Below are 72089 nucleotides of genomic sequence, written 5' to 3'. Positions count from 1 at the left end.
TCTTTCAATAATAAATTGGATAAGATCGACGAGGTCTCAGTTTGAGAACAAGTCGTTCTAACAATCCAATACATTTTCAAACAAAAAATAAAAAGAGAGCTCGACCGTCTTCGCGACCGCCGAGGCCCGTTTGGGCCGGTGGCGACAGATGGCGACTCCACTGGGGAAGCCTCGAGAGTCAGTCCCATTTAGTGACAGATTATTTTTAACAAATAATAGTTAAAATTACTTCATTACCCCTCGCTTGTATTATAACATGCTTTATTACATGGCTTTAATAACTGTTGTTTGTTTAAATTCCGCAATTGTTTGAAATACAAACTGTACACAAACCTTTGCACACAACAGTTCCCTCTATACCCGGGGGCATGAGTGGTAATCCATAGGGAGTGGATGTTAGTACGGCCGGTTGATGGGTTTATAGGAGCCTATGAGACCGTTGTCGGAAAAACATCACTCAAGGTGATAACCATGAACTCGAGTCCGACAGTGCGTTGGAACTTTCCATCGACTTACGACGAGAGGAATTGGGTCCCTATAATGGGGGCACCTTGGGGGCCTCAGACCGGTGAGAACAGTTAGAACCACCTTGAATATGCACTTTTCTGCAGGATACCCCTACCTCGTGATTCGCTCGTGACTGTTCGTGGATGAGTGAATTGTTTGTGCATTGACTATGTGACATTGTATGAGCATACATTTGCACCTTTTAAACATACAACATTCTTTTTTAAATAAAAAGAATAAATAGAAATAAAGATCTTCTAGTACATGGTGTTAACATCTACCTTCATTGCATTCATATAGGTAGTTTCCCTTTTCACCCAAAAAATATAAAAAGATACAAAATATTCAAAAGAAAAATATGTATTTACCCAAACCAAGCAATATCATGCATCATCTTAGGAAAATCCTAAAAACATGATAATGCTTAGTTCAATAAACACAATGCATGCATATTCAACATCATCATCTCATGCATATAGATCATGGAGGGATCTAGGAGTTATTCATTTCATACATCTCTCCTAGTATTCCATTAATAAACATAAATAAAAAGAAAGGATTAAATCGATGCGTATGTTCAAAAATGGATCGCACGCCGTTCGTCATCAAGTGTAAGCCAACAACCGCGCCAAGCGAGCGCACATCAACTCCGTTGTTGGTAATCAAGACGAATAAAGGGGAAGGTCCGACACCATTAAGGATCACAGTTCCAAAGCCTTTCCCTTGCAAATCAAATAAGGCTGTGCCGTGGATATACGACATCCACTCTTCTGCCGACAGCGATACCTCCAACATCGCTGGACTTGGGGGCATGACTAGGAGTGGCAGGATCTACACTCCCGAAGATCTTCATGATAAAGCCCCCAAGAATAAAGAAAAAGAAGAAAAGAAAACCGAGGAAAAAGAATCCGAGGAGGAGACAGACGAGCTGTTAAAGTTTATCCGACAGAGCGAGTATTCCATCATGGATCAACTTCATAAGACGCCAGCAAAGATTACTCTGTTGTCGTTGATCCTATGCTCCGAACCGCATCGGCAAGCTCTGTTGAAAGTCTTGAACGAGGCATACGTGTCGCACACTATCTCCCAAGACAAGTTTGAGGGGATTGTTAGTCATGTCACGGCTAATGATCACCTCACCTTCATCGATGAAGAAATCCCCACCGAGGGATCAAACCACAACAAGCCCTTGCACATCTCTATAAAGTGCAAGGAGTATCACATCGCTAAAAGTCTTGGTAGATAATGGATCTTCCTTGAACGTGATGCCAAAAAGAACTCTCGAGCAAGTGGCAATCAAGGGAGTCCAAATGCGCCCGAGCAACATGATCGTTCGAGCTTTTGACGGATCTAAAAGAGAAGTAGTGGGAGAAATCAATCTTCCAATCCAAGTTGGACCCACTATCTTCAACGTCGAATTTCAAGTGATGGACATTACTCCAACATACAGCTGTCTCCTTGGCCGACCTTGGATTCATGATGCAAAAGCTATTCCTTCTACGCTCCACCAGAAAGTCAAGTTCATAGTGGGTGACAAACTGGTGACTGTACAAGCTGAAGATGACATACTCATCAGCAAGCCATCCAATATACCATATGTGGATGCAGCAGAGGAAGCTTTAGAAACCGCCTTCCAAGCCTTGGAAATTGCCAATGTTGAAACGTTTCCCCGAGAAATGAAGAAGGTAGCTCATATGCTCACAAAGAATGGATACTTGCCAGGACAAGGATTAGGCAAGGACTCCCAAGGAATCCCGGAGCTACCCATTATCAAGGATAATCCGGGGAAACAAGGGTTAGGATATGACCCTAGTAAAGATCAAAGAACGAAGAGAAACAAAGATCCATCTCGACGTTCTTTAAGCCAGATCTTTAGGAAGGCCGGTTCACAAGTATCAAGGCCGGTCGTCGTCATCAAGTGTTCTTCTCCTTCTGATAGGGATATGTAAACCTGATGACTATTAGAGATTACTCCTCGGGGACAGCCCGACCCCCGAGCCTCGATAGGGCACATGTTTCCACTGTGATTATAATAAAATCATTCATTATTATTTCTTATTGCTTCTCTTCTTGCTTGCAATAAAATTCTAAACCACGTTATTTAACCCTGTTTGAATAAACATGAATGAGGTTAAAATCATCTTAATAATCAATAAACCCGCATCATTTTTATGTGGAAGTGTGCACGACAACTTGGAGCACCTTTTCTTGGCCTCAATAAATGCCATCATGGATAAAAGAAATCCTAAAAAACAAGAGAGGCTCAGCAGGAAACCCAAAAAAGGGGGCTGCACAAAAATAAGAGCAAAAGACCCGCTAGGAATCCCACAAATGGGTTACCTAGGCAAAAATTAGGGTTACAAAATAATGAACAAAAACAAAAGCCCGCTAAGACATCACAAATGGGTGTTTTAGGCAAAAGTTAGGGCCGTCAAAAAAGAAAAAAACAAAATAAATCCATGATGGTACCATCAATTGAATTCAACAAGGGGCTCAAGAAAAGCTATCCAAGTTGTCAAAACACAATCATTAATAACAAAGATGTGCTTAAACTCATAAGTGTTTAATCGAACAAGCCTAAACACATAAGCCTACCATGGCCAGCCATTCTTACAAAAAACAATTTTTCAAAAATAAAATAATCCCCTCTAAAACACAAACCTTTGAAAATATATCCTTTCCTTCTTTTCTCTCTTGTCCCAACGATTTTTGAATAATCTAGTGGAAACATGGAGATATAGTGGTCAATAGGAGGGTTGACACATCTTCTAAAGAAAGGGAAGAATCATTTGGTTGATGACACCAAAATCAAATATGCATCATTCCTCGGTAACAGAAATCGGCAGAGCACAGTCCGTCTGGAGGAATGGCAAAATCCAAACACAAAAACGCATCGGTTAATTCTTTTGAAAAAAAAGAATCAAATAGAATTAGGTGCATCACACTGCATACATGCATACAGATGATAGGTGTACTGGAAGATCACTTATTCTCTGTTTATTGAAAAAACAAAAAATAATAAAAAATATAAATTTCAGAAAAAACAATGCGCCCGTACCATGTTCAGTACGCCCATGCTAAAATCAGGGTTATGAACAAAATTTCAACTCAACATGGGCGTACCGAAATGGATGCGGCCGTATTGGCCATAAAGAAATTTTCAAAGACCTCGTCATGAGGCAATTGCATAAAAATAGAAAAAAATAGAAAATTGCTTGTGTATGACAACAGTCAACAAAAGCCGAAAATGAAAAAAGGCAAGGATATAGAAAATCCAACAAACAAGATTGCACAGAATAACCGAGCCTGGAGAGGCTTGCCGAAAGAATACTCTCAGAATAACTGAGCCTGGAGAGGCTTGCCGAAAGAATACTCTCAGAATAACTGAGCCTGGAGAGGCTTGCCGAAAGAATACTCTCAGAATAATTGAGCCTGGAGAGGCTTGCCGAAAGAATACTCTCAGAATAACTGAGCCTGGAGAGGCTTGCCGAAACAATACTCCCACAGAATAACTGAGCCTGGAGAGGCTTGCCGAAATAATACTCTCTCAAAATAACTGAGACATTTCTGTACAGAAAAAGCCGAAAAACAACAGAAAAGGCAAAAATACAGAAAAAGCCAAAAAAATGACAAAAAAGGCAAACATACAGAAAAAGTCAAAAGTCGACAAAAAAGACAAAGATTTCACATCTTTCAGAATAACTGAGCCTGGAGAGGCTCGCCGAAATAATACTCTCAGAATAATTGAGCCTGGAGAGGCTTGCTGAAATAATACTTTTTCAGAATAACTAAAGCCTGGAGAGGCTTGCAGAAATAATACTCCCCCAACTGTACAGAATAATTGAGCCTGGAGAGGCTTGCTGAAATAATACTCTCATCAGAATAACTGAGCCTGGAGAGGCTTACTGAAATAATACTCTCTCAGAAATAACTGAGCCTGGAGAGGCTTGCCGAAACAATACTCATTCAGAATAATTGAGCCTGGAGAGGCTCGCCAAAATAATACTCCACATCAAAGAATAATCGAGCCTGGAGAGGCTCGCAGAAATAATACTCCCCAAAGGGAACCTCAGCTCATGAAGCCAATATCCAACAAGAGCTTTCAAAGCAAGATCGTCAAAATCTCCCAAAGGAAGTACGATCATCCAAGTAATATATCCAAGTCAAAGGACTTCGGACTTCCTCAGTGGAAAGTAGCTCTCCGACTCAGGCATTGAGTGAGGCTAAGCCTGTAGAGGCTTCCTAAATAATACTCTCCCGATCAGACAGAATAATTGAGCCTGGAGAGGCTCGCAGAAATAATACTCCTTCAGAATAATCGAGCCTGGAGAGGCTCGTAGAAAGAATACTCCCTTCAGAATAATTGAGCCTGGAGAGGCTCGCCAAAATAATACTCCACATCAAAGAATAATCGAGCCTGGAGAGGCTCGCAGAAATAATACTCCCCAAAGGGAACCTCAGCTCATGAAGCCAATATCCAACAAGAGCTTTCAAAGCAAGATCGTCAAAATCTCCCAAAGGAAGTACGATCATCCAAGTAATATATCCAAGTCAAAGGACTTCGGACTTCCTCAGTGGAAAGTAGCTCTCCGACTCAGGCATTGAGTGAGGCTAAGCCTGTAGAGGCTTCCTAAATAATACTCTCCCGATCAGACAGAATAATTGAGCCTGGAGAGGCTCGCAGAAATAATACTCCTTCAGAATAATCGAGCCTGGAGAGGCTCGTAGAAAGAATACTCCCTTCAGAATAATTGAGCCTGGAGAGGCTCGCAGAAATAATACTCCTTCAGAATAATTGAGCCTGGAGAGGCTCGCAGAAACAATACTCTTCCTTCAGAATAGTTGGGCCTAGAAAGGCTCGATTCCCCAGAGATATCTCAAGCTTACACTCACGGGCCAAATTCCCCAGTGAAAGCTATCAGAATGCGATCAGCGAAATCCCCAAAGGAGGCCTGATCATCCAAGAAAAATGTCTAAGGACTTTAAACTTCCCCAATGGAGGATAGTTTTCCAACTCAAAAGCGATGAGTGAAGCTAAGCCTGAAGAGGCTTTCTAAATAATACTCTGGGATGAATAAAAACTTCAAATCCCCAATCGCCTACTAAAGAGGCATCTCTTCAAAAGGAAGACCAATAAACTATTCCCCAAGTGGAATTTGGCCCTCAGCCTAACAAATGAACGTCAAGATGATCTGCCTAACAAAAGAGGCCAATCAACATCAATCCCCAGTGGATGATCGCCTATCCAAGAGGCATCCCCACAAAAGGGGAAGAAAATCAAAAAGATTAATAAAATTCCCCAAGCGGAATTTGGCATCCCGCCAAAACATCGAACATCAAGACTATCTGCCTAACAGAAGAGGCCAGTCAAAAAATCAACATGTCAACATCCCTAGCGGATAACAGCCTACACAGAGGCTACAAAACCAGAAAAGTCAAAAAGAGTCACCCGAATAAGGATAACCGGGATACTCCACCAACGTCGACAGGACGTCAGCCAAACATAAGGCATCGCTCATTTCAAAAAGAGCATCTTTGTGTCTACACCCCAAGGAAACAGAAATTCCTCAATGGGCACCAACCATACAATGCAAAGTTGGGACACAAGAACCTATGAGTAACTGCACATCCCCGAGACGGATCCCTGCGTTATCCAGCCCTCAGCGGCATCAAAATCAAAATCAAACCGTCGAAACAGCATCGTGGACTGTGGAGACAAATCAATCACAGATCCCTGGAGAGGGCAAACTCGCCATGCCGAAGTGAACAGAAACACGGAGGCAGACCCTGGAGAGGGCAAACTCACTTTGCCAAAGTGATCAGAAACACGGAGGCAGACCCTGGAGAGGGCAAACTCAGTACCGAAGTGTTCAGAAAGCACGGAGGTATGCAACTTTCGGCTCGGGCGGCGAGTAAAGTTGTATCTGGAGAGACAGTACTCACAGCTTCCGGCTAGGGCGTCTAGTGAAGCTACCCTGGAGAGGGCAAACTCAGTACCGAAGTGTTCAGAAAGCACGGAGGTATGCAACTTTCGGCTCGGGCGGCGAGTAAAGTTGTATCTGGAGAGACAGTACTCACAGCTTCCGGCTAGGGCGTCTAGTGAAGCTACCCTGGAGAGGGCAAACTCAGTACCGAAGTGTTCAGAAAGCACGGAGGTATGCAACTTTCGGCTCGGGCGGCGAGTAAAGTTGTATCTGGAGAGACGGTACTCACCCTGGAGAGGGCAAACTCAGTACCGAAGTGTTCAGAAAGCACGGAGGTATGCAACTTTCGGCTCGGGCGGCGAGTAAAGTTGTATCTGGAGAGACGGTACTCACCCTGGAGAGGGCAAACTCAGTACCAAAGTGTTCAGAAAGCACGGAGGTACGCAACTTCCGACTCGGGCGGCGAGTGAAGTTGTACTCACAGCTTCCAGCTAGGGCGTCTAGCGAGGCTAACCTGGAGAGGCTACTCAACCAATTTTCCACCGGAAGACGCTACAAGTCAGAAGGTTGGCACATCACCCGGACAATTGGGTCAACTCCTTTACTTGTCAACCGGTAAACTAAAAGGCCGTTTGACCAAGTAAAGGAGGGGGCAGCTGTAGACCCCTAAAATTGTCCGGGTCGGAAATAAAGCTTGAAGACTCTCGAAGACTGAAGAAGGATCAGCCAGAAGGACTTCCAGAAGGCCCAAGGAGGGTTCTCTATAGGTCTAAGAGGTCTTAGGATAGCTAAAAATAGAAAATAGGAGGAATTGGGACCAATACGGGCTGCTTGGGGACCAGTACGGCCTGTATTGAAGTTTTGAACTTCAATACGGCCGTACTGGACTCAATACGGCCGTATTGAAGATTTGTGAACTTCAATACGGCCGTATTGAGTTCAATACGGCCGTATTGAAGAACAAATTCTCAATACGGGCCGTATTGACCCCAGCGCCCGTATTGCTCCTATTTCCTATAAATATGGCGTCATTTGACGTCAATACACACTTTGGAACCATTTCTTGACTCTCTTATTGAGTGTTCTGGGGTTTTTGAGCAGTGCTCTGCCTTAGGAACCTCTCTGGGAGTCAGGACCGGTTAAATCCTCGAGTTCTGAGCGCTTTGCTTGAGTCTCGGATTTAACCGAAGGGGAAATCTTTTTGATTCCCTTAGTCAAAAATTTTCTTCGAGGAGAGTGTCGAGCGAGCTTGTAGAGGGAAGGAGCGCCGCAAAGCCTCCTAGCATTTATTGAGATTTATAAAAGCACGCTCCAAGAGGTTTTCTTTAATTCCCTCCTTTTACTGCTTTCTGTGTGTTTAATTTAAGCATCATGTAGATATTTAAGATAATAATCGTTCATAAATAAAAGGGGTAATTTAGTAATTTTGTGCTATTATTTGTAAAATAATCCGTCATAGGGAACCCGTTAGGGGCGCTGTGGGGTGCTAACACCTTCCTCACGCGTAACCGACTCCCTTACCCGACTCTGGTTATAATGGCCGAAGTCGATTTTTGAAATCGATTGCCTTAACTTCTTTTTCCAATGTTTTGAGTAAAACATTGGTGGCGACTCCACGAACCCTCCCTTTTTACAAAAACCACTAATCCATGGAGGGTCCCGCTTGGGATTAAATTGGATTGGTGAGACTCTTTCAATAATAAATTGGATAAGATCGACGAGGTCTCAGTTTGAGAACAAGTCGTTCTAACAATCCAATACATTTTCAAACAAAAAATAAAAAGAGAGCTCGACCGTCTTCGCGACCGCCGAGGCCCGTTTGGGCCGGTGGCGACAGTATATCATAGTTCATAAAACATCAAAAATAATTTTCATTAAAAAGAATTTGGTATAGATTAACTACAAAGGGGATTAGTAATTTTTACTTGAAGAGACTTGGTTTTTAAGTGGCTCCTAGTAGCTCACCTCCCTCCAAAGTTCAATTTGTATACATAATCCTCCAAGTACTTAGTCTTAACCTTGCATCAAAATTGATTTTCAAACTTCTTTCTTTAAAAAGAATCTTTCCCCTATAATGGAAGAATTTTCTACTCCTCATAGTGATACTAATTCAAGTGATAACAAAGATTTTGCTACATTATCACGTGAATTAAGATCACTAAAGTTATGGAAAGAGCAAGAATCACAACAAAGATTTGAAAGAGAAGCTCAAATTGCTCTAATGAAGGAGGAAATTCGTCTATTAAAGGAAAAAGACAAAAAGAAACATCATGGTCAACATAGTTCATACGTTCATAGTTCCACAATAGGAGAATCAATGCATGATAGCCTAGCTTTAGGAGATCATTATCAACCACCTCCTAGGAGAACCCATAGGACCTCCAAGACAAGGGAATCTAGGGTAGATCTCCCTTATTTTCATGGAAAAGATGATGTGGAGGGGTACCTAGACTGGGAAATGAAAGTGGAAAAAATCTTCACTTGCCACCAAGTGAGTGAAGAAAGAAAAGTTTCCCTAGCCACCTTAAGCTTTCAAGGTCATGCCATGTATTGGTGGACCTCACTTGTGAGAGATAGGCGTCTCCATAATGAACCTCCAATTCAATATTGGAATGAATTAAGGAGTGCCTTGAGGAGGAGGCATATACCCTCTTACTACACTAGGGAGCTTATCAACAAGCTCTAAAGACTCCATAAAAAAAATATGACTGTGGAAGAATATAGACAAACGATGGAGTTATACATAATGAGGGCTGGCATTAGGGAAGAAGAAAATATTACCATTGCTAGATTTTTGAGTGGTTTATCTTTTGAGATAAGAGATAAGGTTGAGCTTCTCCCTTATAGGGATTTAGATGATTTGGTTCAACTTTGTATTAAGGTTGAACAACAAAATTTGAGAAAAAGTTTTAAAACAAACTCATACTCATCTTCTTTCTCTAAAAATGACTACAAGAGGGAGGGCAAGAAAAATGATTTTGAAAAGAAAAATACTTTTCCTTCCAAAAATTTAGACAAAGGTAAAGAAAAAGATAAAAAAAACAAACACCTCACACACTAGCACCAAGTCTAGTGATATAAAATGCTTTAAGTGTCTTGGAAGAGGCCACATTGCTTCTCAATGCCCTAACAAGAAAGTGATGATTTTAAGGGGCTAAGACATTTATAGTAGCCAAGATGAAGCTACTACTTCTCCATCTTCAAGTGAGGATGAAGAAGAAGCAAGTGAGGGAGAGTCATGTGAGGTCACTTATCCTTATAATGGGGAGCTTCTTATGATGAGAAGGGTCCTTAATAACCAACCTAGTGATACACAATCCCAAAGAGAGAACATCTTTCATACAAGATGTAACATTTCCAACAAGGCTTGTTCTCTCATAGTGGATAGTGGATCTTGGTGCAATTGTTGTAGCACTAGGATGGTTGAGAAGTTGGGATTGACTACCACACCCCATCCAAAACCTTATCAACTTCATTGGCTTAATGATGATGGGGATATGGTGGTCAACCAACAAGTGGAAATAGATTTTTTTATTGGGAACTACCAAGACAAAGTTAAATGTGATGTAGTTCCCATGGAAGCTTGTCATCTTTTATTAGGGAGGCCATGGCAATTTGATAAACAAACTCATCATGATGGTCTCACTAATAAAATAACTTTCACACATAAGGGTAAAAAGTTTGTGCTTCATCCTTTATCACCTTCACAAGTGAAGGAGGATCAAGTACAAATGAAGGCCAAACGTGAGCAAGAGAAAGGCAAACAAAAAAAAGAAAAAAAAAACTCTAAAAATTGATGAAAAAGAGGATTCTAGAGAGACTAGTGTTCCCTCTCTAGAGATAGTTCAAGAAGAGAATTTTCAATCAAAACCTTTATACAAAACTTCTCTCTTCATTGAACCATCTTCTCATATCCTCGTGTGTAGAGGAACACTCACATGCACTGCCACACCTTCTTTGGAAACTTCTCTACCTCTTGAGGTTAAAAACCTTTTGAAAGAATTTGATGATATATTCCCTAGAGAAGGCCCCATTGGACTTCCACCTTTTAGGGGAATAGAGCATCAAATAGATCTTGTAGCTGGGGCTAGTCTTCCAAATAGGCCAGCCTATAGGACTAACCCACAAGAAACCAAAGAGATAGAGAAGCAAGTACAAGAGTTGTTGGAGAAGGGTTGGATTCAAAAAAGTCTAAGCCCTTGTGCTATACCAGTCATCTTGGTGCCAAAAAAAGATGGAAAATGGAGGATGTGTTGTGACTGTAGAGCCATCAACAACATCACCATAAAATATAGGCACCCAATCCCTAGGCTTGATGATATGCTTGATGAATTGCATGGGTCATCCATATTTTCCAAAATAGATCTTAAAAGTGGATATCACCAAATTAGAATCAAGGAAGGTGATGAGTGGAAAACTGCTTTTAAGACTAAATTTGGTCTATATGAATGGTTAGTAATGCCTTTTGGGCTTACTAATGCACCTAGTACATTCACGAGGCTAATGAATCATACCTTAAGGGATTGCATTGGTAGATTTGTAGTTGTTTATTTTGATGATATTTTAATATATAGCAAAAGTCTAAGTGATCATGTGGATCACCTAAGACAAGTCTTACTTGTTCTTAGAGACAATCACTTGTTTGCCAATGTAGACAAGTGCACTTTTTGTGTGGATAATGTTATTTTCTTAGGATTTGTGGTAAGCAAAAATGGGGTTCATGTGGACCCCGAGAAAATCAAAGCCATCCAAGAATGGCCTATTCCTACTAATGTTAGTGAAGTTAGGAGCTTCCATGGTTTGGCAAGCTTTTATAGAAGATTTGTTCCTAACTTCTCTACATTAGCTTCACCTCTCAATGAGTTGGTGAAGAAGGATGTGGCTTTTAAGTGGCAAGAAAAACATAACTTAGCTTTTCAAGAACTTAAGCATAAACTTACTCAAGCACCTGTTCTAGCTTTGCCTGATTTTTCTAAAACTTTTGAGCTAGAATGTGATGCTTCAGGGCTTGGCATAGGAGCTGTGTTGTTACAAGGTGGTCACCCCATTGCTTATTTCAGTGAAAAACTTCATGGGGCTGCCTTGAACTACCCTACCTATGACAAGGAGTTATATGCTTTAGTTCGTGCCCTTCAAACTTGGGAACATTACCTTGTGACCAAGGAATTTGTTATCCATAGTGATCATGAATCACTTAAATACTTGAAGGGTCAACATAAATTAAATAAAAGGCATGCAAAATGGGTTGAGTACCTTGAGCAATTTCCTTATGTCATCAAATATAAAAAGGGCTCTACAAATGTAGTAGCTGATGCTTTGTCATGAAGACATGTTTTATTGAACACCCTAGGTTCTCAAATACTAGGATTTGATGACATCAAGGAGTTGTATGAGAAAGACCTTGATTTTGCTAACTTTTATTCCGTATGTATTCAAAAGCCTTATCAAGGGTACTATATTTCTGAGGGGTTTCTTTTTAATAAAAACAAACTTTGCATACCCCAAGGATCTATTAGGAAACTCTTGGTCAAGGAGATCCATGAGGGTGGGCTCATTGGGCATTTTGGAATTGAGAAAACTCTTTCACTTTTGAGAGAGAAATTCTTTTGGCCCCATATGAAAAGAGATGTTCAAAGGTTTTGTAATAGTTGTATTGCTTGTTTACAAGCCAAGTCTACTACTAAACCTCATGGACTTTACACCCCCTTGCCCATATCCTCTTCTCCTTGGGTAGACATTTCCATGGATTTTATCCTTGGATTGCCTAGAACCCAAAGAGGAAAGGATTCCATCTTTGTGGTTGTGGACCGTTTTAGCAAAATGGCACACTTTATCCCATGCCACAAGGTGGATGATGCAAGTAACATTGCTAAGTTATTCTTTCAAGAAATTGTGAGACTACATGGGATACCCAAAACTATAGTCTCCGATAGAGATGTTAAGTTCCTTAGCCATTTTTGGAAAACTCTTTGGGAAAGGCTAGGAACTAAACTTCTATTTTCTACCACATGTCATCCCCAAACTGATGGGCAAACTGAGGTAGTGAATAGGTCTCTAGGGACTATGTTGGGGCAATCCTCAAAGGCAATAAAAAGTCATGGGATGACTATCTACCTCATGTGGAGTTTGCCTATAATAGGGTGGTTCACAAGACCACTAACATGTCTCCTTTTGAGATTGTTTATGGTTTCAACCCTCTTACTCCTTTGGATTTACTACCCTTACCCGATGTTGCATCCTTTATTCATAAAGAAGGCACTAGGGCTGAGTTTGTTAAGAAATTACATGAGAGGGTTAGAGAGCATATTCAATCCCAAACAGAAAAATACCAAAAATACAATAATAAGGGTAGAAAGGAAGTTGTCTTCAAGGAAGGTGACTGGGTGTGGCTTCACCTTAGGAAGGACAGGTTTCCTTCCAAAAGAGAGTCAAAGCTTAGTCCTCGAGGAGATGGACCCTTTCAAGTCCTTAAGAAAATCAATAATAATGCCTATGTTCTAGATCTCCCTTCTGAGTATGGTGTTAGTCCTAGCTTTAATGTTTCTAACTTATCTCTCTTTACAGGACTGGCTACCCAAGAGGAAGACTCCTTGGATTTGAGGACAAATCCTCTTCAAGAGGGAGGGGATGATGGAGGAGGCCCATGGGCTAAGGGCCCAACTACTAGGGCCATGGCAAGGAAGATTCATGAAGAATGGGCCCAAGCCCAAGGGAAGCCCATTACTTTGTTTTGTTGGGCTTTGACTCAAGCTCAAGTAGCTTAGGGTAGTATAGGATTTGAGCCTTAGTGCCTTGTATTTTCTTTTGGGCCTTGTATTTTCGGCCATATAGTGTAGGATATACATTTAGAGGTCATGTGAATTTAGGGTTATTTAGGTTACATGTGAAGTTACATTAGCATGTAATTAAAAGCACATTTGGTGTGCATTTCGGCCATGTGCAACACATGCACATGGTGTGATCCGAAATGTAACTCAAATGGCTTCTTAATTACATGCCAAATGAGCTAGCACATGGGTGATCCGGGTTTAGGCACCAAAATTTGAATTTTGAATTCAAATTTTGGGCGCCTAAGGTTAAGTGAACCTTACCTTGGTTCCACTTAACCTTAGGCTAACCCAAGGTCACCTTAACCTAATTTTCTCCTATAAATCACTATGGCCGAGACTTGTAAGCGACTTTTGGATTAATTGAATGAGTTTTCACTACTTGAAATCTCTCCGTCCGAAAGTCCCTTTGGTTGCCTTCTCTACCCTCCTTGAGTGCTTCTCTTTGTAGAGTTAGGTTACCTTTCTTCTTTGGAACTTAGCTTGAGCAAGCTACGGCCACCTTGAGTCTCCTTGGAGCTTCCTTCCTTGACGTTCCTCACAAGGAACCGTGGAGACTTGAAGCTTCTTCTATGTGCATCCAAGTGGAAGCACATCACCAAATAACCAAAATGCATGTAAACAATCTCCTTATCCTACCCCGTTGAAGTTATTTGATGAGATGCAAACACCAGGAACTGTGTATCCTGCATCAATAGAAGAGTTACGTAATGGTAAGGCTCAAGTTCGGTCCCAGTTTGTCTATCCAACTTGTAATCCAGGCGAGAATGTCTTCTGGTACAAAATACTTCAGGAGAAAGATTTTAACCCTGAAGAAAATTCAAGTGACCTGAGTGATTTGGCTGAGCATGCTCTAAATGGAACTCCTGCCCCAGAAAAAGGGTCAAAGAAAATTTCAAATGAAAATGAAGCTGTGGTGAAATCAAATTTGTGTCTAGATTAAGTCCTGAATCAGTCATTGCAGAACATTCCCTTATTTCTCTCAAGTGGTTGGGCGACAACGGCATCGCGACAACGGCATCCCAAATTCAACAAATAAGTACAAGGAGGACTAGAAATTATACTTTTTAAAAAAAATATTTAAATTATTAATGTTAATTTGACCAACCAGAAATTATTAATATATATATATATTAAATTAAAATTAAAAATAATAAATAAAATGTTTTTCTCAAATTTAATCCGTTTTTACTATGAAACCATGTTAATTTCTCAACTTATGCTGTTAATATCATAACAACCATTACTTATTTATTTGGTAGTTTTTAACTCATTTTCTTAATGTAAATGTATTAATTTATTACTTTTCAACTCTTTATAGTCATACTTTTATTTCAGTTTAATATATTTTATTTCTAACAATATATATATATATATATATATATATATATATATATATATATATGCAGTGCCTAAGCAATTCATGACCCTATATGAATTTTATCTTCAAATTCAAATTAATATTGTACTTATTTTGTACTATATAGAAACCAATAATTTGTCTCTTTAACAAAATAATAGTTTCACCATTTATTTAAAATTTAATAATAGTGATTATTACATTTATTTATATATTTCTTAATAACAATTCAATATATAATTGTCCACAAATGCTATTTGACAGATATCTATATAACAATATGCCAAATTCAAATGGTCAACAACAAGAACAACAACGAGAAAGATGGAGACAAAACTATAGAAATAGAAGAAATCGAATGAACATGGATCAAAGACAACAACAATTGTCTAGGCGACGTACAAATTACCAACAAAGGAGACAACAACAAAATGAAGTACACACATCATCTTCAACAACTCATCCAACTAATTCACATATGTGTACAACCACAAAGATGTTAAATAATTTGCCAAACATAACCTTTCAACATTCCACAAATGCAAATTCACACAGCAGAAGAAGACTGACATATGTACGACAATTAGCTCGGTCTACTATGATGGATTCCTCCTTCCATGAATGACGTAGGGATTGAAGGGAGAAAGCCTTGGCCCTTGATCTAGGTTCAACAAGGTAGACAAAAGGAAGGTGTATGGTGAAGAAAAGGAAGTTGGCATGAAAATGATGGTGTTTGGGCGGAAGCACTTAGGGTGGTGGTGTTTGGGTGCTCAAAGTTGGCTCACTCCAAGGTAGGTGGAGGCCACTCTAGGTTTCCTACTCTCCAAGGGTGGAGATAGGAGGGGGATAGCCGAAACTTACCCTAGGGACTAAGGATGAGACGTTGAGGCATAAGAATGCTCACTCAAAATCTATATAATCCAAAGTATTTACAAGTGGTGGGGTGTTGGGTATTTATAGGAGGGGAGGCATCTAGGGTTGCATTTAGAGTAGGCAAATGCATTCCAAATGAAATGCAAATGAACCCTAGATGCAACTTGGTGGCCAAGGATGGAATCTTTGGGTTTAGATTGGCTATATCTAGGTGCATGATAAGACCATGCAACCTTTGCCCTCCACTTGGGCCTAAGCCTTTCTAACACCAAAAATAGACCCAATAAGCACCAAAAATGTGTCACCCTCTAATTAACACCCTAGCCCAAAATTAAAAACCCTAATAATCTAGAGCACCCCATAATACAAGGGTAAAATGGGAAATACAAAAGAAAATAAATTCTAAGTTCTAAACACCCCAAAATACAAGGGTAAAATTGGAAATACAAGTAAAATAAATTGTATGACTAAAATACCCTAAAATACAAGGGTAAAATAGGAAATTAAAGACAAGGGCAAAATAGGAATAAAGAAATAAATGCTATAAAACCTAGGAGCTAAGGTCCAAAAATGGCCTTACTATCCCATTCCTCTTGCCTCCTTTAGTATATCACCTCTTGGTCTTCTCGACCTTAGTGTTATTCCATCATTCCCTCCCTCTTGAAAAGGATTTGACCTCAAATCAAGAGGTTCTTTATGGTGGACGTCATGACCAACAAAAACATAAAAGTAAGCATGAGAGGTAATAGTATATGATATAGATGGAAAGTGCATCCTAAGAGGAGTGCCACTAAAAATGCTAAAAAGATTTTCTAAACTAAAAAGACTAGACTCCCTAATGCTAAGGATAGGATCCTCCCCATGATGAAGTCTAGGTGTATAACTAAAACCTAAAAAGGTAAAAAGACTAAAACTATAGCACACTAATGCATTAGTCCTAAAAACTAGAACATCTTGCCTAAAGTACCGTATGTGGTAACCTAGGCATTTCCTAGAAAACAAAGGAAATACAACTAGAAAATTTCCTAAGCAATTTTGGATTATATTATTTGTTGGATAGTTATGAAAAGAATTTGTCACAAGGAACCTTGAAGGTTCATATGTTATATCCAACAAATAATATATTCCATAAATTGGGTGCATTATTGACACAACTAAGGTAGGAAAAGTCCTACACAAAGGAAGGCTATCTACCTTGGGCACCACCAAGGAAGTAGCACAAGAAGTGGAACTAAGTGAAGTCCATTTCTTCTTCACTAAATCTTGAAGTTGAGATTCTTTTTCTTTAAAAATGGTTTGTTTTTGAATCTCCACTTCATGACTAGTGGCAACATGGGAGAAAGAGTTGAGGTCTTGATGAATAAAGAGAGTTTCTTTTAAATCATTTTCAATGGGAAAGTGACTCTCTTCAAGCATAAGCCCTTTCGAGGAAACATTATCCTCCTTACTCTTCTCTAAGAGTGTTTGTTGTTTTTCATTTTCTAACCACTCTTGAACTTTTTCTATGCTTTTCTTCATTTTTTCTTTCTTTTCTATTTTCTTTTCTTTTTCTTTTCTTCTAAGTTCTTCCTCTCTTTTTGTATTTTCCTCCTCATGCATACTCCTAGGGACTCTAACTTCTTTTCCTATTTGAGATCTAGTTGGAACAATCCTAGGTTTGGATCCACTAGTTTCTACCAACTTTGCAAGTAAATTTCTTATTTCCTCATTATTCTTTTCAAACTCTTTTTCTTTTTGTCTTAATTCTTCCTCTCTTTTTATATTTTTTTTTAGGTACTCCTTGAGTTGCCTAAGTTCATCCCTAACACTATACCTAGTACTACAAGAATTATGACCATGTGCACTAAAATGATCACTCATCTTTGATCAAGAAAAATGTTTTCACAAATTGTTTTCAAAGGGGTTAGAAAAGTTTTCACAAAGAGTGAGTGATAAAAAATGGTTTTCACAAAAGGTTTTCAAAGTGCAAGATAGGTAGGAAAAGGCCTAAGTGTACAAAGTGAACTTTCAAGGGGAGGTGGACTACAAAGAATCACTTAATAACCAAGCCCTATCAAGTAAAAATCACTAAGCCTTTTCTACTTTTCTTACAAAACAATTTGGCACAACAATAAAGTGTGTGTGTGCACGTTACCCCTAGTAGGCAAATAGCAAGCCTTCTAAACGAATTTGAAGACAAAGATAAAAGCTTAAACAATTATACTACCAAAAGCTCTAAAACATGCAAAAGGAAAGCACTTAAAACATGTTCTAGTCGAGGTCCTAGGTGAAGGTTTTCAAATCACCTTCAACTACACGAACTAAAACCAAGTTGAAGAGGTTTAGAAATGGCCAAATTACAAACCAAAAGAATGAAACCAAGGCCAAAAACAAAGAGGCCGAAAATAGAAAATTTCAAGCAAAAATTATGCAAAACAAGAATTTAAGTCTTCAAACTCCTCCACTTGGGTTCCTTCACAATGAGCAAACTTGTTAGACCTCTCCAAGTGTTTGTTCACTCCTTTTGATGTGGTGTAAATCCCTCCAAAGGCTAGGCTTGGATTCGGTTCACCCCTCCACTCAAATCCACCAAAGGTGTGAAAATTGACTAGAGTGGTTTTTTTTTCACCTACAATCAAAATGAAACCAACCCAAAGCAAGAGTCCAAGAAATAAAACTGAAAAGCACAATTAGGAAAGGCTAAACTCAGAGAGAATTTATGGAGACAAAACAAAAGAGGCCAAGAAAGACAAGCAAAAAAAATTAAGACTCAATCAAAGAAAGGAAGCACACAAAGAGTAATCCTAGAAAGGCACTAGAATTAGGTTAGTGTTTAGTCCTCTTGATTAAGTCCTTTATATGTTTCGGTCCAGCCAAAGGTAAGGTCCCAAATTAAGGTCAAAATGTCATAAGTCCAACTCCCAAATGCATAGGTATTGGTCCAAGTCCACAAGTCTAGCAACAAGTCCTTTTTGGTCCAAGAATTTTTTTTTTGTTCTTTTCTTTTCTTTATAAGTCTTGGATCCGATTTTTTTTTTTTTTAAATTAAGCCCATATGTTGCTTAGGTTTTGCACTTGTGGTTGGTCAAAATTTAGGTTAAAATTTAGGAGAAGAAGTGATGACAAGTGGCGGTTTCTTAGAGGTACCTTAAGGAATCTTTTTAGTGGAAAAGGTTTTGTACTAGTTAGTACAAGTTGTTTGCACAATTTTTTTTTTTCAGCCACCTCTTAGATTCTTTTAGGGATCCTTTAAGCATACAAAATTAACCAAAACAAGTGGAATGCAAAGGAAAAGTGGGCAGCAAGTTATATGCATGTGCAAGGAAGCATTTCACACATGGAAACTCAAAATTACAAGGAACATGCTAGGACTATTTAGCATGCATGAATGACCTCTAAAAAGCTTCTAAATGTCATGCCCACTATTATGCAATATGGCATATATTTTGTTCATGTAGTCATGCAAAGTGTTTGGGCACATACATGGAATTTTTTTTTTGTTGACAAATTATAGGAAACATACAAAGACAAAACTTTTAGGTGGATTCAAAAATGAAAAGCATATTCATGGTATTTTCATGTGAGACTCAACCTAAAAATTAGAAAAACATGGCAACACCTAATAATGGAATCCTAAAATGTTAAAGGAAGGTTCACAAGGACAAGAACATGAACCAAAAGCTATTCGGCCACACAAAGAAGAACAAGAAGAAGGAATGACCGAAAGCAAAAAAAAGACTCAAGGAGACAAGAAAAGACTAGATGTTACCCTTGAAGAACCTTGGCTCTTGATACCACTTGATGGATTCCTCCTTCCATGAATGACGTAGGGATTGAAGGGAGAAAGCCTTGGCCCTTGATCTAGGTTCAACAAGGTAGACAAAAGGAAGGTGTATGGTGAAGAAAAGGAAGTTGGTGTGAAAATGATGGTGTTTGGGCGGAAGCACTTAGGGTGGTGGTGTTTGGGTGCTCAAAGTTGGCTCACTCCAAGGTAGGTGGAGGCCACTCTAGGTTTCCTACTCTCCAAGGGTGGAGATAGGAGGGGGATAGCCGAAACTTACCCTAGGGACTAAGGATGAGACGTTGAGGCATAAGAATGCTCACTCAAAATCTATATAATCCAAAGTATTTACAAGTGGTGGGGTGTTGGGTATTTATAGGAGGGGAGGCATCTAGGGTTGCATTTGGAGTAGGCAAATGCATGCCAAATGAAATGCAAATGAACCCTAGATGCAACTTGGTGGCCAAGGATGGAATCTTTGGGTTTAGATTGGCTATATCTAGGTGCATGATAAGACCATGCAACCTTTGCCCTCCACTTGGGCCTAAGCCTTTCTAACACCAAAAATAGACCCAATAAGCACCAAAAATGTGTCACCCTCTAATTAACACCCTAGCTCAAAATTAAAAACCTTAATAATCTAGAGCACCCCATAATACAAGGGTAAAATGAGAAATACAAAAGAAAATAAATTCTGAGTCCTAAACACCCCAAAATACAAGGGTAAAATTGGAAATACAAGTAAAATAAATTGTATGACTAAAATACCCCAAAATACAAGGGTAAAATAGGAAATTAAAGACAAGGGCAAAATAGGAATAAAGAAATAAATGCTATAAAACCTAGGAGCTAAGGTCCAAAAATGGCCTTACTATCCCATTCCTCTTGCCTCCTTTAGTATATCACCTCTTGGTCTTCTCGACCTTAGTGTTATTCCATCATTTACTACGTTTCAAACAATAGGTAACATTCAAAAAAATCCAAAATTTTCAAATATTGGTCACGTTGGTCATGGTTAGTTGTGTACAATTTTTTTTATATATTTTTTCTTTTTCGTGAAGTTATTATTATTTTTTACTAAACATTTACAATTTAAATTTTCTTCAACAGGGTTTCAAGGAACAAATGACAATGAAGCAGGACCAAGTATAAGAAATATTGATCACATAATTCATGGTTAGTCATCATGAATTTGAAATATATTCATAATTGTTTATTTCTTTTATTTGACAAAAAATTAGGTAAAATTATCTATTTAAATTTTATATTTATTTATTTATTTTAATAAATTCATTAAAATTTTTGTATGGACACATTTACTTTTTTTTTCCTATTTTATAATCATGCAGATCATCCAACAAGGTTTCAAGGAACAAATGACAATGAAGCAGGGCCGAGTAATATACATATTAATAACAATATTAATGGTTAGTGAAAATTAAATACAATTATGACAAACTATCATATATATTCAAACATTTTATTCACTTAACATATCATAAACATAAATTTACAATTTATGTGATGAGGACATGGGCAAGGATTTAGGAGCACTCAAAGGACTTGGAGGACCAATGACTAGGGCAAGGACTAAAAGGGCCAAGGATGCTTTGCAACAAGTTGCGGCCCTTATTCTTGAAGAAATGCCCAATGATGAAGACAAGGCCAAGATGGTGAATTGTATCAAGGATTATGAAGCCTAATTACGCCATTTTCGTAGTGGGTTTTTTTTTAGTACTTGTAATTAGTAAATAAAGGCCTAAAACTCTTGTTAAAGTGGCTGCCAACTCTTGTTTGGGCTGCACCACTTATTGGGCTAGTTATTAGGCAAGTTGTTTTTAATTAAATAAGGTCCAAAACCTTTGGGATGAATCAGCCATGAGGCATACCAAAGGGTGCACGAATTTAGCATGTGTTTGTTTTGCATTAGTGGTCATAATTGTTAGGCTTAGTGGAGTTCATTAATTGCCCACTAATGGAGTTTATTAATTGCCCACTAATGTAAGTGAAAGGTCTTGGTTGTAAGCTATATAAGCTGCCCATTGGGATGAATAAGCACAGATCAGAATTTGAGTTTTATTAACTGAGAGTGATTCTCCAATTGTTCTTGAGTGATTCAAGAATTTGGGCATATCAAAGGATCATCCACAATTCTTTGTGTGAAGCCTTCCTTGGAAGAGTGATTCTTCCTCCATTCCTTTACCGTTTCCTTCCCTCCATTTCTTGCATCTAATTTCCTTACCCACATTCCAGAAATTAAGTCCAAGATTTTAACCCAAAAGATCCTTCCCTACATTCCAGAAATTAAGTCTAAGATTTTGAACCCAAAAGATCCTTTTTCAACTCTGGTGCAATTAGGAATCATATCATTTGGTATCAGAGCTCCGGTTTTTTGGGTTCATCCACATCATTTGCTGGAATTTCTTTGGGTAACATCCTTCCTTGTTATTTCTCATTACCATTGATATTACCTTAGTGTTCTTTCTTTATTTGCTGAACCATTGCAAAAATTAGGCCTTAATAGTGTTAAAAAATATTAAATAAAATAAAATTCGTGCATAATAAAAATAAAAAAAAAGAAGAAGAAAGAGTTGTGGCTGAATGGTTCATGCGTTTAGAACACTTGAAACTCAATCTTTAAGGTAATATTTTGGTTTGGTTGAAGGTTGTTACTAACTTATCTAAATTCCAGTTTTTGATTCCTAAATTTCCTTGTTTTTTTTTTGAATTTTTGGTGGCTGTTTTGTATTCCTTTTTAAGCCTACCCTAAACCTTGCTTTTAACACAAAAAAATTGTGGTTTGTTCTTTGTGTTGTCTACTTTTTTTGAATTGCTTTAAAAAAAAAATAATAATAAACACTACAAGAAAAATCAGCATTATCTACGGAAAAAATCCGTAGATAATGATGAAAATCCGTAGATAACTGATAATTATCTACGGATTATCTACGGAAAAAAATCCGTAGATAATAAGGTCGTAGATAACATTATCTACGGAAATTTTTTCGTAGATAACGTTATCTACGAATTTTATCTACGGATACAGAATTTATCTACGGATGCGTTTATCTACGGAATATATCTACGGATGCAATTATCTACGGAAATTTCCGTAGATAAGTTACCTACGGAAATTTCCGTAGGTAACTTATCTACGGAAATTTCCGTAGGTAACTTATCTACGGAAATTTCCGTAGATAAGTTACCTACGGAAATTTCCGTAGGTAAACTTATCTACGGAAATTTTTGTAGATAAATTACCTACGGAAATTTCCGTAGATAAGTTACCTACGGAAATTTTCGTAGGTAAGTTACCTACGGAAATTTCCGTAGGTAACTTACCTACGGAAATTTCCGTAGGTAACTGATTTCAACATTGCATGAATTATTTTGTTTACCTTTCCACACCAATCTTTATAAATAGTTTTACCTGGTCAGAAATATTAATAAAATCACTTATCAGGTTTCTTTAAATATCTTATAACCACAATATGAAATCAAACATCTTTAAAATCTAAAATACCCATAGCAATTATGCATAATTAGTTTCCATGTCATAGTGTAAAATAAGACTATTTTTGCATAAAATTATACATAATAAAATATTTAAATAGTTGTGGATCCATAATCTAAAAAAAACATCTAACTAATAGTCATCTCCATAGTGTCCAGTAGGTGGTGGTTGTTGGTCATCATGGTTGTCATGAAATTGGTTATCCACTTGTTGTTGCAAAATATGCTGTGTATCAGAAGGTAGGAGAGGTAGAACAGCATTGAACAGTGATTGAAACTGGCGTTGCAAGCGTTCATTTTGTTCCCTAGATTGACGAGCCTCCTCCCTAGATTAACGAGCCTCCTCCCTAGACTTACGGACTTGCTCTTCCAATTGAATAATTTTGTCTGAATCTTCAGTAGCACGAGCAGAAGATATATTTGTGAAGGTATCCACCAATGTCAATGGAGAAACGACTTTTCCAACCCCATAAAGTCTGCTTTTGTCTGTAACCCCACCAGCAGCAGCAATCCAACTCTTATTGTGGAGTCTTTCTTCCTGAACTGGGTCCATAGAAGACGTTTCAGAACCTCCCGTACAAGATGCAGCCTCAGACCTAGCTTGATTAAATATAGTCTCAAATTGATCCTATTTCACAAATAAAGATGTTTAGAAGTGACATTTATGAAAGATGATTAAAATTGAAAAGAATAAAGCAATAATACGAAAAAAATAACTCACATATGTTCGCTTAGATCTTTGGTCAACAAAATCACCCGTAAGCTTCCGTACATGAGTTTGGTGGAACAACTCATCAACATGTGGAAGGCGACCCAACTCTTGTGACTATAATTGTATAAATAGTTAATCATCATATTTCTAAAATTATATTAAATAAAATATATTATTTTAATGTAATTACCATCCGCATAGCATGCTCGTGATGGGTGATGGAGCCACCTGTGTGCAGACTTCCACCTTTCTCAGATGCTCTATTTTTTTGAGCTTGGATACTCTTTGTTTTAAATTCAGGGGCCATCCACTGGGCAATCAAACTCTGCCAAACTGTATCAAACATCCAATCAGGCTTCTTGTTTATTTGACGAGCTTTCTTGAACATTTCAGAAAGCCTATGAGATGCTTTTGTGTGAAATATTTTTTTTATCTTCTCTTCATGTTCAGCTCTCCATGAAACTTTTTTCTGCATTAACAGAATAATGAAGCAATTAAATTATTCATGACTATAAACTTAGTGCATTTAACGTAATCCCTTTAGAATAGAATGATAATAAACAAATTATGTACCTTAAAACGCTGAAAGAAGATATCTTTTTGTTCTTCCGTCATTGCACCCCAAGTCATCCATGGCTCAACAAATTGTTGCTTAATAGTCAATGTGATTGCCTTAGATGCTACCCTGCTTGGATAAAACCTAATTATTGAGGAAAAAAAATTAAATCAGTTCAATGCTGGGAAAGAAAAAATAGGATTTAGAAAGCAAAAATTATAAATTTTACCCATCATTACAAGGCTCAATCATTGGAAGAACAGACCCAACTGGTGGATCTTCATTGTTGAATGGTGATGTATCATTGTTGGACAGTTGCTCTTCATCTCCAGTAGGAATTTCAAAAAGTCTGGAGGGTACTGACATTGGTGATGCATTGCTACTAGGTTCACAATGTGAAGCTCTAGAAGAAGGTAACTGATTTTGTTTTTGGGAGCATGTGGGTTCAACATTTTGGGTTTGGGGTAATGGGGGTGTAGCAATTTGGGTGTTAGGAGGTATGGTTCTAGCATTTTGGGTTTGGGGAGGTGTGCTCGTAGCAACTTCTGTTTGGTGAGGCATGGGTGCAGGGATTTCAGTTTGAGGAGTTATGGGCTCTAAACCTACAAGTGGCTGGGTTGTTTGTTTAGGTAGTCTAAGAACATACCTTGGTTTTTTCCCCTTTTTTCCTTTGTTGCCACCAAGTGAAGGACATTGGGGAAACTTATCAGCACCTCCTGATGCCATTATCTGCAAAAAAAATAATTTAACAAATTGTGGTCATTCAATATTTAAACATTTCACAACATAGAATTAAACATGATTATGTTACCTAATGGTTTTTAAAACATTATAATTAAATACTATGTAGCAATTAAAACAATGCAAATATCAAGTGATTACTACGAGAAACAATATATATTTGTTTTATATAAATATTAATTAAACATTGATGTTACAATTGAACATGATATTTGCCTACTCACAATTTCTATAATAGATATAATCCTAGTCAGACGAATCAGAATTCTCATTATCCATCTCCATTTCTTCATTGTCCTCTTCGGAATCATAGTCTTCAAATTCTCCTTCTTCATCATCATAATTTTGCTCCAAATCATTGTCTTCAAATTCCCCTTGTTGAATATGTTCTTCCAAATGAACAGGTTGTATCTCGGATGGTTCATCTTCTTCTTCAACAAGAATTTGTGAATCTTGGAAGCCTAAAATAGGTTCTACTTCTATGACTTCATTGACATGTGACACTTGGTCTACTTGGTACGGTACATCGTCCTCCACATGACATTCTATACGACCTCTAGGCTTTGTTTTAATTGGCACACACCAACCGCGTTTATCTATTCGTGATGTTGGATATGAGACATAATAAACTTGCCTTACATTATGAGCAATAATAAATGGATCATATGCCACATATCTTCTATCCATGCGAATATTGACAACATTATATTTGGGATCTACTCTTGTACCTCTTCGTGATGGATCATACCAGTCACAATAAAATAACATGACTTTCTTGGGAGAACTTGAACTATTGTACTCTAGTTCATATATGTGTTGGATGACCCCATAGAAGTCATCATCACCTCCTTCAGTAAGCCCTTTGACATAAACTCCACTATTTATTGTCTTTTTACCTTGACTCCATTCATGGTTATGAAATTTATAGCCATTCACATATAGAGTGTGCCATTCTTTAACCTCAATGAACGGACCAAGTGATAATTCTCTCAAGTGTTGGTTTCTGACGCTTATAGGTTCATTGTAAACCTACAATATTCAACAAAGTATTTGTTATGTTTTAAATAAGTAATGTTAAAGTAAAATAAATTTTGTGCTACGTACATGATCCTTAAACCACTTGGGGAAATCATCATGTATGCGAGAAGGAGCTGTTGATTCACTTATTTGTTCTAATTGTAGGAATGAACTATCAAAAAATATGAATGAGGTGGTCAGTTCAAAAAGAAAGTTTGATTTACTATATTACAAAATCAATTGTTGGAAAATACTGACTCAAGATATGGCTTAACTTCTGTACAATTGATCAAAACATGAACATGGGCTGACTTCCATTGTTGCTGGCTTAACCAATGAGATTTTTGCTTCCCAGAATGACGAGCTGGTTGATTAAATATGGACAACGATGATGGACACCTATCACTTTCAGTTTCCAATTCATTTCTACAACTTTGCGATGACAACGTGGAGTTGTGGAAATAATGAGAACAAAAATGAGTTGTTTCGCGGTGTATGTAAGATGCACATATCGATCCTTCAACCCTCGCCTTATTTTTCACTGATCGTTTAGAATCTCCCATAAATCTATAAAATTATATGAATAGGTTAGGGTTCATAAACATTGAACAATACTAGTTATACACAATAGTATGATAATTGTAGTACCTTTCAAATGGATACATCCACCTATATTGAACTGGACCACCAAGTCGTGCTTCATATGCAAGGTGAATAGGTAGATGTTCCATTGAATCAAAGAATGCAGGGGGGAATACTCTTTCCAATTTGCAAAGAATAATTGGAATGTTTAGTTCCATCCTATCCAAATCCTCAACCTTCAATGTGGTAGAGCACAAGTCTTTGAAGAAATGACTTATTTCAGTTAGTGGATTTAAAGCATGCACTGGCAATGAACTGAATGCAATAGGAAGTAAACACTCCATGAAAACATGGCAGTCATGGCTTTTCATGCCATGCATCCTTCCCTTTTCGACATCAGCACATCTTGCCAAGTTGGATGAATAACCATCTGGAACACGGAGTTCTTTTATCCAGCGACAAAGTATCTTTGATTCCTCCATAGGTAAAGTGTAATTTGCTTTTGGCTTTAACATTTTCCCATTCAGTTGCAATTTCATTTCCAAGTCAGGTCGACTACAATACAAAGCTAGGTCCATCCGTGCCTTCTCATTGTCTTTCGTTTTACCACTGACATTCATAACAGTGTTCAATATGTTATCAAAGAAATTCTTCTCAATGTGCATCACATCAAGATTGTGTCTCAAAATATTATCTTTCCAATAAGGAAGATCCCAAAATATACTTCTTTTCCTCCAATTATGTGACTCCCCGTATCCTTGTAACCTAGGCAAGCTAGGATTTTCTGTTACTAAAGGTAAATCCCTAACTCTTTGCCAAACTTGATTGGGTGTCAATGTAGGTGGTGGTGCATCAGTTTCAACCTTGCCTTTTATAAACGCTTTTCTGTTCTTCCTGAATGCATGATTGGTGGGTAAAAACCTTCGGTGTGAGTCAAACCAACAATTTTTACCGCCATTCTCTAATGTAAAGGCTTTAGAATGCTCCATGCAATGTGGACATGCCAATTTACCTTGAGTTCCCCAACCAGACAACATGCCATATGCAGGGAAGTCATTAATAGTCCACATTAATGTTGCCTTCATCATAAAATTTTGCTTCTTTGAAATGTCATAGGTTTGGACACCAATCCACAACTTTTTAAGATCGTCAATCAATGGTTCTAGATACACATCAATAGCTGCCTTTGGATTTCGTGGACCTGGTATAAGACAAGTTAAAAACATAAATGGTTTTGTCATGCACATTTCAGGTGGAAGATTGTATGGGGTTACAATTACCGGCCAACAAGAATAAGGTGGAGTTGTTGATTGAATGTATGGATTAAACCCATCTGAGCATAAACCAAGTCGTACATTGCGAGGATCGGCTGCAAAATCTGGATACACTCGATCAAAGTGCTTCCAGGCTTCACCATCTGAGGGATGACGTAAAACACCAGAGGTACTTCTATTTTGATAATGCCAACACATATGCCCAGCTGTTTGCATTGATGCAAACAGACGTTGTAACCTTGGAATTATTGGCAAATAAAACATCGTCTTCACTGGAACTAGTTTTTTTGTGCTTGATCCAGTGTTGCGATCACGATATCTTGGCATATGACAAAACTTGCACTGCAATAATGCACCATCATTTTTCCCATAATCATTGTCATAAAACAACATGCAGCCTTGTACGCAACAATCTATCCTTCTAGCACTCAGTCCCAATTTTGACACTAATCTTTTAGCGTCATAGTAATTTTTGGGCAAACATCTATTCACAGGAGTCACATCCAACAACATTTTTGTTATAAAATCGACGCATTCATCGGGAACATTCCAATTAGACTTGCATGCTAAAAGTCTTACACACATTGATAACTTAGACTCTGATGATCCCTCATACAATGGACAATTTGCCTCAGATAAAAGATTGTAAAATCTTTGTGCTTCTTCATTCGGAGGCTCTTCCACGTTATTATTTTCTAGTATGTCAAATGCCCCATGTTGCCTAAGAGCATCACACATCATATGATGCATTGAGTTAGAGGTTTCAGTTTCGGTCGCATTTATACCAATACTGGAAGCACCTATGAGATTATTGTCAACATTTTCCATCTCTTCACCATGATCAGTCCAAATGTAGTAGTTTGGCATGAACCCATACTTGAAAAGGTGAACCTTCACTGTATGAACACCATCAATCTTTGTGGACTGACATTTAGCACATGGACATCTAAGTTTCCCTTCATTAATATAGCTTTGTTGTTGACAAGCTATTCTTATAAACTCTTCAACCCCGTGTACAAAAGATTCCTTTAAACCTCTTCTCCCCATATACATTCTATCATACATCCATTGACGACTTGCTGGGATAGAATTCATGTTCTGTATATTTATAACATAAATATATTAGAATATGGAAAGACAAAGGTGTTGGAATGGAATTCATCTTCTATATATTAATAACATTTAAATATATTGTCATATGCCCTTTGCATACCAACGCTATATTCAAATCTGTTGGGGTAAACTGGTTTTTAACCAGTTTAAAGTCATTTAGAACCATGTGCCAAGGACTAAAAGGGCCAAGGATGCTTTGCAACAAGTTGCGGCCCTTATTCTTGAAGAAATGCCCAATGATGAAGACAAGGCCAAGATGGTGAATTGTATCAAGGATTATGAAGCCTAATTACGCCATTTTCGTAGTGGGTTTTTTTTTTAGTACTTGTAATTAGTAAATAAAGGCCTAAAACTCTTGTTAAAGTGGCTGCCAACTCTTGTTTGGGCTGCACCACTTATTGGGCTAGTTATTAGGCAAGTTGTTTTTAATTAAATAAGGTCCAAAACCTTTGGGATGAATCAGCCATGAGGCATACCAAAGGGTGCACGAATTTAGCATGTGTTTGTTTTGCATTAGTGGTCATAATTGTTAGGCTTAGTGGAGTTCATTAATTGCCCACTAATGGAGTTTATTAATTGCCCACTAATGTAAGTGAAAGGTCTTGGTTGTAAGCTATATAAGCTGCCCATTGGGATGAATAAGCACAGATCAGAATTTGAGTTTTATTAACTGAGAGTGATTCTCCAATTGTTCTTGAGTGATTCAAGAATTTGGGCATATCAAAGGATCATCCACAATTCTTTGTGTGAAGCCTTCCTTGGAAGAGTGATTCTTCCTCCATTCCTTTACCGTTTCCTTCCCTCCATTTCTTGCATCTAATTTCCTTACCCACATTCCAGAAATTAAGTCCAAGATTTTAACCCAAAAGATCCTTCCCTACATTCCAGAAATTAAGTCTAAGATTTTGAACCCAAAAGATCCTTTTTCAACTCTGGTGCAATTAGGAATCATATCATTATGAATGATATTTTTTTGGTTTACAATAATACAGATTTCATGGAAGTGGAAACTCAAAATGGGAATAATATAGAACCAACTATTCAAGGTACACACAATTTCTTTATGACCCATATTGTTTTTTTATTGTTTTTATTTATTAATTACCATATATTATACACACACGTATATATATTTTTCCTTTTATTAAAATTCATTTTCACTTTCTTAAATGACGCAGAATTGCCATCTCAATTCTCACGAGCACATAATAGTGCTCAAAATTTCCAAAATACCATGAGAATGACTAATTCTCAATTACCAACTCCAAGTACATGTAGACGATGTCAAGCACAACTATTTTATCATGAATCAAAAGATATGTGCTGCTCTGGTGGAAAAGTTAATTTTACACTAATTAATGCTCCTAAAGAGTTGCTTGATATTTTTCTGGACTTTACATCTGAAGGGAAACATTTTAGAAAACATATTAGAAGTTACAACCATGTACTTTCATTCACTTCACTTGGTGTTCATCTTGATAAAAATGTTGGACCCAATGGATGTGGTATATATAGTTTTCGTGCTCAAGGTTTAATATATCACAACATTGGAGGATTCTATCCAAATGAGGGTTGTAGACCACGATTCTTGCAATTGTACATCTATGACACAGATTATGAATTACAAAATAGGATGCTTGAAAACACTCAACTACATCAATCCATAGTTTCTAAGTTGCAACAAATACTACATCAGTGCAATCCTTTTGTGCATGTATTTAAACAACTTGCACTATGATCAAATGTTCAAGAATGTAGTCTACTTATTAAAGAACGTCCTGATAATCAACCACAATAGCATCTTCCAACCGCTTCACAAGTTGCCGCAATTATTGTTGGTGGAGATACAGAATCAATGTCACGTGGACGAGATATCAAATTGCTCAGTCATGATGATAATTTGGTGAACATTCAACAAACAGTAGGCTATTATGATCCACTGCAATATCCTTTACTGTTACCTTTTGGGACATATGGTTGGGATTTCAACACCAAAAATGATAATGGACAAAATATTTCATGTCGAGAATATTATAGTTACATCCTTCAGGTATTTTTCCTATATACTATAAAAATATATGTAAAAATTAAATTATGAAGTGTTAACTAATACCGGTGTTGTAGATTCGTCCAGATGATCAATCTACATTGTTAAAGTCTGGTAGACTTTTACAACAATATGTTGTAGACAACTATGTGAAAATTGAATCAGGGAGGTTAAGGTGGATTAGAAACAATCAAAATAATATTCGTGCTGAAGTATACCAAGGTTTGCAAGATGCTTTACATCAAGGAGAAACTATTGGAGGTAATCAACACAATATTTATGAATGTCATATTTATTTCAATAATTTTCATTCTGATTTACCAACAATAATAAATTAAAATTATTATTGTAGAAAATATCGATCAAAGAACAATATTACCATCATCATTTATTGGTAGTCGTCGTGACTTGACACAACGTTATGAAGATGGAATGGCTATTGTGCTTAATGATGGTAAACCAGACATTTTCCTCACAATGACATGTAATCCTTCTTGGAGCGAAATATCATCTCAACTAGGCCCTCATCAAACACCACAAGATCGTCCAGACTTGCTGACAAGAATATTTCGATCAAAATTTGAGCAATTGAAGGAAGATGTGATTAATAAAGGGGTCCTTGGAAAGGTAAAAAGTTACATGTATGTGACAGAATTTCAAAAGCGTGGACTGCCACATGTACATATGTTGTTGATCTTAGAAAGTAATGACAAATTACGTGACCCTGAAGATTATGATAGCGTTGTGAGGGCAGAAATACCTAAATTTGAAGATGAACCACAATTGCATGAGGTTGTACTAAAGCACATGATTCATGGGCCTTGTGGAACTTTGAATCCCAATTCTCCATGTATGAAGAATGGTCAGTGCAAAAAAATGTATCCAAAACAATTTTACCAAGAGACACGCCAAGGTCATGATTCATACCCACAATATAGAAGACGATTTAACCACCCAGTATCTGTTAATAAAAATGTCACTATTGATAATAGATGGGTGGTTCCTTATAACCCTTGGTTACTCTTAAAGTACAACTGTCATATAAATGTGGAAGTATGCAGTAGCATCAAAAGTATTAAGTATTTATATAAATATGTGTACAAAGGTCCAGATCGAATATCAATGGAGGTTTGTAGAGGTTCAAATTTAGATGAGGTTCAACAATATATTGATGCAAGATGGATTTGTGCTCCAGAAGCTTTGTGGAAGATATTTAGATTTACTCTTTATCGAATATATCCATCTGTTGAAAGATTACAAATTCACTTACCAAATCGCCAGCAAGTGCGATTTTATAATCATCAAAGAATCACTGATGTTCTAAACAATGACCATAACTCCAAAACAATGTTGACACAGTTCTTTGCCCTAAATCGCAGAGATCCAAATTCAAGGGGTTATTTGTACAGAGAGATTCCAGAACATTATTGTTGGCATAGGGGGGATAAGGAATGGTATCGAAGAAGGTCACCAAAGAAAGTCGTTGGTAGGATTTATACAGTATCTCCTTCAGAAGGTGAAAAATTCTACCTACGCATTCTATTATCTCATTTAAAAGGTCCAATGAGTTGGGATGATATGCTTTCATCAAATGGAACATGTTTTACCACATTCAAGAAAGCGGCTGAGCATCGGGGCTTTTTAAAAAGTGATAATAGTATTCACGAATGCTTAGTTGAAGCATCAAGTCTACAAATGCCTTATGCTTTAAGGAGTTTGTTTGTAACTATATTAATCTTTTGTGAACCAACCAATGTTAGACAACTTTGGGATGATTTTTACACCTACATGATGGAAGACTATCCTTCAACAAGCGTTGCTGTGACAACAAATTTCATTAACATGTTATTAAAGGATTTGAATGACCTTTTGATTCAACATGGAAAACAAATCACAGATTATGATTTGCCAACAATAATAATGAAGAATACTCATAGTTCTTTGATGCCAATGCTTATACAAGAGGAGTTATCCATCCAGGTAGATAATGAAGATGTAGAATCTGTGATTAAATTAAATAATGATCAATTAATTGCATTCAATGCAATTATGGATGTTATCAATAATAAACAAAGTCAAGTTTTCTTTGTGGATGGACCAGGAGGAACAGGTAAAACATTCCTTTATCGCACTTTAATTGCAAATGTGAGAAGCAAGGGACAAATTGTTTTAGCAACTGCCTCTTCTGGTATAGCTGCCACAATATTACTTGGTGGTCAAACTGCACATTCTAGATTTAAGATACCAATCAATGTAGAGGCAAATTCATTTTGTTCTATAAGTAAACAGTCTGATCTTGCGAAACTAATTACATAAACCACAACAATCATTTGGGATGAAGCACCCATGACAAATAGATATGCTCTGGAAGCATTAGACAGATCATTAAAGGATATTCTAGATTGTAATGCTCCATTTGGTGGTAAAATCATGATATTGGGAGGGGATTTTCGTCAGGTGCTTCCTGTTGTTCCAAAGGGTACTAAGGCACAAATGATATATGCATGTATTGTTAAGTCTCATTTATGGCCTATCACAAAGGTTTTACATTTGAGACAAAACATGCGATCATTACAAGATCCTAATTTTGCAGAATATCTAATGCGCATTGGAGATGGTAATGAACCTACCAAATTGGAAGATATGGTCAAAGTTCCCCATCAAATTGAAATAACATGGGAAGGGGAAAATTCAATACAAAAACTTATTCGTGACACATTTCCACATTTAGAATCTCATACATGGGATGCTTTTTATATGGTACAAAGAGCCATACTAACACCAAAAAATGAGGATGTTCAAAAGCTTAATGACATTATCATCAACCAATTCCTAGGAGAAGAACAACATTTGTTATCATTTGATGAGGTTGAAGGGGACACACACAACTTATATCAACAAGAATACTTGCACTCTATTACTCCAGGAGGTTTTCCACCACATAATCTGAAGGTTAAAAAAGGTGCACCGTTGATGTTGTTACGAAACATAGATCCTAAAGCTGGCTTATGTAATGGAACAAGGTTATTATGCTGTGGATTCTTTATGAATATGTTGGATGTTGAAATCCTAACAGGTCATAATGCTGGAAAGAGATATTTTTTGCCCAGGATTAAACATAAGACAACAGAAAGTGCAGGACTTCCCTTTGTACTTATTAGGAAGCAATTTCCTGTGAAACTAAGTTTTGCAATTACCATAAATAAGTCACAGGGACAAACAATACCCAATGTTGGAATTTATCTTCCGCGACATGTTTTTGGTCATGGTCAATTATATGTTGCTTTGTCAAGAGGTGTTTCTTAAGCTTTAACGAAAATTCTTATTAAAGAAGGAAAACTTGAAGGGGAAGATGGAAACTTTACGAAAAATATTGTTTTTAGAGAAATTTTGTTATCTCAAAATCAGGTGTTGCCCCTTTTAATTTATAACTATGATGGATTTAGATTAATACTTGATACTGATATACAAAAACTAAAATTTGTTTCTTTTATTTTTTTATCTACAGTCAAATTAAGATTCAAGGAGATCCTCCAGTTATATGAAGTGATCAATAGAAAGAATTTGAATATGTATTTTGACAAACATGTAAGTGATAACATATTTATTCACTTTTTATTATGAAACTTTATTATCATCTATTTTTCATTATATTACTTATATTTACTAGGAGGATGACTTTGAAAAATTATGGAATATTTGGAAGGACAATGACAACAATTTCTCTCATTGACAACAAGGTTTAATTTAATTCATGGTTAGACTTCACATTTTGTTATTGCTTATCTATTTAAATTGTATTTTCTTTGTGACAAGTTCATCGTTTAAAAGTATATTCTATTGGGTGGAGTTCTACAGTAATAGTAGATAAAACCCAACTTTAGAAAATGGTGAAAAAAGAATTGTTGTCTAAAAAATTAGAAAGGTAATATAATAATATGCTTCTAAAAATAGTTTATATGTGATAATTTCATATATATAAAAATAGTATAGGAGAATGTCTTCCGATACAAAATACTTGAGGAGAAAGATTTTAACCCTGAAGAAAATTCAAGTGACCTGAGTGATTTGGCTGAGCATGCTCTAAATGGAACTTCTGCCCCAGAAAAAGGGTCAAAGAAAATTTCAAATGAAAATGAAGCTGTGGTGAAATCAAATTTGCGTCTAGATTAAGTCCTGAATCAGTCATTGCGAAGCATTCCCTTATTTCTCTCAAGTGGTTGGGCGACAACGGCATCCCAAATTCAACAAATAAGTACAAGGAGGACCAGAAATTATACTTTTTAAAAAAAATATTTAAATTATTAATGTTAATTTGACCAATAAATTTATTTTTCAAAAATAAAAAAAATTATTTTTAAAATATAGTTTACTTAATATTATTAAATTTTAAATTTTAAAAGAAATATAGGAGAAAAATATAATCATTTTTTTGTTACATACGTAATCATGTATGTTGATGTACATTTATGCACAGGTCATAAGTTTATAAATCTATAATAAAAAAAAATTGTATAATCTTTTTAATAATGTAATAATTTATTTTTGTTTTATAAATTTTATTAGTTTAATTATATTTTTAATGATATATATATATATATATTAATTTTTTTATTATATTATATAAATAAATAGACTAACCTATCAGACCTAACTAACTTTTCTATAAATTTAAATATGACCTTTTTTTATATAAATAAGTTTTTTTAAGAGTATAAATTTGACATTTCTATATAAATTTTTTTAAAATCTTAAACCTGACTTTTTTAATAAATAGGGTAGGCTATATCAGACTTTAAAGAGACTAGATCATAGACTTCTGATTAAGATTTTGTCTATTTTCATCCCTACTACTATCTAAACATATGCTTAATTAATTAAAATAGATATTCAATAATTTAATTTTGTGGACTATTGATATTTAAAATAACTAGGATTACATGTAATTGTGTCATAATTTTTTAAAATCATTTTTAAAGAATTTGAAATTTTAATACACTATCTTAAGGCTAAGAAGATGTAAATTACACTTTTTCTTCTTCTTTCTTTTTTATTTTTTTATTATTTATTTATTTATTTATTTTTTATCTATGAACATCATATATAAAGTATCTCAAAATTAACGATTAAAGATAAATTTGCATTTACTCGTGAAAGATGGTTTACATTCTTTGAGTATTTTAGTTATGGACCATTCCTATACTTTTCTAAGTGTTTTCTATACTAGAACAATATTATCAATAATTTATATTAATAATAAAGAGGATTATTCTATTTTATGTACACATTTTTATTTTTATTTAACAATTTTACTTCTATAACTATCACTCTAACGACTTTATCTCTTCATTGTTTTTTATTTATTTATTTTTATTTTTCAAAACTACTTAAAAATTTATATGCATAATTACAATTACCAAAAATTGCTCATTGCAATTTAGATTTTGTTATTATTACATCATTAATAATAATAATAATAATAATAATAATAATAATAATAACTTGCAATAAATTTAATTTTAAATTTTTTTTATGTTATACTTTTAAAATTTTGTTAGTTTTAGTAAAATTATTTAATTTTAAAGAATTCAGTAATCCTTAGAGTTTCAAAAATATTGTTGTTCTTACCGGAGATCGGTGGTAAGGACAATCTGCTGGGTAAGATCGGTGAGCCTCCTTCACTGGTACGCTTGATGCTCCGAGATGGGGTGGTACCTGCAAAAGAGACTCTGATGCCAAAGTTAGGGTTTGTGTGAGTATATGTCACGTATAAGTAGTGCACGTACCTTAGTGTGAATTAGGGTTCTTCTAGGCCTCAGGCCTGTGATTAGTTTATGACCTATCCGGATGCCGAGCTGACGTGGCTTAGTGCGCATCCGAAGTCACTTCGCAATGAGATACCGAGCTCGAGCTCGGCATGGCGGTACAGTTAGTACACTAGCCCCCCGAGCTCCAAAGACCGTGGGTCGAGGAGTTAAGACTGAGCTCCTCAAGGGGCAGTGACTCTTCGCATGTGCCCGTCTGTCAGGGTGTCATGTGTCGTAACTGTCATTTCATCTTTGAGAACGTGCGGGCGGCGCGTTAATGGGAGTGACGGTTATGCAATGATGGTTTGCATTTGTCATAATGGGCTTCAATTAATGTGTCGTCAGGTATGTTCCCTAATGACACGTGTCATGGCCGTTTTGAATTTTGGGAAACCCTTTTCTCTCTCTCGCGCCCTTTCCCCTTTCACTTTACCTTTTGCTTTGATAGACTATGGCCCAGGCCAAGGAATCCAAGAGGTGATACCTTAAAAGAACCAAGAGGAATAGGATGATCTTAAAGACCTTTTTCTTATGTTTGTACATATAGTAGTTCTTTTGTATAGGTTATTTTTGCCTTTGTATTTGTGAGGCACTTTACTTGCTTTTTCTAGTGTTTGTATATTGATTTCAAGGTAGGTTACTTGGAGAGTTTAACTCCATTTAACCTCCTTAGTTGATACATTCATTTTGTATTTTTTCAGTAGGGAAAAAGGGGTGGCATTTAGCAATGCTTGAGGGTGTGACTAGTAATTGGGCCAGAACTGGGCCTAGGCAAAATTTTGCATATTAGACTCATTTTGCTCCTAATTTTCATAGATTCGATTTAGCTAGGTCTCATCATCATATGATGAACCTAACTAAACTAAATCAAAGAATTTCAAAATAAATCAAGGAGCATTTTGGAGCCTTGGCCGCCTAGCCTTCTCCTTTAGTTTTGGCCGAAATTTACTTGTTCCTCCTTCTAGTTTTTGAAGCTTCTCCTCCAAGTTTCTAAACCTTGGTAGGTTAGGCTGACCTTACCATGGTTCTTAAGTGAACCATGGTCAAGGTTAGCTTCTCCTACAAGTTTTATAAACCATGGATGGTTAGCTACACCTTACCATGGTTCCTAGTGAACCATGGTTAAGGTTAGCTTCTCCTAAAAGCTACCTCTCCCTATATATTTGTAAAAGCCCCTCTTGTATTCACTTTTGAACATTTTGAGAATAGAAATCATATTTTCTCTCTCACTCAAGAGTCTCCAAAACCGTAGGGAATTTCTCTCTTAGGTTTATCACCAAAGGTTTTCAACCTTTGCTAATTGGTTCCTTAAGCTTCCTACACAAGCTAAGGAGAACCGAATCTCTTCAAGGCTTCTACTCCATTGAAGAACACTTCGTGGAGCTTCAAAGCATCATTGAAGGATAACCTCAAGAACATTCACGGTCCTAAGCATGGAACACTTGAAGAACATCAATCTTCTCCAAGGAGTTCCATCATTTTTGGTATCTAGAGCCTAGTGCTATTGAGGTTGTGTTTCTAACTTTTTCCTACTTGAATCCGTGTTGTCTAATCTTCCTTTTATATGTCTTAAACTTGTGTTTGCTGCATGGATCTAGTTCTAATACAATGTTTGATGGATCCTATATGTCAAGTATGAATTAATTGATTCATTTTTGCTTGTTCCTATTCTTGTGAATCAATTTCGGTTTTGTGCTTTTAGGACTCTTGAACTTGTGCGTTTTTGTTTTTGCTTGAGTCTTCTCCATTCATTCACATGTGTCCGTGATTCGACAACATTCATTGAGCATAGATTTTGTTTTTGAATCTCTTGTTTTGTCTTAGAAAGTCATGTGTAGTCCTTTTACATGTTGAAACTTCCTAGATTAGCTTGTTTGACCTAATTTTTGCTTTGTGTTGTTGTGTCCGAAATTTTTGTGTCTTTTGCTTATTGAATCTGTACCTTACTATATGTTCTTTTGTTTTACATGTTTGAGTTCTTAATTTGCTATTAGTTTAGCAAATTTCCTAGAATTAGGTTTCTATTATGTCTTGTTAAAAGTTTTGTCAAAAAAATTCATAAACGCTAATTCCTATTAGGTTTTTTCCTTGAGTCTTGTTGTGGCTGAAATCTAATACAATTTTATAAACATTAAAACAGAGACAAAATAGAGGTGTAAGTGTTCTAAATGCATGAGAAAAACAAAAGAATGAGTGCTTAAAATTTTTTCCTAAAAACACTACAAAATTGTGAAGCACTAGTACAAAATGCATGTGAACACCTCTTGTTTTGTGTGAAATTTTTGCTGCAGTTTTTCTAACCTAAAACTGAGACTTATAAGTGATCAAAAGGCATTTAAACTCCTGATTACTCAAAGAAGAAGAAGTGAAAACTATTTTTGCAAAAAGAAAGAAAGAAAATAGCAAAAGAAAAAGCCAAAAGGAGTGAAAATCTAGTAAAAATAGCTGTCGGTTTTGGTGTGTGTTTGCTTACATATTTTTGGTCCAGCCACATCATTTGTGTCTTATTTTTGTTTCTAATCTTAGATTTTTTTTTGTAATCCATTCTAGTGCCTTTGATAGGATATCTCTTGCGTGCTATCTTTCCAAAATTAGCCTTAATTGTTGCTTGTCATTTTTGTGAAACTCCTTCTAGTTTGTCTCATTTTATTCTACCATTTGGTGTATCCATTCTAAATTGAGCATTTTCAGTTTCTACACTAATATTCCAGTCTTGAAGGTGGTTGAGTGCTTCTTAAAAGGTGTAGGAGGCCAAGTCAAAGGAAGTCAACTTGAAGGCTTTGGTGGTTGCTTAGGGAGTTTGTTTTCTCTTGGTGGCAAGGCTCTTGAAAACACCTAGAAGTGACCAAAGTCAAGGTTGCTTCTAAAATACGAGTGAAACACCTTGTGAGGCTGCAATTTGGTGGCTGGATTGGAGCAAGAAGGAACCAAATTATTTGTGAAAATTTTTGTGAAAATTTAGAGACTAATTTTAGTGACGGAATTTTTAGTTTCTAAAATTTATTTTTCCTTACAAAATTCGTCTCTGAAATTTGTCTCTAATTAGTGGCTAATTTGTTTTCCTTGAAATTAAGTGCAGCCACTAATTTCATTTGAAAGTGAATTTACATGTCATTTGGAGTGTGAAATTGCATTTCATTTGAAGAAAATTTGAGTTTCATTTTTCTTGTAATTTTTGATTTGTCATTTTTGTACAAGGCCTTTATTAAGGAGTGTCTTGGAGTGCCTTTGGTGAATCTCCATCTCTCCTTAAGTGTTCTCATAGTAAAATTTCGTTTAGTACTTGTGAGAGGGCCCTTGAAGGTCTACCAGTTTTTCTTTAGGGCTTTAGGCGTCTGCCTTCCTTTCACTCAATTTGGGTGTGATTTTTTGAATTTTATCAACTCGGCTCCTTGCCAGTTGCACCCAAATAGTTGGGGTTTTTTGCGGGCTTTCCAAGTCCTATGTTCGGTCTTAGGGATAGAGGTGTCCCTTCGTGTTTTTCTTCATTTTTACTAGCTAAAAATAGGTTTTCCGCCTTATGGCATACTGTCACTGAATGGGAGTAAGGATGAAGGTCTATTTACCCTTTACTCCCAGTCATATAAAAATTTTAAACAAGAGTTTTTCTGGGTTGCACTGGTGGATGTCGACCCATTGGAGGATGTCGCATTCTACTTCGGCAGGTTGCCAAAGTTTCCCTTCTACTGGTGCTCCGCCCCGTCTAGGTTTCACGGGGTGGGGAAGTTGGAATTGACGGCTTCAGAGGCGGCCGCCATTAAGAACCTTGAAGCACTTCCTCGCCCGCTGGATTGCAAGCTCGTCCTGTCGCTTGCCAACTCGGCGTATAAGGAGAGGGGCTTAGAGAGTGAGTATCTCGTCTTCTTTAGATTGTGAGGGTTCCTCAAAATTTCTCTTGCTGATGTGTTTGGTTTGTTGTGTTTGCAGGCATAATGGGCAGAAACAAGTGGCGTGAGCTGAAGCACCGCTACAATGTTGCCGAGATTGAGGTCCCAGAGCCTCAAGAGGAGGAGGTTGCCCCCTGAAAACAAACTGAAAAAGAAAGAGGGGAGAGAAGGAGGTTGGGGGGACCTCTACCCCTCAGGATGCCGAGGAGGTGACGTCCAAGGCCGCTGATGCTGACCCAGTGGACCTTACTGGGAGTCCACCGCCCGAGGAGGCTCCTCAAGGAGGTGGCGGAGGTCGCTGAGCAAGCTGCTCAGGCTACTGAGGTGGTGACCCAGGCTACTGAGCAGGTCGCCCAGGCCACCGAGGTAGGTGTCTTTCCTTGAGGTTTTCTTTGTATATTGCGCTATGCGTGACCTTTGTTTTAAAAGGGGATGTTATTTTTTTGCAGGCGAGCAAGGCCGCTGAGGTTCAAGAGACTCTGAGCTCAGAGGTGCCAGGTGCAAGTGTCCCCGATGCGGGGTAGGAGGCATCTGCTTCTGCCTCTGCCGAGGCTCGCGGGAAGGGTCTGAGCTCCAAGATCCCAACGTCTGCTCCGGTGTCGAAGGGCTCGCCGAGGCGTCCGTATCTCGCGCATCGCTACACGAAGGAGGGCTCGCAGGTGCGATTGGAGCACCTGAGTGCTTCGAAGGAAATCGACTCGCTATGGAGCGCTGCGGTGACCCCAGAGAGGTTCTTCCCTAAGGGCTCGCTGAGCACGGCTGATCAGGCGATGATCGAGTTGGTCGGGCCAGTGGGAAGCCTTGATGCTGTTGAGGTGCTCCTGTAGAGGAGCACGACCATCGTGGACTACTGGAAGCACAAGTGGTCGAAGCAGTAGGAGGACTTGGCGAAGTTGAAGAGTCGGGTTCAACCTTTGAAGGACGAGGCCAAGGCTTTGAGGGACGAGAATAGGTCCTTGGCAGCTGCCCTCGGGGATGCCAAGATGCAGAGTGAGGCCGAGCTCCAGGCCACCCGGAGGGAGCTAGTCAGGGTCCAGAAGTCCTTGGAGATTGCTTTGAGGTCTAATGAGACCTATGCTACTCAGGTGGGCGAGCTGCGGGAGCAGGCCAATTCTTCTCGGGCTCGGGTGCGCTCCCTGGAGGATGAGGTCATCACGCAGAAGGCAATGTTGGTGGCGGTGGCCGAGAAGTGTCTTTGCGACGAGGTGCTCCTCAGTGGCAAAGTAGAGGAGAATTCCTCTTTGAGGGTGGACCTCGCGAAGCTGGAGGAGGCAAAGGCGGGGCTGGAGAGGAAGCTCGAGGAGACCGAGCGAGTTGTCACTTTTGAGCATAAGAGGGGATTCCTGAAGGCAGCTCGCCAGGCGAGGTTTCTCGCCCCAGGGTTCGACCTTTCTGCCATGCATGTGGAGAAGGACGTACGCTTCGGGAAGTTGGTGAAGGACGATGACCTCGAGGATAACTCCAGTGAAAACTCCTCAGCCTAGGCCGCCCTTGTAATAGTTTAGTTTATTTTTTCTTTGTTTGATTTTTTTTTCTTTGAATTCATGTGTTGAACTCTGCCAACATTGTTGTGTATATATTTTAGCTTGTTTGCTGTTGCGTTTTTCTTTGACTTCGCGTTTTAGGCCTGATTTTGTCCCGTTCGTATGACCTATAAACACGTTCAGCATTTGCTGTGTATTTTTGTATTTTGTGGCGTTTAGACTCGATTTAGGGCAAAGTGATTTGTTCGAGGTCCAAATCCGACCTTGGGCGAAATTGAGAAGTTCCGCAGTGAGGTTCAAACTTGACCTCGTGTGGATTATATGGTGGTTCGAACTCGACCTTGGATTGATTATGCCAAGGTTCGAACTCGACCTTGAGTTGGGTATGCCAAGGTTCGGACTCGACCTTGAGCGGATTATATCAAGGTTTGAACTCGACCTTGGATTGATTATGCCAAGGTTCGCACTCGACCTTGGGTTGAAGTAGAATGAATCGTATGGAGGTTCGAGCTCAACCTTCAATAAGAGCGAGGTAAGTTGGTCCAAGGTTCGAATTCGACCTCGGCGTGAGGTAAAATATGTTGTGTTAAGGTTCAGACTCGAGCTTAACTGGTGGCAAGATAAGTCGGACCAAGGTTCGGATTCGACCTCAGCATAAAATAAGATGAGTTGTGCCAAGGTTCGAACTCGACCTCGGCCTAGCATAGAATTAAAGATAGGAGAATATAAATGAAAAGAATGAGTTATTTTATTAATTGTGTAAATGTGCCTCGTTAAAAACCCTCTCAGCCAAAACCCATTTTTCTATTTTTTGGGATAAAAAACTGAGGCGGGAAAAGAGTGCACAACTCATTCGTACAACATTAACTGAAATAAAACTTGAGATGCGTGGCATTCCAAGTTCGCGGTATGGGCTTTCCGCCGAGTTCCTCTAATCGGTATGCTCCGTTCTCCAAGTTTTCTACAACTCGGAATGGGCCACCCCAGGTGGGTGCAAGTTTTCCATCTGACGTGTCTTTCTGTGCTTCGCCAAATAGTCGCCACACCAAGTCGCCCACTCTGAAAGAGCGAGGTCGTACTCGTGTGTTGTATCTCCTGGAAGCTCGGAGTTTGCAGGCTTCTTCGTGGATTTGAGATTCGTCTCTGAGTTCGTTGACTAGATCGAGGTCAGCTACTAACTCTTGAGCGTTCTGCTCGCTGTTAAAGACTTAGCATCGGTGAGATCTCTCCCTGATTTCTACTGGGATCATTGCGTCAGCTCCGTAGGTCAGCCTGTAAGGTGTTTCTTGTGTTGTTGATTGGGGGGTGCAATGATACGCCTAGAGAATGCTGGGGAACTCGTCGGCCCATTATCCTTTAGCGTTCCCCAGTCGCTTCTTCAGTTCTCGGAGGATAACCTTGTTGGCGGTTTCGGCCTGGCCGTTGGTCTGGGGGTGTTCCACTAAGGTTGGGAGATGCTTGATGCCGAGCTCTCGGAGGAAGTCCTCGAAGCCTTATGCGATGAACTGCCTGTTGTTGTCGGTGACGAGGGTGTGAGAGATTCCGAATCTGCAAACAATGTTTCTCCAGGAGAACCTCTACACATTTTCAGTGGTGATTTTTGCGAGTGGGCATGCCTCGATCCACTTGGTGAAGTAGTCGATCGCCACTAGGAGGAACTTGAGTTGACCCTTCGCGGGGGAATGGCCCGAGGATGTCCATTCCCCACTGGGAAAAAGGCCATGACGACGTCATCTGGTGAAGAGTTTCGGGTGGCAGCCGATGTGAGTTGTCGAACTGCTGGCATTCTTTGCACCTTTGTACGTAGTTCTGGCAATCTAACTTCAACGTGGGCCAGTAGTATCCTGTTCGGAGCACTCTGGTCTCCATTGAGTGCGCCCCGGAGTGCATGCCACATATGCCCCGGTGGATCTCCTTGATGACATAAGCTGCCTGAGGTGCCGTTAAGCACTTGAGAAGTGGGGTGGAGATGCCACGCTTGAACAGTTCGTCGCCGATAATCACGAACTTGGCCGACCTTATCCTCATCTTTCGAGCTTCGTCCCTATCTTCGGGCAAAACTCCTGCATTCAAGTAGCTCCAGATGCCTGCCATCCATCCCTGGTCTTTGCTATTGCTGGTGCTGACGACCTTGTCATCTAGGCTAGGTGAGTGCAAGGTTTCCTGGATGATGGTCCGATGTTGTCCAAGGCGTTTGGTGCTGGCGAGCTTTGATAGAAGGTCGGCTCTGGTGTGTTGTTCTCGCGGTACATGCTGTATAGTGAACTCGTCGAAGGACGATATCTGTTGTGATGCCACATGGAAATACCGCTGTAGGAGAACGTCCTTGGCCTGGTATGTTCCACTGAGCTACTCTACCATGAGTTTCGAGTCCCTGTTGCAACTCACTCTCCGAGCCCCGAGGTCATGAGCCAACCTTAGCCCTGCGAGAAGTGCCTCATACTTTGCTTGGTTGTTGATCTCCTTGAAGCTGAACTTGAGGGATTGCTCTAGAGTGACTTGGTTTGGTCCTTCCAAAATGATACCTGCACCACCACCCTTAGAGTTGGAGGACCCGTCGTCCATACCTATGGTTCTGCAACTGAGGTAGGTGTGAGCTCGGCTACGAAGTCGACCAGGCATTGAGCTTTCAGGGCACCGCAACTTTCATACTGGATGCCGAACTCAGATAGTTCTACTGACCAGGCTATCATTCGTCCGACGAGCTTTGACTTTCTCAGGATCTGCTTGATTGGGTAGTCGGACTTAACGACTACTTGGTGACTTTGGAAATAAGGTCGGAGACGCTTGGCTGCCATGACAAGTGCTAGTGCAAGCTTTTCGATGGTCTGATACCTTTTTTTCGTGTCTTAGAGGACTCGGCTGATGAAATAGATCAGCGTCTGTGTTTTTTGGTGCTCTTGCACTATGACCGCACTGATTGCATTTTTCGCCACCGCCAGGTAGAGGAGGAGGTCGGCCTTGTGATCTGGCCTATGAAGGATTGGCGGAGTAATGAGGAAATTCTTGAAGCTTTTGAAAGCCTCCTCGCATTGGTCCGTCCATTCGAAGTTCTTTGGCTTTCGCAATAGGGTGAAGATGGGCCCTGCCTTGTCCGCTAACCTAGGGATGAAACGGAAAAGGGAGACCAACATTCCTGCCAGACACTGGACATCTTTCACAGTCTGGGGGCTTTGCATCTGAATGATGGCTTTGCACTTTTCCAGGTTGGCCTCGATCCCTCTGCTAGTAATCATGAAACCAAGGAAATTGGCGTGGTCTGTGATGAACGATGTATGCACCTCGTCAGGTGGGTACATAATGATTTGGTTATACCCGGAGTAGGCGTCAAGAAAACTGAGAAGGGCGTGCCCGGATGCTCCGTCAACCAGCCTCTCGATGCTCGGCAAAGGGTAGGAGTCCTTGGGGCATGCTTTTTTCAGGTCGGTGTAATCGACGCACATGCAGACCTTCCCCGAGCTTTTCTTCACTAGAACCACATTTTCCAGCCATGTGGTGTATCTGACCTCACGGATGAAGCCTGCGTTCAGCAACTTCTGCGCTTCGGTGATGATGGCCTCTCGCCTTTCGCCACCGACCTTCCTCTTCCTTTGAGCCACTGGCCTTCCCTCCTTGTGGATTGCTAACCTGTGACAGATGAAGTTAGCATCTATACCTGGCATGTCGGTGCTGGACCATGCAAAGAGGTTGGTGTTCTTGAGGATTTCAACTTCGATTTGCTGCCGTAGTTCCGGGCTCAGCTGCCTGCTAATTTTCATTTTCGATCTGGAGGTCGTCGAGCTCGTCGATGGAACTTGGTCGTCCATCATGGGAGTCAGACCTCGGATCGAGGTCAGTGATGTCCACGTGGGTGATGTGAGCCACTGTGGGGGGATCACTCTGGCGATGCTCGTCGAGCAAGGAGACCTTCAGGCTTTCAGCGTAGCACTGCCGAGCTGTCTTTTGGTTTGCCTTGATGGAGATGATCTTTTCGCCATTCCCTGGGAATTTCATGGTGAGATGCAGGGTAGACACCACTGCTCCGAGTTGGTTCAACTTCGGCCTCCCAATGATTGTTGTAGGAGGTGTTGGCTTCTACGAGGAGGTATCGGACCATAATCTGCCTCGTATCCAGGGAAGTCCCGAAGGTCGTCAACAGATCCAAGTACCCTCAAGTGTGAACTCTTTCGCCTGCGAATCCAACTAACGGCTATGTGTGAGGCTGGATAAGGGAGTGAGGGATGTCTAACCTGAGGAACGTCGGCCAATACTAGACGTTAGCCGAGCTTCCTTGGTCGATTAGTGTTTTGTGGACCTCCCAATTAGCTACCTCCACAGCGATGACCATGAGGTCATCCTGGTTGGGGTTGATGCCAGCATAGTTGTCGTCGGTAAAGGTGATCGGCGGTGAGCTTTGGTTCGAAGCCAAGGTGGTGGAGTGGACGCTGTTGATATTGCGCAGGTGTCTCTTCCGAGCCGAGCTGCTAGCACCTCCCCCTGCGAAACCACCTGCAATTGTGTTGATTACTCCCCGTAGGGGAGCTGACCCTGTTTCCTGACTTACCTCAGCTTGCACTGCTCCATTGGAATTTTGTTGAGAGCCAGAGGGTTGGTCCGTGCGAGCTCCTGAACCACAACCTATGTCGCGTCCTCGTCCACTATAGCCTCCTCGGTGACCCTGCTGTCGTTGGACATATTGGCCGAGGTGGCATGCCTGGATGAGTTCCTCAATGCGGTCTCAGAGTGTGCAACACTCTTCAGTGGTGTGACCGTGGTTTCTGTGATATCGACAGTGTTTGGACTTGTCCGCGCTGTTGGAAGTGTGACCTGGTGGTGGTAGGGTGAGCAAGTTGCTGTTACTGGCCTCCTCCAGGGACTATTTTATGTTTTTTGCACTATATATATATATGTGTGTGTGTATGTGTATATATATGTGTGTGTGTGTGTGTGTGTGTGTGTATATATATATACACACACACACACACACACATATATATATATATGTTTCATGAGGTACTACTTGCATTTGAATCCTAGATTAGAAGATGTTTATGTTTTCCGTTGCTATAGTAAGTTTAGTGACTTGCTTGTTGGATCCTTAATCCAACATTGGCCTTATATGTGAACAATTATATATTAAGAACACATAAGGTTAATGCCAAATTAAAGTGATCTAATGATGTATAGATTATTTTAGCAGTCATGTATCTGAAAGATTATGAAACCTTTAACGTGTCATAACTAAAAGGTAATTTTATTTTGTGATGGGTTAAAATAGAAATATCAAAAGACCATATGATTGTCTATAAATAGGTTAGGTTCCCAAATCACACGACATTCTTTTCTTTTCTTTTCTAATGACATCCCATTATTAGAGAGAGATAGAAAGATAATTAAAGGATTCTCTCGCGAGAATACATGTTGATCTAGAAGGCCAAACCGCACAACTCTCTTATTATCACGATTTTAAGTATGCTTTCACTTATTGTTTCTAGTGATTAACATGATAGATTTTGTGCTTTATATAGATGATAATTTTCATTAAAGACTTAAGTTTGATTTTAACAATGTTGAGTCGTTACAGGTTGTGTAATATTTACATCTTTAAGGAAGATGTTAGTGTAAAGGAGATTTTGGTAATAATATATTTTTAACAAAATTTTAAAAATTGGTAAAGTGTCATATATTAGAATTTATCGAAAAAAGGTACTATAATTTTTAACATAAGAAAAAAGAATAATATAATATTCGTATCTCTTAGGAGAAGAAAGTATAATTTACTCATAAAAATAATCTTGTAATACAATATAAATTGTTTATCTTAAATAAAAAATATAATTTATATGTTTAAAATATTTGTTTATTCAAAATTTTAAATATAACTTATATATATAAATATATTATTTATTTATACACATAATTTATTATAATTTTTAATAAATATAATAAAATATTTAATGTATAAAATTATACATAATAAAATATCAGTATCAGTGAATTCTACCAGTGTTTTAAAACCCGGACCGACCCGGCCGGTCGGACCGGTTGGACCGGGAACCGGTGGTCCAGCCGGTCCGAATCTGAAGTTGGATTGGTTATGCAGTCGACCCGTTTCAAACCAGATTGAACCGGTCAATTTTCCGGTTCAACCGGTGAACCGGTGGGTCAAACCGGTTCGACCACTTTTTTTTTTTTTTTTTTTTTTTTTTTTTAATTTTTTAAGGGACCATAAATCACAAAAATAATGATGAAAATTGAATCTCTTAATGAAAAAGCAAGGAGTCTTATTAAATATAACAATGACTACTTGTTCTAATATATTTGTTTACAATATATACAACTTAAATAACTTTTATAGTATATTATTAATTTTAAATTATATATTTAATAATTCAATATCCATGTAAATATTACATATATTATTTTGTGATATTAATTGCAAGCATATTATATATGTACATATTATTTATATTTTTAATTTGTATTAATATACCGTTTAACATGTAATTTTTTATGTATTTTTTTACAAAATAAAAATAAAAATAATTTTAAATAAGATACAAAAATTTAAATTTAAAATAAGATATGAATTTATTAAAATTTATAAGTATAAATATATTTAATATGAATATTTTTTAATAAAAATAAATAAAAATCGGTCATGCGGTTCAACCAGTGACCCACCGGTTCAACTTTTGACCCACTGACCCAATACCTTAACCGGTTCGATGACCGGTCCGGTTTTTAAAACTATGAATTCTACTCCTCAAATCTTCTTGTGAATATAAGTTAAACTTTTTATTCAACATAGTTTTCGGTCTGCTTCCACATTAATGGCCAGTGCCAATCGTGCTCAAGCAGCACCTGTTCCTGGCAGGAATTAATTATATGTAAAAAAAAGTGCAACACTTAATTAACGATTACACGTTATACAAGACAACACATTGTGAAAGAAATTTTTGGAACTGGGTGGTGTACTACATCCATTAGCACAATCTACAATTTCAGATTCATCAGCACCACTTTTCTTTGCTTTCTCACACTCATTCAAGAATGTGTTGAATGCTTCCTCAACATATTTAACTGCCTCAGAAACAGTCATGTTCTCAATTAACTTGTCAGGGTATATACTCTTTTTATGATCCCCATTTAGAGTTGCTGCCATTTGCACCAATTCTTCCTGAAATTCACTCAACTTGACCTTTTCTTGAGCAGCACCTTCTCGTAGTTTGATGGGATCAGGCAATTTCTCTACAAAATTATCAATGTGATCAAAAATTAATTAAGCAGACATTAGTTTGTTCATTTTAAGTATAATGTGTTTTTTTTTTTATTAACAGGAATTACAATGAAAATAACAATAAGATTTAAATTTAAAACTCCGTATATATTATTCTAATTTTCATCGTGAAATTAATTTTAATGATTTTTTTTTTCATTCTACGTATCTAGTTTGTCATAATGTGTCCAGGTATATACATGCATGAAATATTTATTTTTAAGGATAACTTTTGTAAAATGATGTATTGATCCTTCAAACTGATTAAAACTCAAAATTTAGCTTATGATTTCAATAAGGTGTATGACTTAATTAGTCTTTAAAATTAGTGTGTCCAATAGGGTATCTTGAAATGAATAAATTTGAATTGTTTTAAAACTATAAGATAAATTTGAATGTAGAGAAATATTAGTGAGAATAAGCATCATTTCAAATGCATTTTTTTAATTATTTACTACATTTATAAAGAATCGTGATCATGAAAAATATATAGAAAAATCTCATTCCTTAATTAATAAAATTCACTTATAATATTATAATTTCTCGATGATTTTTTTACATGATAATAAAAAATATGTTAGAGATTGAGCGTGTCCCAAATATTCATCTTTAATGAATCAATGACAAAATTTCAATTGAATGTAAAATTTTGAGGACAAATGCATCATATTGTAGTCGATAAAAGTTTTTTTTACATATATAAAATACAAAGAAGTTGTTTATTGAGTACCCATTAGTGCATGATCTGATAACATCGAATGAAATTACTTAAAAAGTAAGTATTGAATAACTTCTTATGTTTTCAATATTGTTATTTTTAACTTCTTATCATATACTATTGCTAAATACAAATATATAAAAAATAAAGAAATAACTATATGCCAAAATAATAATTAAAAAGTATCTCCCCAAAAGGGGGAAGTCAGATAATAAGTGAAGCTCAATTCACCAAAACATCATAAATATAATTTCTTTTTGTATTGGCACATAAACATTAATTAGAAACACAATCTAACACAACAATCTTAATCTTAATCTTAACAGAGACGAAAAGGAAAGACAAAAGATAGATATTTGACCTGGACAATCAGTTCTTGGGCTGCTTCTAGTTAAAAGGCCTTCAAATGTTCCAGCCCATTCATCACGCTTTGTGAGAAATTCTGGTAAATTGAATATCTTCTTCACAGTTGCTGGTATTGAGGAATGCTCATATTGTGACGTTGGGGATGGTCCAGAAGGTTCGTGTAACACTATACAACATTTTAGTAGTAATCGATTAATAAAATTAAAATCTACATTTAATACTATTTTCATAATATTTTTTTAAAATAATTGTTAACATTAATATTGTTTTTTTTTTGTTATAACATATGTTAAGCCCTCTTTTCTTTAATCATCACACAACCCACTTGATTTTTGTTTGACTAAGTTACATTTTAGTCCATAAGCTATCATAATTATGTAAATTGTGCAATTTTTGTCCTTGTGTTAGATTTTATTAAATATTTAACAAATTTTGTTAATGTGACAATGAATGATATTATGTAGATGATGTGGCAATCAACAAACTGTCTAAATGTATTTCTATGTTAATATAAACTTAATCATACCTTTGATTACATCGTAATTATAAAAGACAAAAAAGTATAATTAAATTTATGTTAACATGTGTCAAAACAACATGTCAATTATTAGATTATCATTCATTAATTGTTTCATCAACAAAATTTGTTAAATATTTAGCCAAAAATATTAATAAAAGAACTAAAATTATTCAACTACAATTCTTACACAATTGGTACATGAATAATCAAATCACACAATTATGATACCCAGAAAACGAAAACTTTCAATTAATTGTTCTTTTATGTTTATGTTAAAATGTTGAAGCATGATCCAACCCAACTAATTATAACTACACAAACATCATTCATCTATATACACACTTCTCAATTAATTACTCTCACCTGTGCCTGGCTCAATCCATGGAGAAACAATAATTGCTGGAATCCTAACACCAAGTCTATCAAACCGAAACATGAATGGTTTAGGGCCAACAATGCCATCTGGACTAGGCACACCTTCCACAGGGGTTGGCACGTGATCATAAAACCCTCCATGCTCATCGTAGATGATCACAAACAATGTTTCATTCCACTGAGGACTACTTCTTAGTGCTTCATACACTTCTTTCACAAACTTTTGACCCTCTGAGACATCATGAGATGGGTGATCGTCATTCCCAGGTATTGATAGCAAGTCGAAGAATCTTTGCTCAAGCACCACGTAGTTTGGTAATTTCCCTTCTTTGCAATGCTTTCTAAACAAGTCGAATGGGAGAAAATTGTCTATGTATTTTAGTTTTCTCAGGTTCCTGGAAGAGATATATAATAGGATAAATTGTCAAGAAAATACGGGTAACAAATTAATACTCGTATATAGTCCTGCATTTAAATTTTAAATTGGGATTACAACAAAATATATGCAATATAGTGATTGTAATGTGGATTACATTGGAGGGATATACAAGCTAACTGTGGTCAATGGAAAATCTATGCATCGTGGGATACGATAATTATTTATTGGCTTTTTCGTCTCTGATCAAATTGTAAAGAAAACTTAACTTGTCCATTTTTATTTTGGATAATATTAGACTAGAGATGATCCTAATATAACACCATTTATAAACTTAATAAAAATAAAATAGAACATCTTTTTTTATATTCATCAAATTACAATCGCAACACTAAGATTCAAACATAAAATCTTGTGTATTTTACTTTAACTCTCATAACTATGTCAAACTTAGTAATTCATAAAAATAGAACATTTAATACTTCTACATATAAGTAGATAAATATAGAAAATATTTTAAAAATAAGGTAAAAATGAATTACTTTGATCAACTTTTCTACAAAATTTATTAATATAAGTTAAAAACTGTTATTTTTTTATATGGAATATCAAAGAAGGTCTTCTAATATTCTTTGGCATCTATCAAAATATAAATTTCAGTTAATACTTTTAGTGTTTTATATTAATATACATATAAACCTCTAGTTCTTAAAAAAAAAAAAAAAAAATCCTCGGTTGACACATTGACCTTCATGATGAATATACAATAAAGATATATATCTATAACTTAGTTATTATTCATTAATAGGGATTATGGATTATAGATTAAGAAAAAATATATATATAATGTGGAAACATACTTGCTTTTACGGTTATTATTATTACAATACCTATAGTAAAATAAAGAGAAAGAAAATTGAGAGAAAATATAAGGACATCTTTTAGTTTTTATTTTTTTAAATCTGTGTAAATCAAGTTTTATATAGACATGACAAGGAACCCCTCATAAATTCAAAAAATGTAATTGTTCCTATAAAGCTCCTCTATGCCGATAATAGAAAAATTAACACTTGTAACTTCTACAATTCTAATTATTACTCACTTAATACTTAATGTTTATTTTGTAACTCACGCGTATTTAACTCTATCAATATAATTTTCTTTTGAAATAATAACACAGTTCAAAAAGTTACAATAGTTCATTTTTTTTTATCTATCAAAAAATATTACTCATTTTTAAGGTAAAATTTAGGAATAAAAATTCAATAATTTTAATAAAAACTTGTATATTATACTATATATATCATTATTTTTGTGTTTATGATCTCAATCACATTATTTTTTGCATTTCAATTTTTTTTTTCTCATTTTTTCATTTAGTTGTACAAGTTTCATTTTTTAACAACCGGGTATATATGTCATGTATTAACGTGGCCCTCCATTCAACACGAAATTAAACTTTGTGGGATAGGATTTTTTTTTTAACATGATATATACTGGAATTTAGGAAACCCAAAACAAGCAAACACTTACTATATCTTCCTAAAATATAACATGACAAAAGGACATAACAATTAGCACAAGCAATCAACAACATTCAAAACTAGCAATCTAATAATCTACCACCAAGTCCAAAACAGTGCAAGAAGAAAACGGTAGCTAATAAGTTAAGTGTGAACCAACCTATAGAAAAGTGTGGCAGGTGGAGACTGATAATAGATCCCAAAGCTGAACCCATTTTCATCCAAAGAATCAAATATCGTCTTTTGAGGCAAACCCCCAATAAGCTTATTGGTGTCATTACTAGTCAACCCATGTGACGTGGCGGAATGCACATAGAGCCGGTTCGGTTGGGTCGAAGCGGGAACCGAAGCAAACCAACGGTCACAAACCGCAAACTCCTTAACTAACTCCTTGTAAACCGGAACCAAATCCGGTTTGAACCCATTCATCACCGTTTCTGTCATTGTCATTGTTGTTGTCGCATTTTTTGATATCTCTTGCCTCGTGGCATTTTGAGCGAAGCCTTGCATATTTGGCGGCAAATTCTTTGCCGCCGAAGCTTCGCTCCATGGCTCACCAAAAATTTGTTCATAGATGTCTTGGATCGAGTGACCCGGATCCGGGTCAACATAGACCGACTTGTCTGAGAATTGGACCCGGTTTGAGTTTGGGTCGGATGTGGAAACTGGGTTTGATTCTGAACCGGTGACCCCGTTGATTTCCGGGTTAAGGGACTTCATCCAACCGAGCATGTGGTCGAAGGAACGGTTTTCTTGAACCAAAACGACGACCGTTTTGATGGGGGAGCCATTGGTGGTTGTGCTGGAATTTGAAGCCATGTTCTTGCGTTTTGATTAATTCTGAAATTGAGAATGGAACTAAGTGGGTGTTAAGAGCATATATATATAAATGCATAGAAGCAAAATTGTATAACGAAGTTGTACAGTTGATGAAGCAACTTAGAGAGGTGGGTCAACGATGGGAGAAGAAATGATATTAACACGTTATTTCATGTTATTTTATTATGTGTATTTTAAGTGAGTTTTATTAAACTCCTAAATTAATTTGAATGGTATAGTAAATGATATTCACACGTTATTTCATATATTTTTTTTATGCATATGAATTAATGAAAGTAACATGATTATTTTAAATCAAAATAATGGTACATTAAGGCTTACATAAAAAAGTTAATATTAAAATTAGAGTAAATAATTTATATAATGATAAGAGACAACTTTAATATTATTCAATTAGAAATTGACTTTTCTTTTATATATAAATCATTGAAAATAATCATATTTTAGTTAAATAAGATTTTTTTTAATGTTATACGGTGTCAAATAATTACTCTTAAACCACTTTTTTTTTTATTATCAAAATAATTAAAAAAATTGTATTTTCTTTTTATCTTGTTACTCGTTCTAACTACGTGGTTTTGCAAGTTATATTTGTATACGTGTTTTGTAAGTTGTTTTTGTATATTGTGATCGAAGAAATGTATACACTAATTAAATCTCAAACTATGTATTTGATCTAAATTCCAAAATAAGACAAGTATTGGAAAAAGAGGTTGATCATTTGCGATGATGCATGTTGGACGGGTAAAAGAGGGTAGCATAAGACAATACTATATGTTAGCTAAAATATATATAGTTATATTGCGTAGAGGTTAAATTAAATATTTTATCATTTATAAATAATTATATATTTATAATTAGAAAGGGAGAGAGAGAGGCAGTAAGTGAAGTATGTATGGATAAAAAAAAATGTAGTACGTATGATCATTAAGGAAGTAAGTGTAGTAATTGAGTAATATATATATATATATCTTGGGGCTAGTTATTCTAGTCTTTGAGGTGTCTCCAACGTAGCGAGAAGATTAGTCACTGTTATTGATCCTGAATACTTTAGGGACAAATCAAAAAATATATATATATATATATATATATATATATATAATAGTAATAATAATAATAATAATAATAATAATAATAATTATTATTATTATAATTGATATTAACCATAATTATGATAAGTAAGTCATTGTTATTAGTTAACTAAAATAAACATGTTATAAGTAATAAAGATTTAAATTTATGGATAAAGATATGCATGAGTTTGTAGATGGAAATTTTAACTTTGAGAATTTAAACCAATATATATTTGATCAAGTGGGTGGTGATCCCTATAGTATTATGTCTTGGTAAAACTTATTTATTGAACTAGTCACAAAACTTATCAAAATTCGATCATAAAAGGAAAAATTATATTGGAATATGATTGTACGATTATTTTTTTTTTTATAATTATTCTCACTTATTTTGTGTTTCTTGTTTTGCTCGATATTATTTTTTTATAAAAAAATATATAAATTGATTAAAGTAAATGGTTACTCCAAACCTTGAACCATTCACAACATCCGATCATATATCATATTCCAAGGATTACAATGGACTATAAAAATCTAAAATAATATTGTCACATTTATAGGATAAGCTCCATTAATATCACTATTCAATTAGTCAAAGTCAATCATCCTTGATAGTTCTATGCTTACCACGTTCACTCTCCTGCCAACTAATCATTTTTAATTTGTTATATAATATATAATCTTCCTCCTTGTGAAATAAATGTAGGAAATAAGAAAGAGGTTTGTGAAAAAAATAATAAAAGAAAAGAATCTTTCCTTCTCTTCTAAACAGTTTTGATAAAAATGTTAGTAACACTGATTTGTAATCAGGTGTATGTGTAATCAATATACTTATTTTTTTTAAACTCCCTACACTTTAGTATTATATGATGTGTTATTTGATTAAGTTAATATAATGTTAATTTTTTTTAAAAAATAAGATAACTAAATGATTAGTTATAATTTATAATTAAAAAAGGGTCTTAAACAGATAGTCAAACTCAAAACTTTACTTAATCATTGCTTAATCCGAATCAACTTCACATCATGAGCTTAATAAAATTAAAAATTGTTATATATAATATAATAATTTATTAATTTTTATAATAATTATTTTAAATATTATATATCGACAAGATAATAAAGTTAATTTTCTTATACCAGCTTTATATAGAAATTAAGATTTAAAAATTATTTTTTATTAATAAATGTTAATTGGAAAATTTGAATCCATTCTATTCCTTCTACTCCAGTCCAATCCAATGTTCATCTTCTAGACTACCTTATAACTTTTTTAAGATTGTATGTTATTAATATATATTGGTTTTTAGGGTTGGGTGGATAAGAAACATGAGAAAAGGAAGAAAAAGCAAAAGTGGCGGTGACCAATGGGTTGTGGAAACTTAAAAAGTTAAAATTAGTAATCTTTTTTGGTTGAAATTATTTTGGTTTTCGTTTGAGAATTGACATGTGACGATGGCCCAAAGAGTTTGGCGGAACAAGTGGCGACAACCTCATAATGATGTTATATATTAAACAACACTCATGCATGTTCTCCATTGAATTTCATGATCATAATCATGTTCACCATTGATTCCACATAGATAATGCAATATTTATCATTGACAGCATTAATCGTTCGAGTGAAGCATTATTAATACTTCGTAAAATCAAATGTTGTCCGTTACATTAATATTTTAATGTTTCCGAAACATACTGCCAGTTTGCTCCATTTTTATTAATAAGAAGATATTATTGTTTTTTTTTTGTGTGCATAGTATGATCTCTACGTACTTGTTTCTCTTATTGTATAATAATCTTATAATTAAAAAAAATAGAATATTCATTTCACCAACTCACAAGGTTTTTAATCGATCTCTTGTCTTCAATAGTCCCAAAATTAACTGTTGTAAAAACCATATTCATTAAATATAATCAAAACCAATAACAGAATCATATAAATCAAGGGGCGAAACCAAATCATAAAGCTTTATATTGTCATATACGACAAATCGGTGACATTTTTTAAAAATGTTGGTGAATTTTCTAAAGTTATTATAAAAAAAATGTTTATTTCTTAAAAAAAAAAAAAAAAGGAGAGAAAAGGTTGGATGTTAACATTTGCGTCATATTTTTGCTTATTTGAGTTTCTTAATATATTTGACTCCACGTGTATACGTACAGGTTATGCCTTTGTTGAGATCCGAGTTTACAAGTTATGTGAAGGAATTATACCCGTATATGCTAAACTTGAAAATTACTTAGTTGAACTATTTTTTGTGTGTTTTCTCAATTATGAACGAAATATAGTTTTCACATTAAGCGGTTGTCACATGCCATAAGTAACTTTTCTGACTGATTACTGAATACTCTTATGTTTGCTTTAATGATGATTAGATTATTGTTGATATAATTTCAAGTTACATAACAACCAACGTGTCGTGTGGTTGAAGTAAAAGTAGACTTGGAAATCTTAAACACCTTCATGTTTTATAAATGGAAAAAAGAAATATTGAACAAGAAGACTATACTTAAAAATGAATATCAAAATTTTTAATAAACATTAGTTATTAAAAAATTAATGAATATTTCAAACTAATTCTTGATATCCACATAGAAAAGAAAGACACAATACTTTTGATATCAAATGAATGTTAAATATGTATTTTTGAATTGTATTTTAGAAAAAACATATGTTGAGTAGTGCAACAAGATATATAGTTAAAGGAGAAGAAGATAAAATATATAGATTCAAGAAAGTTTTGTTTGAATTGAAACAAACACTTAAAAGTGTCATATAAGAAAATTGATTCTTATTTTGCGCAACATGATTTTGAGAGAGTCTTTTTAAGCATACTTTATATGTTAAATTTGTTAGTACTAGATATATTCTTATTCTGTGCTATATGTTGATGATTTAATATTTACCAACAACAATTAGAAGATGATTGTAGAATTCAGGGAAGCTATGATCAAATGTTTTGAGATGATAGATTTAGGCATGTTCTATTTTCTTGGCATTGAGATCATTCACCAAGAAGATGAGATTTTTATCTCCCAAAAAAAATATGCAGGTGATATTCTAAAGAAATTTAAGATGGAGAATTCAAAATTAGTTTCCATGCCAATTGAAGGAAGGTTAAAATTGACAAAAGAAAGTGAAGGTAAAAAGGTGGATGCAACCTAATACAAAAGTTTGATTGAAATATTTAACTATAATTAAACCAAATATAGTATTTTGAGTCGGGTTGCTTAGTAGATTTATGGAGGAGTCACGTGCTTTTCATCTGCAAGGAGCAAAAAGAATTCTTCATTGTATCAAAAGTACGCTGACTAATGAATTTTTTACACTAATAATGATGTGAAACTTGTTGGATAAACAAATAGTTATTGGGCAGGAGATGTGGAAACAAGGAAACACAAGTTTAGGATATGCATTTCATTTAGGTACTAGTGAAATATCATGGTCTTAAAAGAAACAACTGATTGTTGCACTTTCTATCGATGGATCTAAATACATTGTAGTAACCAGTTGTGTTACATAGGAAGTATGGTTGAGAGGAATTCTAGAGGTGGTGCACCAAAAGCAAAATACTCCCACATAAATATTTTGTGACAAGTCTATAATTGCATTAAGCAAAAATCCAATATTTTATGAGCGATCCAAACACATTGATATTCAATTTTATAAAATACAAAATTTAATAGCAAATAAAGAAGTGGAGATTAATTATTGTCCAACTGAAAACAAGTGACTGATATTCTTACAAAACCGTTAAAGACAAATTATTTTACAAGTTAAAGAAAATGCTTGGAATGATAAAAGTTTGATTTAAGGGAGATAATATCAGAAAATTAAACCAAGCCAATAATATTGACCGATGAATATCTGCAACATCAACTTGAAATTTTTACCATTGTCCACAATGGTTTCATCGCCTACAAAAGGATGTGAAAAAAATAATATACTGCACCATCTTTGATTTCCTTCAAAGTTAAGAATGAGAAATGCTACTTAACAATTAAATTTTATTATTTTAATACCTTGTAATGCGTATAAAAGGCCGTGTATGTGAAACATAATGTAAGAATTAGTTTTTTTTAGTGAAATCCAATGAATTTCAAATTCTCTTCCACTTCTGTCTCTCATTTTTGTTGTATGTATTTATTTGTTCGAATGATAACAATAAATAAGAAATAAGATAAATATATCATGCAATTATGACATTTAAAAGCATAAGTAGGTTGTTGTAGGAAAAAAATTGTAAATTAGTAAATGAATATGTATCATGTTTGAGGAGATCATAGTAAGTAACATAAGCAGTTGAAGATTATATAGTTTTTGTACTTTGCATAATTAACCCTCCACTCTAGTCATTTGAAGTCAGACTTACATAGAAAATATGTCATACTTTATATATTATATATGAGGAAAAATTTTGCATTCACATAACAAAATATGGAGTTGTTAGTTTAAAAGCTATAAGATAGACACATGTGATGAATTGAACTAAGTAACTAGATTGAGTATATAATGTTTACCAATGCGTGTTTGATTGTGGCTAGGAGAAAGGTTTGCCTTAGCCCCACTATGTTTGCTCAATCTCTTGGTGCCTCTTTTAGGAGAGTTTTTGATCACCAACTTTGCTTGCATTGAGCATGTGCCTCTTGGAAGAGGGCTTTAAGTGCATGCACGGAGGATGTGCTTCGGAAGAGGGATTTTGGAATGTAATGGTGGGAAACTCACTCTATGTTAACCTTATGTGTCTCAAAATGCGTGCGACTCTCACAAGAACATTTCTTTTGATTTTGATCCCTTTCTTATTCCTCATTTTCCTAGTGATATCATAATGACAATGGTAAGGTTGCCTGATTATGCTAAAACCAATCAGGAAAGTGACTTCACCAAAGTCACAGTGGTTGTTAACAAAAGTGTATGTTTGATGAGCGTTATAGATGGCTTGTGATCAGATTAATTTAGGTATACTACAAAATTGTTCTTTAGTGACACATAATTTATGATGACATAATACTTGTTATTAAAAATTACTTTTATATATACAATAAATATAATATATATTAATATATTATTAAGAAGCATGAATGTAGATTATAGTGACTTACAAAATATGTTATTGATGAGAGAAAAAGTGTGGAGTGAAGTCATTATAAGGAATAGATGGTTCCCGCATGAAATCATGAATTTCTTTTACTGTAACAGCTGACACACGGTGTCATCAAGGGAATAGTTGGTAAGCGCCAAATGTTATCATGATACCTTGACTAATGCTAATTGATAAATCGTCAATTGATACTACTAAAGGATGTGTTCATTTGTTTATAGAATGTAACAAGGTATATACAACATAAGAAGTTTATGGATTCATATCTGTTGGTAGTTTGAAATTTTTTCACTATCATAATTAAATATTTAAATATTTTAAAGTCTTTGTAGTTTTCTATTTTACTTTTAAGTTTGATTAAATGTTAGTTATGTTCAAAAAAGTAAGTTGTGTAGACAAATGATGTTTTCTTGTTAGTTTATTCATATTTTACTGTTTGCTTTATCCAATAAGGGGTTAGTCAATTTTAGTATTTAAGTACTTACTGTAAACACTTTTAAAGCGTGTAAAACTGAGTTCATAACTCAAATATATCATATCAGTTTTTGTCCCTTTTGTATATGTGATGTTACAAATTTTCTAATATGAACCTCTATATTTTATTTAGTCATACACCTCTGTTTTTCACTTTATGTTTTCAACATAGTATCAAGAGTTTCATTAATCTTTAAAGGCCTGTGAATGAGAGAAAAAAACTAGCAAAACAAAACCCATACAAAAAGAAAAAACCTTCAAACACAAAAATGGCTTCCAGTAGTAGTTCATTACCCTTACCTCCTATATTTGTAGGTGAAAATTATAACTTGTGTGCTAGAAAATGAGGACTTATTTTGGAGCTCAAAATTTGTGGGTTATAGTGAAAAATGGAAGTAATCCACTTCTATTACCAAAACATCCAACAATGGCTCAAATGAGGAGTCATAATGATGAAGCGACAAAATAAGGAAAAACTCTTGCCATTATACAAGTAGCACTACATGATAATGTATTTATCAAGATTTTGAGTCTTAAGATAACAAAAAAGGTATGGGATAAGTTGTAAGAGGAGTTCCAAGGGAGCAAAAGAACAAAAGAATGTCGGTGTTGAAACTAAGGAGAGAGTTTGAAGTTGTTCAAATGAAAGAAAGTGAATATGTCAAATATTTTACTAACAAACTTTTAATATTTTTACCCAAATAAGATTACTTAGTTAAAAGCTTAGTGATCAACATGTCATGGAAAAAATCTTGGTAATTCCAGAGAGATTTGAATCCAAAATCTCTTCTCTTGAAGAAAATAAGATTTTTCTCAAATATCAATTGTAGAGTTTGTCAATGCTTTGCAAGCCATTGAATAAAGAAGATCTTTAAGGATGGAAGAAAATATTTAAGGTGTTTATGTGACATACACAAAAGGCGAAAAATAGGAAGAAGATAACAATAAAAAAGGTTGGAAAAATAAGTTTCCACTATGCTGCCACTACAAGAAGAATAATCATACTAAAAAACTTTTGTTAGTTTAAGCCAAGCATTAAATGTAGGACATGCAATCAGTTTGCTCATGTGGAGAAGGTTTATAAAATTAAAACAAACTCATAGGAACATCAAGTCCAAATTACTGAGCATGAAGAACAAAATGAGGAACATTTATTTGCTACTATGTGTTATTCAACAAGCAAAAATAAAGAAATATGGCTCATAGACAACGGGTGCACAAATTATATGACTCATGATGCTGCAATTTTCAAGGAATTAAATTAGTCCCAAATCTCCAAAGTCACCATAAGCAATGGAGAAAGTGTTGATGTTAAAGGTAAAGGAGTTGTTGTTGTTGAAACACCTTTAGGTATAAAATATATTTCAGATGTTTTATTGTGTATGAAATAAATCAAACCTTTTGAGTGCGGAAAAAATGCTTGAAAAGAATTATTATTTATGTTTTAATAATATGGGATGCACCATTTTTGACCTTTCAGGTGCAAGCTTATGTCCATTAAAATAAGACATAAAAGTTTTCCAATAAAATGGAAGAAAAAAAGCCACAAATGCTTTTTTAAAAGAAATTAAGTTGAAGATTTGAAAAATGAGTCACTTAAGGAGACATTTTAGACTCTAAAATTTGATTCAAATGGGTTCACAATAAAAGTCACTCAAGATAAGATGACCTTTGGACATGACATACTTGAAGAGAAGAAAGAAAATGAGTTTTCAAAGCTTTTAGGATTTATGGAGAATCTTTTTTTATGGGCCAAGGAAGTTGTAACAATCATGGTTATGACTTTGACCAATGGAGGAGATAAATTTTTTATTGGCAAAATTTAGTTGGAATTATGGTACTTTTTCTTACACTACTAGAAAATTACTGTTCAACATCGTCAATTCTACATCGATTTAGGTAGAAACGATGTAAAAATTGAATGCAGTGGCATATTTGTAAATAAGAGTAAAATGTAGAGCATATTTACATTGGTTATGGATGAGACCGATGTAAATATTGAGTGTTTTACATCATTTTTCGTGGGACCGATGTCGTTTTGAATGTGCGGTGACAATTTTGTAAATATTTACTGTAGACCCCTAAAATTGTCCGGGTCGGAAATAAAGCTTGAAGACTCTCGAAGACTGAAGGAAGATCAGCCAGAAGGACTCCTGGAAGGCCCTAGGAGGGTTCTCTGTAGGTCTAGAGGTCTTAGAATAGCTCAAAATAAGGAAGTAGAGGGAATGAAGCCCAATACGGCCGTACTGAACTTAATACGGCCGTATTGAAGCTTCAATATGGCCGCAGTGAACTCAATACGGCGTATTGAAGTTTCTGAAACTTCAATACGGCCGTACTGAAATCAATACGGCCGTATTGAAGCTTCAATACAGCCGTATTGAATTTAATACGGCCGTATTGAAATTTCTGAATTTCAATACGGCCGTATTGAACTCAATACGGCCGTATTGAAGTTTAAAAATTTCAATACGGCCGTATTGCTTCTGTAGGCCGTATTGCGCCTATTCCCTATAAATATGACGTCAATTGGACGTCATTCCACACTTTCACACTCAGTTTTGACTCCCTCCTTGAGTATTCTGGGGTTTTTGAGCAGTGTTCTGCCCTAGAAATCTCTCTGGGAGTCGATCCGACGAAGTTCTGGAATTCCGAGCACTTAGCTTGGAGATTCGAACCTAGTCGAAGGGAAATCCTCCGGATTTCCATAGTCAAAAGTTTTTAGGAAGGAGCGAGCGAGCTTGTAGAGCGAGGGAACGCCAAAAAGCTTCCCAGTTTTACTCAATATATAAAAGCACGCTTCAAGAGGTTTCTTCTTAAATCCTTCCTTTTACTGCTTTCTGTGTGCATATTTAAACTGTCATCATGTAGATAGTTAATTTATAATCGCTTATAATAAATAGGGGTAATTTAGTAATTTTACGCTATTATTTTAGAAATAATCTGTCATAGGGAACCCGAAAGGGGCGCTGTGGGGTGCTAACACCTTCCCCACGCGTAACCGACTCCCTTACCCAACTCTGGTTGTAATGGCCAAAGTTGATTTATAAAATCAATTGCCTTATCCCTTTTTCCAATGTTTTGAGTAAAACATTGGTGGCGACTCCACGAACCCTCCTTTTACGAAAACCACTAATCCATGGAGGGTCCCGCTTGGGATTAATATGGATTAGTGAGACTTTTAATAAAATCGCTCGTTTGACGAGGTCTCAGTTTGAGAATAAGTCATTCTAGCAATCCACATTTTTAAACAAATAAACGAGTCCAACCATCCTTCGCGAATGCCGAAAACCCGTTTCGGGCCGGTGGCGACAGATGGCGACTCTGCTGGGGAAGCTTCGAGAGTCAGTCCCATTTAGTGACAGATTATTTTTAACAAATAATAGTTAAAATTACTTTATTACCCCTCACTTGTATGATAACATGTTTATCTATTTGGCTTTAATAACTGTTGTTTGTTTAAATTTCCGCAATTGTTTGAAATAAATTGCACACAAACCTTTGCACACAACAGTTCCCTCTATACCCGGGGGCATGAGTGGTAATCCATAGGGAGTGGATGTTAGTACGGCCGGTTGATGGGTTTATAGGAGCCTATGAGACCGTTGTCGGAAAAACATCACTCAAGGTGATAACCATGAACTTGAGTCCGACGGTGCGTTGGAACTTTCCATCGACCTACGACGAGAGGAATTGGGTCCCTATAATGGGGGCACCTTGGGGGCCTTTGACCAAGTGAGAACAGTTAGATCCTCCTTGAATATGCACTTTTCTGCAGGAGACCCCTACCTCGTGATTCGCTCGTGACTGTTCGTGGATGAGTGAATTGTTTGTGTAAATGCTTATGTGCAATTGTTTGTGCATTAATAAATAACCTCGTGATAAGGTCTAAGAATAATCCCCATGCATGAAAATACCATGACATGAGAGGAAAAATCATGTGTGAGGAGCATGTACATCATTACCAATAAGACATCATGCATCCTCATAAAAACATACATTTTAGGGTCACTAATACCCTCTCGATGTGAGTGAAAGAGACCCGTGACTATTGAGATTCTCCGTTGTGGAGAGATAATAGTCTAGGGAGGGTGATAAACTTTCATCTTAAAAAGGCAGCGCCTCAAAGATGAAAGATTATCAAGCTCACATCAAGAGTGTATTCATATCATAAATAAGCTAATTAGAATAAACATTCATTTTAGAAAGTGGCTGGTCATCTCTCTGTCCTCACACGCGCAAAGAAAATCAAGAAAATGGAAGCGCTAGAGGAACAAAACAAGAAGCTCACGACCGAGCTTTCACAGCTCAAAGAGCAGATGGCGCAAATGTTGGAACTCATGCGTCACCATAACATTCATGGATCCCATCACAGTGACCATGGGTCCCATCATGAGGGAGAGGAGGAAGAGCATGAAGAAGATCCTCCACATGCCATATCTCTTGGGGCTGGAATTATGATCAAAGAGCCCGAGGTTTCAAAAGAACAATTCCACGCCCTAGAGGATCGGTTGAGGGCTATGGAGGGGCATGATTTTGATGTCAAAGATGCCGCCGATATGTGCTTAGTGAGGGACATCCAATTCCCTCCCAAATTCAAAGTGCCCGATTTCCCAAAATATGTGGGATCGACTTGCCCCAAAAGTCATCTCACCATGTATTGCCGAAAAATGGCTGCATATGCTACCAATGAAAAGCTCTTGATCCATTGCTTCCAAGAGAGCTTGGCTGACACCGCACTCAATTGGTATATGCAGCTGGATGGAAGTCAAGTGTGCACATGGAGGCAGTTGGCCGACGCCTTTCTCAAGCGCTATAAATATAACATCGACCTAACACCCGATAGGTCCGATCTTCAAGCCTTGAGTAAGACAAATGATGAATCCTTCAAGGCGTACGCCCAACGATGGAGGGAGTTGGCGGCACAAATAGAGCCCCCGCTGTCGGATAAGGAGACGGTGTCCTTATTCATAAACTCGTTGACCGGTCCCTATTATGACAAGATGATAGGGAACACGACAACACTCTTCTCGGACATCATCACCATTGGCGAAAGAGTGGAACAAGGGCTGAAAAGTGGGAAGCTAGCTGGGCTTTCCCAATCATTTGAAGCCAAGAAGACCTACGGGAAGAAGAAGGAGGGAGGAGTCAATGCCGTAAATATTTCTTCATCTTCTTCCACTTCGAAGTCAGGAAAGTCGCAATTCACCCCTGTGAAGAAGTTTGATAAACTTCCGACCACCTACAGCGATCTCCTGCCGAAGCTAGTAGAAGCCAAACTTCTAGCTTACGTTCCACTAAAGAAGATTGATCCACCTCACCCCTATTGGTACAAACCGCAAGACAAATGTCTATACCATTCGGGGGCATCGGGGCATTCAACGGAGAACTGCAGAGCTCTCAAATATAAGGTCCAAGACCTTATCGATGCAGGGTGGATCACTTTTGATTCAACAGCGCCCGACGTGAGCAAGAATCCTCTACCAAAGCAGGAGTAGAGAGAAGAACAAGCCACGATAGGGCCCCTTCATATTTCTCTTTTAGGGACTCATGATCAGTACCCAAGATCATGAGAACCTTTTCATGTAAATAAGGGTTTTTGTACAGTTTTACATACATATATCAATAATGAGGCATATTTCACACATTATTCTCTTTTTATTCTTTTCTCTCTTTCCCCATTAACATTAATAAATTCTAAACCTAAACAGAACCAATAAAATAATTATGTCTGTAATTGTTCGCTCTGATCGGGATCCAAAAGTGAATAGGTTAAGTTGGAGAGTGATGAGGAGACCATCTCTCCGGAACTGCAAAGACTGCTAAAACGAGAAGCTCGCTTACTCCAACTCGTCAAGAGAAATTGGAGACTGTGAAATGGCCGAGAAATAAAAGAGGTCAATATTGGGACCCATATCAGTGATGAAATAAGGACACATGCTTCCACTATGATTATAATAAAATCATTCTTTCTCATTGCTTCTTTTCTTGCTTATAATAAAATTCTAAACCACATTTTTTAACCCTGTTTGAATAAACATGAATGAGGTTAAGATCATCTTAATAATAATAAACCCACATCATTTTTATGTGGAAATGTGTGTGACAACTTGGAGCACCTCCCCTTGGCCTCGACAAGTGCCATCATGGATAAAAAGAAATCCTAAAAACAAAAAAAAGCTCGGCAGGAAACCCAAAAAGGGGACTGCGCAAAAATAAGAGCAAAAGACCCGCTAGGAATCCCACGAAAGGGTGACCTAGGCAAAAGTTAGGGTTATAATAATAAACAAAAACAAAGGTCCGCTAAAACGCCACAAAAGGGTGTTTTAGGCAAAAATAAGGACAATCAAAAAACAAAAAAACAAATCCATGATGGTACCATGAACCGAATTCAAAAAGAAAGGTTCAAGGGAAGCTATCCAAGTTGTCGAATCACAACACGATTTTTTAACTTCATAAGTGTTTAATCAAACAAGCCTAAACACTTAAGCCTACCTTGGCCACCCATTCTTACAAAAACCATTTTTGAAAAAATAAATCCCCTCTAAAACACAAACTTCAGAATAAAAATATCTTTCTTTTCTTTTCTCTCTTGTCCCAAAAGATTTTAGGATAATCTAGTGGAAGCATGGAGAAATAAATCATCACTGATAATGGATCTAATCTGAATAATAAAATGGTGGAAGAACTGTGCCAAGAATTCAAAGATCCAACACAACTCTTCCCCATATCGGCCAAAGATGAACGGGGCAGTCGAGGCAACCAATAAGAGCATCAAGAAAATAGTGCAAAAGATGGTTGTCTCATTTAAAGACTGGCATGAGATGTTACCCTTCGCTCTTCATGGCTATAGGACTTCAGTACGCACGTCTGCAAGAGCTACTCCATTCTCCCTCATCTATGAGATGGAGGCAGTTTTACTCGTCGAAGTCGAGATACCTTCTCTAAGGGTAATCGTGAAAACAAAACTTTCCAAGGCAGAATGGGTTCAAAGCCGATACGACCAGTTGAACCTTATCAAAAAGAAACGGCTGAACGCCATATGCCATGGTCAAGCCTATCAGAGGAAGATCAAAAAGGCTTTTGACAAAAAAAGTCCACCCTCAGTCTACCATGAAGGAGAGTTGGTAATAAAGAAATTGCCATCAGCTCAAAAGGACAAAATCGGAAAGTGGGCCCCAAATCATGAAGAACCGTACGTGGTAAAGCGAGCTTTCTCAGGAGGAGCATTGATCCTCACAAACATGGATGGAGAAGAACTTCGATACCTAGTCAACACTGACGTGGTAAAGAAGTACTATGCTTGAAGACGTTGCTTGCATAGGCCCGCTAGGACGAAAACCCAAAAAAGGGCGTCCTAGGCAAAAGTTAGGGCAAAATAAAAAGCCCGCCAGTACAAGGGTACTAGGCAAAACAAAGGCAAAAATTATCCCCGCTAGGATACGTCCTAGGCAAAAGTTAGGGGCAAAAGAATAAGATGTAAAAGCAAAACAAGCAACGATCGCTTAAATCGAAAACCGAAAGGCGGTTCAAGTGATTATCTTCTAGAAGCAAGCGTCTTGCAGCATCTACACTCCTGGCTCAGGCCGAAGCAATTAGGGGAACGTAAAGAGCAACAATTACAGACATAATTGTTAAGCCCAATGTATATAGCCTACCCTGGCCAGCCATTCTTCAGAAATTTCCTTCTGTATATCTTTCTGTAAAAACACTTGTGAATATCAATAAAAATATCCATTTGTTTCTTTTCTTTCTTGACCATATGATTATGCCTCTGAATTGGTTTTTCATAAAAATTGTACGAAATTCCATTAATAATCGGTCAATAAAAGAAAATTGGAGGGGTTCCTGTAAAATCCATAATCTCCTGCATAAAGGCTCACAAAAATACTCCCTCGCATCAATGACAGAAAGTCTTCCAAGAAGAAGAGGATAGGGAGAGCCACTCACTTTTCTAAATAAATGAACAAAAATAAAAAATTGTATTGCATTTGTGCATCACACACACATTAGTTGCACATTCAAAGACCTTATCATGAGGCAACCGCATAAAATAGAAAAAATAGAAAAAATTGCTTGTGTATGACAGCAGCAAACAAAATGCAAAGATTCAGAAAATCAACAGCGTCATACAGAATAACTGAGCCTGGAGAGGCTTGCCAAAAAAATACTCTCAGAATAATTGAGCCTGGAGAGGCTTGCCGAAAGAATACTCTCAGAATAACTGAGCCTGGAGAGGCTTGTCGAAATAATACTCCTTCAGAATAAGTGAGCCTGGAGAGGCTTGCCGAAATAATACTCCTTCAGAATAACTGAGCCTGGAGAGGCTTGCCGAAATAATACTCTCTCATAATAACTGAATTTAATTTCTTTAGCACTTTTAATTTCTGTACAGCAAAAGCCAAAAACATAAAAAAGGCAAAATACAGAAAAAGCCAAATCAGAAGAAAAGGCAAAATACAGAAAAAGCCGAAAATAAAAAAGGCAAGGATATAGAAAATCCAACAAACAATTTGTACCGAATAACTAAGCCTGGAGAGGCTTACCAAAATAATACTCCACATCCTCCACAGTATGCAGAATAACTGAGCCTGGAGAGGCTCGCAGAAATAATACTCCCCAGAGAAACCTCAGCTCGCGCTCAGAACAAATCCCCAGCGAGAGCTATCAAAGCAAGATCGACAAAATTCCCAATGGAAGTACGATCTCCCAAGCAGAATATCCAAGTCAAAGGACTTAAACTTCCTCAGTGAAGATAGCTCTCCAACTCAAGTGTTGAGTGAGGCTAAGCCTGCAGAGGCTTCCTAAATAATACTCTGGGATACATAAGATCCCTCATTCCCCAATCGCCTACTCAGAGGCATCCCTGCAAAAAGAGAAAAATCAAAAATATCAATAAGTATTCCCCAAGCGGAATCTGGCACTCAGCCGAACACTGAACTTCAAATCCCCAGTCGCCTACACAAGAGGCACTCCTTCAAAAAGGAAAAACCAAAAAAAGAAAAAAAAAAAAAATCAATAACAATTCCCCAAGTGGAATTTGGCTTTTCAGCCAATCATTGAACGTCAAGCTGATACGCCTAACAGAAGAGGCTAATCAAAATCAACGACAGAATCCCCAGCGGATAACAGCCTACACAGAGGCGACAAAGATTAGAAAACCCAAAAGAGATACCCGAATAAAGATAACCGGGATACTCCACCAACGTCAAAGGACGTCAGCCAAACATAAGGCATCGCTCAATTCAAGAAGAGCATCTGTGTCTACACCCCAAGGAAACAGAAATTCCTCAATGGGTACCAACAATGCAATGCAAGTTGGGGCACAGGAACCTATGAATGACTGCACATCCCCTAGACGGATCCCTGCGTTATCCAGCCCTCAGTGGCACCAAAATCAAACCGTCGAAGCAGCATCGTGGACTGTGGAGACAAAAATCATCTCAAATCCCTGGAGAGGGCAAACTCACATTGCCAATGTCGTCAAGAACACGGAGGCAGACCCTGGAGAGGGCAAACTCACCCTGGAGAGGGCAAGACTTACGCACAAGTCTGGAGAGGCGACGACTAATACTCACCCTGGAGAGGGCAAACTCACCCTGGAGAGGGCAAACTCACCCTGGAGAGGGCAAACTCACCCTGGAGAGGGCAAGACTCACGCACAAGTCTGGAGAGGCGATGACTAATACTCACCCCGGAGAGGGCAAACTCACCCTGGAGAGGGCAAACTCACCCTGGAGAGGGCAAGACTCACGCACAAGTCTGGAGAGGCGACGACTAATACTCACCCCGGAGAGGGCAAACTCACCCTAGAGAGGGCAAACTCACCCTGGAGAGGGCAAGACTCACGCACAAGTCTGGAGAGGCGATGACTAATACTCACCCCGGAGAGGGCAAACTCACCCTGGAGAGGGCAAACTCACCCTGGAGAGGGCAAGACTCACGCACAAGTCTGGAGAGGCGACGATTAATACTCACCCCGGAGAGGGCAAACTCACCCTGGAGAGGGCAAACTCACCCTGGAGAGGGCAAGACTCACGAGGCGACGATTAATACTCACCCTGGAGAGGGCAAGACTCACGCTACCAAAGTGACTAGAAGCGCGGAGGTATGCACCAACCTGGAGAGGCTACTCAACAATTTTCCCACCTGAAGACACTACAAGTCGGAAGGATGGCACATTACCCGGACAATTGGGTCAACTCCTCTACTTGTCAATCGGCACACCAAAAGACCGTTTGACTAAGTAAAGGGGGGGCAGCTGTAGACCCCTAAAATTGTCCGGGTCGGAAATAAAGCTTGAAGACTCTCGAAGACTGAAGGAAGATCAGCCAGAAGGACTCCTGGAAGGCCCTAGGAGGGTTCTCTGTAGGTCTAGAGGTCTTAGAATAGCTCAAAATAAGGAAGTAGAGGGAATGAAGCCCAATACGGCCGTACTGAACTTAATACGGCCGTATTGAAGCTTCAATATGGCCGCAGTGAACTCAATACGGCGTATTGAAGTTTCTGAAACTTCAATACGGCCGTACTGAAATCAATACGGCCGTATTGAAGCTTCAATACAGCCGTATTGAATTTAATACGGCCGTATTGAAATTTCTGAATTTCAATACGGCCGTATTGAACTCAATACGGCCGTATTGAAGTTTAAAAATTTCAATACGGCCGTATTGCTTCTGTAGGCCGTATTGCGCCTATTCCCTATAAATATGACGTCAATTGGACGTCATTCCACACTTTCACACTCAGTTTTGACTCCCTCCTTGAGTATTCTGGGGTTTTTGAGCAGTGTTCTGCCCTAGAAATCTCTCTGGGAGTCGATCCGACGAAGTTCTGGAATTCCGAGCACTTAGCTTGGAGATTCGAACCTAGTCGAAGGGAAATCCTCCGGATTTCCATAGTCAAAAGTTTTTAGGAAGGAGCGAGCGAGCTTGTAGAGCGAGGGAACGCCAAAAAGCTTCCCAGTTTTACTCAATATATAAAAGCACGCTTCAAGAGGTTTCTTCTTAAATCCTTCCTTTTACTGCTTTCTGTGTGCATATTTAAACTGTCATCATGTAGATAGTTAATTTATAATCGCTTATAATAAATAGGGGTAATTTAGTAATTTTACGCTATTATTTTAGAAATAATCTGTCATAGGGAACCCGAAAGGGGCGCTGTGGGGTGCTAACACCTTCCCCACGCGTAACCGACTCCCTTACCCAACTCTGGTTGTAATGGCCAAAGTTGATTTATAAAATCAATTGCCTTATCCCTTTTTCCAATGTTTTGAGTAAAACATTGGTGGCGACTCCACGAACCCTCCTTTTACGAAAACCACTAATCCATGGAGGGTCCCGCTTGGGATTAATATGGATTAGTGAGACTTTTAATAAAATCGCTCGTTTGACGAGGTCTCAGTTTGAGAATAAGTCATTCTAGCAATCCACATTTTTAAACAAATAAACGAGTCCAACCATCCTTCGCGAATGCCGAAA

The 72089-nt window shown here is 37.0% G+C and overlaps 5 protein-coding genes across 5 annotated transcripts; 2 read left to right on the top strand and 3 right to left on the bottom strand.

The window, feature by feature from the left end:
• Positions 1-22555: 22555 nt before the first annotated feature.
• Positions 22556-26345, bottom strand: LOC145955756 (uncharacterized). The gene is made up of 6 exons (XM_083070897.1): positions 25878-26345; positions 24262-25802; positions 24050-24176; positions 23667-23945; positions 23486-23590; positions 22556-23392 (listed from the first exon to the last, which is right to left on the bottom strand). Exons 2-6 carry the CDS (start codon positions 24756-24758, stop codon positions 23096-23098), a joined length of 1305 nt encoding a protein of 434 aa, XP_082927023.1. The 5' UTR covers positions 24759-25802; positions 25878-26345; the 3' UTR covers positions 22556-23095.
• LOC145956286 (uncharacterized) lies at positions 25020-28741 on the bottom strand. The gene is made up of 4 exons (XM_083071859.1): positions 26439-28741; positions 26049-26357; positions 25878-25962; positions 25020-25802 (listed from the first exon to the last, which is right to left on the bottom strand). Exons 1-4 carry the CDS (start codon positions 28739-28741, stop codon positions 25020-25022), a joined length of 3480 nt encoding a protein of 1159 aa, XP_082927985.1.
• A 1873-nt stretch (positions 28742-30614) lies between these two features.
• On the top strand, positions 30615-33122 carry LOC145956285 (uncharacterized). The gene is made up of 3 exons (XM_083071858.1): positions 30615-30809; positions 30884-31067; positions 31159-33122. The coding sequence occupies exons 1-3, from the start codon at positions 30615-30617 to the stop codon at positions 33120-33122; spliced, it is 2343 nt and encodes a 780-aa protein (XP_082927984.1).
• A 30-nt stretch (positions 33123-33152) lies between these two features.
• Positions 33153-40638, top strand: LOC145956284 (uncharacterized). The gene is made up of 3 exons (XM_083071857.1): positions 33153-34101; positions 40122-40460; positions 40541-40638. Exons 1-3 carry the CDS (start codon positions 33153-33155, stop codon positions 40636-40638), a joined length of 1386 nt encoding a protein of 461 aa, XP_082927983.1.
• An 8098-nt stretch (positions 40639-48736) lies between these two features.
• LOC109788557 (non-specific phospholipase C4) lies at positions 48737-54068 on the bottom strand. The gene is made up of 4 exons (XM_020347304.3): positions 53281-54068; positions 51210-51616; positions 50322-50492; positions 48737-49214 (listed from the first exon to the last, which is right to left on the bottom strand). The coding sequence occupies exons 1-4, from the start codon at positions 53937-53939 to the stop codon at positions 48877-48879; spliced, it is 1575 nt and encodes a 524-aa protein (XP_020202893.2). The 5' UTR covers positions 53940-54068; the 3' UTR covers positions 48737-48876.
• Between the last annotated feature and the right edge of the window lie 18021 nt (positions 54069-72089).

Source organism: Cajanus cajan, chromosome 3 (assembly GCF_000230855.2).
Source record: "Cajanus cajan strain Asha chromosome 3, NIPB_CcT2T_4, whole genome shotgun sequence".
Lineage (NCBI taxonomy): Eukaryota > Viridiplantae > Streptophyta > Magnoliopsida > Fabales > Fabaceae > Cajanus > Cajanus cajan.
The sequence above is the reverse complement of the archived record's forward strand: the minus strand, read 5'-3'. Positions and strand labels throughout refer to the sequence as shown.

Excerpts from the sequence above, each read along its gene's own strand:
- LOC145955756 (XM_083070897.1), bottom strand. The coding sequence starts at position 24,758 with ATGGCATCAGGAGGTGCTGATAAGTTTCCCCAATGTCCTTCACTTGGT. Across the intron at positions 24,177-24,261 it reads ATTGAGCCTTGTAATGATGG|GTTTTATCCAAGCAGGGTAG; the intron begins GTAAAATTTATA and ends CTCAATAATTAG. Across the intron at positions 23,393-23,485 it reads AAAGATCTAAGCGAACATAT|GATCAATTTGAGACTATATT; the intron begins GTGAGTTATTTT and ends TTTGTGAAATAG.
- LOC145956286 (XM_083071859.1), bottom strand. The coding sequence starts at position 28,741 with ATGAATTCTATCCCAGCAAGTCGTCAATGGATGTATGATAGAATGTAT. Across the intron at positions 26,358-26,438 it reads TGGATGTATCCATTTGAAAG|ATTTATGGGAGATTCTAAAC; the intron begins GTACTACAATTA and ends ATAATTTTATAG. Across the intron at positions 25,803-25,877 it reads CCAAGTGGTTTAAGGATCAT|GTTTACAATGAACCTATAAG; the intron begins GTACGTAGCACA and ends TGAATATTGTAG.
- LOC145956285 (XM_083071858.1), top strand. The coding sequence starts at position 30,615 with ATGTCACGTGGACGAGATATCAAATTGCTCAGTCATGATGATAATTTG. Across the intron at positions 30,810-30,883 it reads ATTATAGTTACATCCTTCAG|ATTCGTCCAGATGATCAATC; the intron begins GTATTTTTCCTA and ends CCGGTGTTGTAG. Across the intron at positions 31,068-31,158 it reads TCAAGGAGAAACTATTGGAG|AAAATATCGATCAAAGAACA; the intron begins GTAATCAACACA and ends TTATTATTGTAG.
- LOC145956284 (XM_083071857.1), top strand. The coding sequence starts at position 33,153 with ATGACAAATAGATATGCTCTGGAAGCATTAGACAGATCATTAAAGGAT. Across the intron at positions 34,102-40,121 it reads ATATGTTGCTTTGTCAAGAG|GTTTTCCGCCTTATGGCATA; the intron begins GTGTTTCTTAAG and ends AGCTAAAAATAG. Across the intron at positions 40,461-40,540 it reads TAAGGAGAGGGGCTTAGAGA|GCATAATGGGCAGAAACAAG; the intron begins GTGAGTATCTCG and ends TTGTGTTTGCAG.
- LOC109788557 (XM_020347304.3), bottom strand. The coding sequence starts at position 53,939 with ATGGCTTCAAATTCCAGCACAACCACCAATGGCTCCCCCATCAAAACG. Across the intron at positions 51,617-53,280 it reads CCTGCCACACTTTTCTATAG|GAACCTGAGAAAACTAAAAT; the intron begins GTTGGTTCACAC and ends TATCTCTTCCAG. Across the intron at positions 50,493-51,209 it reads ATGGATTGAGCCAGGCACAG|TGTTACACGAACCTTCTGGA; the intron begins GTGAGAGTAATT and ends AATGTTGTATAG.